General features: G+C 50.8%; 2 protein-coding genes and 1 long non-coding RNA gene across 3 annotated transcripts in view; 2 read left to right on the plus strand and 1 right to left on the minus strand.

Moving 5' to 3' along the window:
- The window catches only part of LOC140596225 (uncharacterized), a 5,359-nt gene extending 3,282 nt beyond the window's left edge, over nt 1-2,077 (minus strand). The window contains exon 1 of the long non-coding RNA XR_011998261.1: nt 1,985-2,077. This is a non-coding gene — a long non-coding RNA (uncharacterized lncRNA). The remainder of the gene's footprint in view (nt 1-1,984) is intronic.
- A 6,312-nt stretch (nt 2,078-8,389) lies between these two features.
- Nucleotides 8,390-10,318, plus strand: ID3 (inhibitor of DNA binding 3). The gene is made up of 3 exons (XM_026012508.2): nt 8,390-9,096; nt 9,216-9,298; nt 9,822-10,318. Exons 1-2 carry the CDS (start codon nt 8,797-8,799, stop codon nt 9,273-9,275), a joined length of 360 nt encoding a protein of 119 aa, XP_025868293.1. The 5' UTR covers nt 8,390-8,796; the 3' UTR covers nt 9,276-9,298; nt 9,822-10,318.
- An 18,943-nt stretch (nt 10,319-29,261) lies between these two features.
- On the plus strand, nt 29,262-52,388 carry E2F2 (E2F transcription factor 2). Its single transcript, XM_026012412.2, has 7 exons — nt 29,262-29,820; nt 35,566-35,671; nt 37,873-38,092; nt 38,762-38,920; nt 39,926-40,040; nt 41,998-42,190; nt 48,936-52,388. The coding sequence occupies exons 1-7, from the start codon at nt 29,569-29,571 to the stop codon at nt 49,232-49,234; spliced, it is 1,344 nt and encodes a 447-aa protein (XP_025868197.2). The 5' UTR covers nt 29,262-29,568; the 3' UTR covers nt 49,235-52,388.
- The last annotated feature ends 14,075 nt before the right edge of the window (nt 52,389-66,463 follow it).

A 66,463-nucleotide genomic window follows, 5' to 3' on the forward strand; every position in this document is an offset into this window, starting at 1 on the left:
TTTGGCTGGAATTAGGACAGCTCTGCATGGTAGTGAATCATGCTAATCAGAAACTCTGAATGCTTGTCTTTCATAAATACAAAATGAGAAAGCAGATTAATTAATAGAGGCAATGAATTTGGAATAAATTGGATCTTGGGATCTGTGGGTAGAAAAAAACGCTGAGGATCACTAGTCTAAACAAATATCTCATTTTGCAGGTGGGTAAACTGATGCCCAAAGATGACAGCATTTGCCCAGTATTGTCAGCTAGTGGCAGGGCCAAGTGCAAAAGCTGGGTTTCCAGGATTCTAGGCTGAGGTTCCCTGTGGGTACCTCCAGGTCTTTGCAAGGATGATCTCTGCCCCAAGCCACTTCAAAGGCCTTTGTCTTGAATCAGCCTCCTCCCTCCCCAAGCCCTGTCCCAAGGACTAGACAGGGAGGGGGCCAGGAGACCCAACCCATTTCCATCAGGATCCCAAGGCCACCATCCGGTCCTGGGCCAGGGATTCCTTTCAGAGTCTGAACCAAACTGGCTGAAAATAATACTGAACCCTTGGAGGCCTCAGAGAGCCCCTGTTCCTAGTGGACCCTGGTCTAGCAGGCCAGGCCTCCCCAAGTCTCCTCCCTATGGGTTCTCTGGGTTCCCCCAGTCTTCCCCTTGCCAGCTCTCATCTGCACTCATACGTGTGTGGAGGGAGAGGAATGTTTAAACAAACTGCCCACATCTCAGGTTCCCTCTTGCCAGCCCGCTCCAAACAGGCAGGAGACTGTGCTCAATCCAGCACCGTCCCCAGGAGCCAACCCAGGAGAGTCCCAGCCAGATGCACAGACAAGGAGCCACCAAGAGATAGAGCCACGGCAACAAAGAGGCACAGAGAGTGTGTCCGAGACAAAGAGAGGAGATAGAGGAAGGGTGTTTAGACCCAGATAAAGAAAGACACGGAGTAAGAGACCAAGAGAATAGAAATGAGAAGAAAAGGGTGGAGGAGCAACGGAGATTCGCGAAGAGGAAAACTGGAAAAACGCAAAATAGAAAACGGAGAAATGAGAATGTGCGAAAAGTGGCTGAGGGACAGACGGACGGGGCAGGAGCGCGAAGGGCGCAGAAAGGCCGGGAGGGAGCGAGGGCGCGAGGGCGCAGCGAGGGTCCCCGGGGGGCCGCGGCGGGCCTGGGGGCGGCGCTGGGGTCCCGGGGGTCGGGGTGGGGTGGGGGGTTCGGGCCCTTCTCCGGGAGCCTCGCCCCGCTGCGCGGGTCCCCGCAGCCGCATTCCTCCGGGTTTCCCACACGCTCGCCATCAAAGAGTCCCCAAAGCCCAGCTTTGCCCGCGCCCCTCCCCCGCCAGGGCTGGAGAAGCCTATTTTTCACCCCCTCCTGGTCTTTAATCTGTTGTGGGGAAAGAAAGCGGCTTTTGTTGGGCGAGGGGCTGCGCGGGGGGCGGGCGGGGGCGCGGGCGATTGTGTGTCTCGCAGCTGCGCGCCTGGGGCCGCCGGGGGTGGGGGCGCGGGGCGCGGGGCGCGGGCGGGAGGGCGGGGGGGGGCCGGGGGCGCGGGGGGCGGCGCGGAGGGTCAGGCGGGGCGACGCGGGGCGCCCTGGCGCAGGCCGGGAGGGCCAAGGTCGGAGCGGGCCAGGATGGGGGCGGCAGCCAGGGCGCGGGGCGAAGGCGGAGGGGGGCGCACGGAGGGAGGCGTGGCGGAAGGGCCACCCGGGCGTGCAGGCGCATTGTCCCCTTGGCCCCGTTTGCACCTGGCCCGATGGACACATACGAGGCGGGCCGTGAGGGACAAGGCTGCACACCCAGGCAGGCGCGTACCGGGCGGGGCCCACGGAGCAGGGCGCCCCGGAGACTCACCACGCATCCAGATAGGCCGCGGCGCTGCGGAGACCCACACCCTCACCAGGGCCCAGGCCGCCACCCTCAGCAGGAGGATCCCCAAACCCAGAGGCGGGTGAAGGACACACGCTCAGGGAGGAACACAGGCTTTCAGAGAAGAACCCACTTACTCAGAGACATACACGCATCCACTGCCTGATGCCGTGAGGGTCTGTTGAGCAAAATGGATTTCAAATGTTGGATTTCCTTCTCCTTCCATCCTCAATTCCTCCTTAATACAACCGCCCCCCCCCCCCCCCCCCATTCTCCAGCATTTGCTTCCCTCTAGTTGGTAGCCTGGTTCACGCACAAGCTTTGGACTCAGGCAGCCCTGCTCTGCCTCCCAACAGCTGTGTGACCTTGGGCAAGTCACCTCATCCCTGCGAGCTTCCACTGATATGAGGATGGAGAGAGGGAAAATACATGTAAGATGCCTGGCTCACTGTTGGCACCCAACAAAAGTTGCCCTTTAATAACCTGCTGATGCTTGGGCCACTGTAATGATTACACTCAGGAGCCCCTTTTGCTGGCGGGAGGCTCTCTCTGAGTTGCAGTCTCTGCTTGTGCTTTCAGACACCCCTGCGTTTCCAGCTCGCTGCAGGGCTGGGCCGGTTGGGGTGAGGGAGCCCTTTCCTCTCTGGCACGGACACCTGTGTCCCAGGTCAGATTCCCCCTCTCTTGGCCTCAGTACCTACCCTTGAAGCCTTTGAACTGCAGCTGGGACCTAGGCCAACATAAGACAATATCTGGGCAAGGCCTTGGCCGGCTGGCGGGGGTGGGGGGGAGAGGTCGCTTTTTTTTTCTTCCTTTGGACTTCATATTTTTTTTTTTAAGATTTTATTTATTTATTCATGAGAGACACATGAATAGAGAGAGAGGCCGAGACATAGGCAGAGGGAGAAGCAAGCTCCATGCAGGGAGCCCCATGTGGGACTCCAGGATCACACCCTGAGCCAAAGGCAGACACTCAACTGCTGAGCCACTCAGGCATCCCTGGACTTCATCTTTCTAAAGCCTTTTCTGACCCCTGTTAGTAGGAGCCCAAATCCAATTGTTGGCGTCTGCACCAAAGACATTATGCCTGAGAGTCACAGAATCAGAGTCATAACGTGAATTTGACTTTTAAATCTCTCCATCCCCAAGTGGTGTCCTAAAAGTGATGACTGAGGTGGAACTTAATTCAGCACATCTTTACTAAGTGCCAGGCACTAGGAGGTATACTGAAATCAGAGAGATAAATACCACCTGGCTGCAAAGCAGGTGAGATATATGCCCTGTATAGTGGTTGGGAGTGTTCAGAGAAATCCTGAATGAAAGTGCTATGGAAATAGAAAACCTCTGCAATATATTCATTTCCTTTTTGTTGTTTTTTTAAGTTACAGTTAAACTCCCACATTACCTGCTGATGCTCTCCAAATGCTAGAAGTTCCAAATTGTCCCTGCTTGACAAGTTGTTGCTGGCCATACTCCTGGGCCAAGAAATGCTAGGGTGAGAGAACCAGTCCTTCATGTCTGCACACTGTGTGTGGTTTGAATATGTGTCTCCATCCTTGGAGGATTTGAGCCAATAGACCTGGATTCAAATCTTGATTGGTGGAGTTTTATTTCCAGCCAGCTGTGTGACAAATCTCTTTGAACTTCAGGATCTTTGTCCTAATAATACTTACCCCTAAAGCCTCTAGAGCAGATTATGTAAGATAGAGTTTATAAAACACCCAACTTAGGATAGGTTCTCAGAAGATAAACTCCCTACCTGCTTCTCTGTGAGTGTCTACCCCTCACCCCAGATGCCAAGTGAGCTCCTGGACATCTCATGGCCACTGCCTACCTGTTGGAGCAAGAGACTAGTGAATTTCAGGGTGGTCTGGCTGGACCAAACTAGGCTGGATTTGGGTTAGAAGAAGGAGAGAGGGAGGAAACTCAATTCCAAACTGACCCTTAAGAACAGAAGTAGTCATTCTGCACTTTAGGAATAAATGTCCTTTAAAGCATGGACAGGAGAGGGCTTTTGGGGGGAAAAACTTGAAATTTCCAACGCTCTCTGAATCTCTCTGCTTAGAAAACAAAGGTTTTTCCCGTAATGTCCCCAATACCAGTGTCTGTCTTCCTATCAAATGTGTGCGCGCACACACACACACACACACAAGCTTTTCTCTATCCAGTAGAATAAAACACTTTCAGGACTGAGCTACCTTCCCAAGAAGTCCCTTGAAGGCGCAGATGGAAAAGCATAGGCACGGAAGAAGGACACAAGCTTTGAGACAGGCAGACATGGGTACAAATCTTGGATCTGCTGCTTACTGGCTATGTGATCTTGGACAAGCATATTAACCTTTCTAAGCCTCAGTTTCCTTGTCTGCAAAATCCATAATGGGATAATGTATGAGAAGATGAACAGTTATGATTCAATGAAGGATGAGGATGATGAGGATGATGATGAGAGCACCAAGTACTTCTTAACTATAGAGTAGCCTATCTTGGAGACTGCTGAAATACCCACCCCCATAAGGACTCGAGCCTTGCATCTCCATGCTTCCTACAGTCCCCTTCAGGGTATTACCCACATTCCTGAGAACAGTCTCAGCAGGGACCATTAAACTCTAAACTCACCTGGCATCACCTATTCCACTCACCAGGGGTGCATCACACCGTAGCACAGAAAAATAACTAATTGGTTCCCACAGCACTTTCCAATCCTCCTCCCCTTCGGTCCTCCCAGCTGTGAGGTAAGTGGATATCATTTTCCTCCCCATTCTACAGAAGACACAACTGAGGCAGAGTGAGGGGAAGTAGTCCATACAGGAATTTGGAGGCTGGTCTTGACTCTGAATTCCCTGGGGTTTCCTTGTGTCATATGAGTCTCAAGCAGCACTTTGAGGTCTAGCCTTGCTGAGGGGAGAAGGAGCCCATTCTTTTTTCTTTCTTTCTTTCTTTTTTTTTTAGAAGTCCGTTCTTATGTGAATGGCTAGAAAGTCCTCAGCACACAGTTACAGGCACTTTGAGAGCAAACAGTTACCTATTAGGAAATGCAGCATCTGGGGATCTTCTGAGACCACAGCAGGCCACTGTAATGCTAATGAGGGCTAGGGAACAGCGTGGACAGGGAGCCAAGTTAGGGGGAGGTCAGGGTCCTGCCCCCCCCCCCCCAGCTGACATCCCAAGTAACCTTGGGCCAGTTTCTGAGGTTTCCTTGATTCCAACTTTACAACACAAGTGGGGAAAAAATAGGTAGATAAATAGATAGAAACTCAGTTTAGGCAAAAAGACATCTGCAGTTCTCATCATCATTACTTTGGCTTTGAAAGCGACAGCTCAGAGACCCCCCACCACTTTTTAAAATTTTAAAGACAAAACAGTATCACTTAATGGTTCTGCCAACACTTCAAAAAATCAGAGAACACAACACTGAATTTTTTTTTCTCTTCGTCTTCTTCTTCTTCTTCTTTTTTTTTTTTTTTCTTTCAATTTTGGCAAAGGAAGATTCAGTTCCTGGAAATGCTTACAAAATGATTCCTGACACTGGGAGGAGATAGTTTAAAAAGGAAGAAGGAGATGGCAAAGAAAAACTACATACATATAGAGATCAAGGAAGAAGGTGGAAGGAAAGAAGAAGAAAAAAAAAAAAACAAAAGGAAGAAAAGAAAGAACCAAAAGAGGGAGGGAAAAAAAGACTTTGAAGGGCCCCAATTCAAGGAACGTTATCAAGTTCCCAGCATCTGCAATTCACCAGCCGCTCTCGGGTCGGGGAGGCGCAGACCCCGCCCCTTTCTCGGGTGTCGGGCGCCCATTGGTGGGGGCGGCAATCGCCGACCGGTGACTGCCCGAGGAAAGGTTGCCTGGGACACGCATCCCTGTGTGAACGCATGACGTCCCACCCTGGCGCCAGGCTGTCTGGGGCTGAGTCTTAGATCAACACAGCTGTGGGACCGGGACCCACAGCTGGGCAAAGGAGCGGATTCCTCAACAAAAAATAGGATTGTGAGAAAAGTTCTGAAACAAAAACAGCGCAGACAAAAGCCTTAATGACATCCTTTCATAAAAATAAAAAATGCAAGAGGGGGGAAAAAGCTGGTAAAAGGAGCAGAACTGGGAACAGAAAGTTCAGAGGCATTTGGAATAAGAGGCTGAGGCCCCGCCACCACTAAACTAGTTGCAGAAGGCCTGAGCTAGCCCCTCCAGTCTGCTGTTGGAAAAAGAAATCTCTAGGTTCAAACTTTATTCAGTGTCCCCAACCGTCCCCTGCTTCTTTCGGAATTAGACTCTTAGGTTGGAGAGGACCCCTAGAGGTCTTTTGCACCCCTCTGCCTCCCCCTCCCCGCCCGGTCCCCCAGTTTTGCAGAAAATTCTGCCCAGGAAGGAAGGAAACTCGTCCAAGGCCACATTGCAAGTTATTGGCATGGCCAAGAGAGAATCTGCTTGCTAATCCCACTGCATCCTTCTAGTGCCTTGTGTCACACAGCCCATGGGCATTTCAGCCCGAAAGCATCTTGGGAAATAGTAAATGTGAAGATGCTTTGCAAATAGGTACGCGAGCCTGAGGCATCAGTGGTAGCAACAGAGGAGGGGAAAAGGCAAGAAGAGAACCTGTAGGGACCTGTGGACTGAACACCTAACACACACCTGGCCCCATGCTGTGTCCCCAGGCACTAAGGAGACTACCAGATCTGGTGGAAAGAGCATATGTCAAGTGCCTTGCAGAGCAGAGGCATGCAATAATTATTTGTTGAATAAATGAGCTAGATCTAATTAGCCTTCGTTTTTATAAATTGGGGACTTGAGGCATGGAGAGTTGACTTAGTTCAACATCATTAGTAAAAGAGAAGAACCGGGATTTGAACATAAATCTGCCTGGCTCCAAAGGCCATGATTTTTCCAGAACACCCTCCCCCCAACCCAGGCTTGTCCATTTTGCACAAACCACGGAAGTCTGCGTGATAGAAAAGGAAAGGGCTTTCTATTTGGTCACTCAGGAGTCTGTGGAGCCACCATTTTCCTTTCCCATGACCAAATAGCTGGCATTCTCTTCTTCTGACGTCTGTAGCATTTATAGACTGACTTGTGCACTTACAGGTTATTTTCTTCTTCCTTATGCTAAAGAGTATAAGAAACTTGGAAATATTAACATTCTAGGGAGAAATCTTTAGAAGACCCCTTTCTGGGGACACAGAACCTTGTGTGGTATGATGGCAAACAACGGGACTTCAGGGCTGCCTCTACCATTAGCTGTGGTGTGACACTGGACATGTTTTTATAGCCCCTCTCTGGGCCCTCTACTACCCCACACCTGCCTGTCCAAATTTCATAAAGCCTTAGATTTCTAGTATTGGAAAGGATTTAAAATAATCACTTAGCACCATCTCCCCATATTAGTCACAAGGCAACAAAGGCCAGGGTAAATGGGCTTGTTCAAGATCGCAAGGCTATGTGGATTTCCAGTCCAGTGTCCTCTCTACAATTATTATTTTGAGATTCTCCTAGCTCTGAGCTCCCATTGTCCTGTTAATTAGTGCCACATACTATAGAAATCTTAATTGTTTCCTGTGTTAATCTTGTCTCCCCAAATTGTGAGATTCTTGAGAGCAGGAGCCACTGTTCTGTGTAAGATGACTCCATAAATATTTACCAACTGATTGATTTAGGAAGCAACCATTGGGGGAATCCCACCTGGTCAGTTCCAAGATGAAAACCAGCATTTTGAGGCTGCAAATTCCCAAAAGTTCTGGGAAGTGACAAGAAGACAAGAATACTGAGTGCAATGTCCTGTTGCAATACAGGGCTTAGCTTCCCTCTTCTCTGATCCCTTTCCTGGGCTCTCAGATAGAGCTGGAGCTATTTCAGCAAGGCTAAGAATAATCAAGTCCAGGTGGCCCTACCCTTCCATAGCAGAAAGGGACAGACAATAGACTGATGAAATTACCAAACTATTGTTTTCTGCATAGAGGTGTGTGGAAAGTGTGGGGGGTGGGGGGATGGCAAAGCAAGAGTTAAGAGATTGACCCACCCCCACGGGGGACCCCTTGAAAGATTGATACAGAAATCATCTTGTCTGTCGCCCCATATTTAAAACTCGGTCCAAGATTTTAATCAAACTCACTTCCAAAACACAACTGGCAAGTATTTGGCTCCTTATGGAGCGCATGGGGCCAGAGGGTGGGAGCTCCTTTCTCTCCCCATGCAAAAATCACGGATTCGGCCTGCTTTCTTCTTTTTTTTTTCCTTTTCCCCTGTTGCTCAAATAGTGTTCTTTGCTCAAACCCCCTTCCCCTCCTCCTTCTGCAATCTCAGCCCTAACCCAAATCTGTTTTCTTCATTGTAAACTCAGCTTCACCGCAATTAATTTTTTTTCCCCTCTGGTCACAAGATAATTCCTGACGCCAGTGAGTCTGGAGGTCAGACGAACAGCAAATTGGGGAACAAGGCGGCACTAATTCCTTACAAGTTTCCCTTGAAAAATCCTTTGCTTTAAAAAAAAAAAAAAAAAAAGCTTCTTTGCTGTTCAGGGATTTATGACCTCAGAGGAGCTGTGGGTTCGAACTAGTGTTGGGCTGTGGGTGGACTGGCAGGGGGCAGGGGAGCTCAAAGATCTGGGGCGCTGCCAGGAAAAGGCAAATTCTTAAAGTTAATGGTTTTAAGTGATTTTTTAAAATCCTCGCTGGCAAAGAGGCCTGCCTCTCCCCAGTATCAGCGCTTCCTCATTCTTTGAATCCGCGGCTCCGCGGTATTCGGCGTCAGACCAGCCGGAGGAAGCCTGTTTGCAATTTAACCGGGTTGTGAACGCCCAGGGCTGGCGGGGGCGGGGCCGAGGCGCGCGTTTTGCATAAAGGGGCGTGGCTCCGACCGGGCTCTATAAGTGGGGCCGCGGCCGGCGTGCGCGCGTTGCCAGCTGCTGTCGGGCTCCCTGGCTCTCCTGCTCCTCTCGGCACCTCCGGCCTCATTCTGCAACATGAAGGCGCTGAGCCCGGTGCGCGGCTGCTACGAGGCGGTGTGCTGCCTGTCCGAACGCAGCCTGGCCATCGCGCGCGGGCGCGGCAAGGGCCCGGCGGCCGAGGAGCCGCTGAGCCTGTTGGACGACATGAACCACTGCTACTCGCGCTTGCGGGAACTCGTACCCGGAGTCCCGCGAGGCACTCAGCTTAGCCAGGTGGAAATCCTGCAGCGCGTCATCGACTACATCCTCGACCTGCAGGTGGTCCTGGCCGAGCCCGCCCCTGGACCCCCCGACGGCCCGCATCTTCCCATCCAGGTGCGTGGGGGCGTGCGCGGGAGGTGGGGCGGGCTCGAGCTCCAGAGCCGGGATGCTGCTTGGACGCCTGAAACTCCCAAACGCCGGGCATCACTTTACCCTCTTTCTCCTCGTCTCAGACAGCCGAGCTCGCTCCGGAACTCGTGATCTCCAACGACAAGAGGAGCTTCTGCCACTGACCTGGCAGCCCTGGCGCCTCCAGGTGAGTCTCCCCGCCGTCGCCCAGGGGGTGGGGGTGGGGCGGTGCTTAAAGCGACAGATCTTGGAACTGGTTGGCCTTTTAAGCGATTATTGCCATCTCAGTTTGGGGAAAACGGGGCGAGGGAGGGGCGAGAGTGACTTAACCCTCGGTTCCATCAAATGAATGACAGAACCAATTCCCATCCAATGTGCGTTTCCACCTTCCGCGCGCTTTGCCCCTGCCCTCCCCCAGTGGCCAAAGACCTGGGGAAAAGTAGGCGCAGGTACATAAGAGCCGTTCTGTCCGTAGTTGGGAGTGCGGGCTTCTCCCAACTAGTGTCAATTCCAAGAGGGCGGGGTGGTTGCAAGCTCCGCCTGTGGTCCTTTGGCGCCAACTGGGTGGGGGCAGCTTAGGGCTCGGAGTTATCAGCTGGAGGTAGAGACCAAGTTTCCTCCCTGGCGCCGGGCAGTCTGCGGACGGCCCCCGCCTCGGCGCGCTCGGCGGAAACTGATGGCTCCCTGGTCTTCTTTCCTCCCCCGCCCAGAACGCAGGTGCTGGCGCCCGTTCCGCCTGGGACCCCGGGACCCTCTCCGGCCGGAAGCCCGAGGGCATGGATGGGCCCCAACCTCGCCCTGCCCAGTTGACTTCCCCAAACCCCCGCCTCGAGGCTGGACCTGGCGCCCGGGAGCGGAGGACTGTGAACTTGGGTGGCCTAAAAGAGCCAGAGCTAGCTCTGGGCACCAGCTGGGCAACATCTCCCAGCCCCCACCCCACCCCCAAGTTTTAAAGACTGTCTTTCACAGTGTGGGGTTGGGGGGGAGAGTGGCTGCTCTCCAAAGTCTGCCAAGGCAGCAGTAGAGCTGGTCTTCTGGTCTCCTTGGAGAAAGGCTCTGTTGCCCTGATTATGAACTCTATAATAGAGTATATAGCTTTTGTACCTTTTTTGCAGGAAGGTGACTTTCTGTAACCATGCAATGTATATTATTAAACTTTTTATAAAAGTTAACATTTTGCATAATAAACGGTTTTTAAACACTTTGAGTATATGAGTATGTCATTTGTTTCCTTAAGTGCTAATGCTCTCATAAGGCTGAATGTAGGGGAAATATAGATGTCCTTCTTGGACCTTGGGAAAAGCAAACTTGCTTATTTAAGGGAGATGGAGAAATGTCAACTAAGACTGGGGGGGCAGTGGAAAGAGCTCCTGATGGGAGCCTCATATCCATTAAGGGTTGGGTGCAGACAAGATCCTGGCCCTGTCCCCTCATTTTACGGATGGGAGGAAGAGACTAACACAATCTCAACCGGCAATTTGGGGGCTCGGGATAGAAATTGGGTCTCCTGAGTCCCAGTTTCTTAGGTCCCTTAGCCGTTTTGCTACATTACCCGATGGCTGTTCTCTTCAATGTCGTTAATTATTCATGTCTTTCTAGCAGGGGATGTGGAAGAGTGGCGTCTCACCTGGTGCCCAGACAGGGGTGGTGGTTGATAGACCCATTTCAGAGATGAATAAGCAGATCAGGGCCTGGTTTCATTTCCCTCCTCATGCTCTCTGGTTTGGCTTCCTCTTGGGCTTCCAAATTTGGAAAAAGAAAAAAAAGGAGATGGGTTTTTCTCATCCTTCAAATCCCCACCCACTCTGATCAGAATGATTTGGATGCTGTTTGGGGTAGTGTACCAATCCCTCTTCTACCATCAGGTAATTGGAAGACTGAGCCTAGAGTGGGAATTTGAAGCAGCAGCCCCACAGCCCTCATTTCTCCTGATATTTCCTTCCTATAGCACCTCCATTGGGAGTCTACTCTGTGAACATCTGTATTTCAGAAATGGAGAAACTGAGGCTCAGTGGATAATGGGTCTGGGCCAGCTTCTTACAATCCCCTTGAGAGAAAGATGGGATTTTAACCCAATGACAATGACTACAAATGTGGAGAGCCAAAGACTGGTCATCCCATGGGGCCAGGTCCAAGAGTGGGGCAGAGGGCAAGACCCCCAAACCACACCATCCCTCCTTATCCCCCCACCAGGCAGCTCCCCAGGTGGGCTCCACCAGGCTCCTGGCCTCACCAGATTCCTGTTTATGATATGAGCTCATCTGTGTTGGCCCCTGGCATGAGTTACTTCAATATTTCATAACAAACAGGTCATGTCATCGCCCTTCATGCTTTAACCCTGGTGAGCTTTCAGGGGTGAACAGGGGCATGTGGTGGGGAGGCAATCTGTCTTTGCCAATCAGCTGACCAGCGGTTCCTAACCTGTTTTCCTGGCTTCCTCTGATGTTCTAGTGGAAGGTATGCGCACTCCAGAAAATATACACACATACTTTCGCAGAGTGTTAGCAGACCTCTAATCCCCTAGGAAGTCCTCAGCCCCCATGTGAATAACTCCTGCCTCAAAACTCAGGTTGCCTCCCAACCTGTCTACCTTGGTTTGTTTTGTTAGGTGTGCTGTGCTGGCTCTGGTGGCAGCCACGCAAGGGTGCAAATTCTTGCTTTATCACATCCTAGCTGTACAATGCAAGCTAGAGACTGCCTCCCTTGACCCTTGGTTTCCACATCTATGTAAGACTGCTGATCCTGAGCCATCTACTCTGAGGCACCTGGCCCTACATGAGACCATTAATTGCAGGAGAGCCAGGCACTGAACTCTTCATCCACCCTTTCTGCCACAGCATGCTGCTTCCTGCTCACTCAGAAGCTGTGGGACTGGGGACGGCTAGAAAAGAGCCAAATGGCTCATCTGCCATGTGACCTTGAGCAAGCCACTTTACCTCTCCAAGCCTCTCCTTCCTTTGCCCGACAGCTGGCAGTTCTCTTACAGCCTTCTCCCTGGACAGAAGATAATGGTGGGAAAGGTCTTTGAAATGCATCACACACCTACAAGGTATTATTAAGCTAATTCCAAGGAAATTGCCTGTCAGGTCTGCTGAGACTGAGCTCTTCAGGTGGCTGGGACAAAAGCTGAAACCAGGATGCCAATTCATTAGTCATTAGAGAGTGAAAGCAATTTGGCCGCGGGTCGGAAAACTCTCAGAATGAGGATAGTGTCGTCTGTCATAATCACCTACCGGGTGCCTGCCAGGTGTCAGGCTCTGTTTTATCTCAATTTTTTTTTTCTAATCCTCACCACAACGCAGCAAAGCTGGTATCATTATTCCCATTTTACGTAAGAAACTGATTCAGAGAGGCTGAATAACTCGATGCAGGTCACACCACAAAGAAACGGCACAGCAGGAATGAGTAAACCCAACTCCACGTAGCTTCAAAACCTATTCTCGTGTCTACTCCAGGACAGCTCTCCTCCCTGGCCATTCCCTGCACCTGGTACCTGTGCGGTCCCCAGTGGGTGCTTGCTGAATGAAAGACCCAGGGCCATCGCGGGGTCCCTCTCCCTCATTTGTGATTGGGGTGATTGATGGTACTTCTGCTGCAGGTTTGTGACGCGGATTAGAGGTAACGTACGCAAAGGAAGCATCTACCAGGTTCCCCGAAACACAAGATTCACTATTAACTGTCTTGCTTCGTGATCGCATCGACTCTGAAATAGGCGCCTTTGGAAGAGATTTTTTTACTTTGTAAATAAAACAAACAGGACAAGCAGGCTCAGAACGGAGGAAGGAACTTGCCCGTGGCCACACGGCTCCTAGGCAACAAAGCAGGGATTCAAATCCAGGCCCGTGACACCGGAGACGGTGCCCTTGAGAGGAGGCCGGTTACGGTCGTCCCCAGCTGGGGACGCGCCCCACAACCTTCCATCGTGCGCGCTCCCGGCCTCGTCTCCGCTCCCGGCCAGCGCCCTCCTGCAGCGCCCCGGGCTCCGCGCTCGGGCCTGCGGGCGCTCGCTCCTGCCCGCCCCGCGGCCGCCCCGCGCCCTCCGCCGGCGCCTCTCGGCGCAGCTCCTCGGGCCGCCGCGCGCAGCCCGGGCGGGGGCGGGGCCTGGGCCCCCACGTGGCCCCGAGCCCGGCGGGGCGGAGGCGCGCCGGCCCCGCCCCCCGCCCCCCGCCCGGCGACCCGCGCTGCCCCCCCGCGGGCCCTGGGGGCCGCTCGCAGGTGTTCGCTGGCGCCCGGATGTCTGAGCTCTGGCTCCGCTCTGGCTCCGGCTCCCTCCGCAGCCTGCGGGCGGGGCTCCCAGCCCATCCGGAGCCTCGCGGCGCCCCCGCCACTCTGCCAGCAGCGCGGCCTCCCAGTTCCCAGCCTCCCGGCCTGGGCCCCCCCACCCAGCGGAGTCGCTGACCCCACTGCTCTCCCGCTGCCCCCAGCTGCGCTCGGGCCGCTGCAGCCTCAGCGCGCCCCCACCGCGCTTCCTGCCTGGGCAGGCTTTGCCCTGGCCCGGCGGCCGCCCTGGATCGCGCCCCCGTTCCTTCCTTCCTTCATTCTTTCAGGCAACTCGCATTCCTCGAGCGCCTGCGACGTGCCCCGCACAAGGCCCGTCCGACCTTCCGAGGGTGGCCCCGGGCCCGCTGGGTGCTCCGGGAAGCCCCTCCCTCCGCCCCAGTCTCCCTCCCCTCCCCACCCCGCCCCGCTCTCCTCTCCCGCGTCCTATTTCACTCACAATTTAGCATTTCATGGTTCTCTGGTTATTTCTCCTCCTGATAAGGGTCAGTCGGTGGCAAGGTCAAGGGGTCTCCTTGTGACCCAAATCAGAGGTCAGTCTGAAAGGAGGGTGAGGGGGCAGAGTGTGGCCAGAGTTGGGGTTCAGCCAGACTGTGGCAGGGTTTGGGGCAAGTCTGGATAGGAGTGGGCAGCAGTCAGTCAGCCTGTGGCCTGGGTTAACAGACATGGTGCCAGGGTCAGTCTGAGGAGCGTCGGTGCTGGAGGTTAGTGAGTCAGTCTTTGGTCGGATCAGTGGGCAGACCAGATCGGTCTGGTAGGTTCTCCATGACAAGGATTTGGCCTTATCTTTGACAAGCCAGGTAAAGGGCGGGGGCTGGCTGTAGCCCTCTGAACTCAGACTCCTAGGACTGCACGGCTGGGGGCTGACTGTGGCCTCCCCTCTTCACCACCCAAGCTGTTGGACTGACCTTCCATCCGGGGACACTCCCTCTCTTCCTCAACACCACCACCCTATTCCCACTTTGTGCCAGATGTGGAAGACAGAACTCTGATTGGGCCAGACCACGTCACAGGGAGCCCAGGTGGACAGTAACTCGGTGACCACAGCTGGGAGGTCTTGGGCTTCCTTCGAGCCCCACCCTGAGGCCACCCATGTTTGACAGCTAAGTTGATGTGCTTCTCTGTACCTTTTGCTGTTTGTTCATAAATCTAAAGCTTGGGCAGCCCGGGTGGCTCAGCGGTTTAGTGCCACCTTCGGCCCAGGGCATGATCCTGGAGACCTGGGATCGAGTCCCACAACGGGCTCCCTGCATGGAGCCTGCTTCTCCCTCTGTCTCTGTCTCTGCTTCTCTCTCTCTCTCTCTCTCTCTCTCTCTCATGAATAAATAAATAAAATCTTAAAAAAAAATAATCTGAAGCTTGCCAGGGACAGAAGGGCCCTTATAGGTCACAAATGCGGCCCAGAGAGGGCAAGGAGCCTGCTCAGGGGGTATACAGAAAGTTCATAGTCAAGACAGGACACGAACCCAAGCCTCTACCTTCCTATCTAGGGTTCTTTCTGTGATACCCGCTTGCCCTGAGCAGGGATTATTATTCCCACTTTAGGGATGGGGCAGCTGAGACTCTGAGAGGCTTAGGGCCTCACACAGCTCCAGCAGAGGGACTGCCAGCCACCACCCCCACCTTCCCAACCTTCCATGCACCCTGAAGATCTGTAAATACGAAGTCAGGGATGGTGATTCCCTAAAGCATTGCCTCCTTGTCATTGCCACCCAGCCGCCTCCCTTCTGCCCTCATTAGGAGCAAATGAAACAAGGGTGGCCAAGCATGAGCTGGAAGCTGGGGAGGGGAGAGAACACTTTTAAGAACTGCTGGGGAAAAGCTTAGCCTGGTTCTTATGGAAACATATGGAACTCATTACCCTAAGTCGAGGTGGTCGCTGGCCAGCTGGCAGTTGGTTGGTTTGGGGCTAAAAGTGTGCGTCGTATGGCAATAAGGGTACCCAAGGCATGACACATTCTCTAGCATACCCCTCCCGCTCACTGATCCAGGTTCTTCCAGAACTTGGTTTGGTTTCCAGCTTATGCCATTTTCTAGCGTGTGCGTGTACACACACACACACACACACGTTTAAAAATAAGGGTTTCAAGATACACCAGGGTGTTAGGCCACTACCAGTCATGCAAGGAGATGAGGACGCAGAGACCATCAAGACAGATGACACCCCCATCACACACAAACCCTGGCTCACACTCATCTCTCCCCCATCAGGCCCCCGATAGGTCTTGCAGTGGGTCCAGATGTACAAAGGGTTGATTCCAGCTTCCATCAAAGATTCAGGTGGGTCCCCAGGAGCCTAAATGTCAGTCTCACATCTTGTCAATCACATTGTTCGCTGTAGACTTGACTCTGTATTCAAAGAGAGCAGCAAGAAGGCGTCTTCAAAAGACGCCACTCGCTAGCACTTGGCATGTTAGTCTACAAGGTAGCAGGAGGCTTGAGGGGGGGTCCCTCCATTTCCCTTCTATGAGACTCACAGATATTAGGGGACCTGCCAGAGGTCACCCTGGAGTACACATCAGAGCCCAGGTCTCTAAAACAGCCTCCACATCCAGTGCTGTTGATGTCAGCAGCTCTTTTAGAACCCGGTACAAACCAATGGGTCATACAGAATTGGCCTCAGACGGCCACCCCTGGCCCTCCCGCACTTTCTTTCTCCCTGTGAGTCCGGGAATCAGATAGATGCTGGCTGAAATCCTGACTTTGCTGTGTATCAGCTCTCCCTTTACAGGTAAGTTATTTATCCTTTCAGAACCTCAGATGATTGCTTTGATGATTAAATTTGATGCCATATGTGAAGTGCCTGGCACTGGGTAACCCCAACCAAAGAGCTTGCTGGGCATGGTTGTCACATTCCTAACATAATTTCCTTGCTCATCTTTCCAGCGTGGCAGTGTTGTTGACATAAACCAAGCACAGCATCTCAGCACTGCCTGCCTGTCCTCCGCATGTGCCCTTCAGAGCCCTTTCACACCCCCCCAGAGCATCTGATCAGCAGGACAGCCAGGTGCCTCAGGAGTAGAGCAGGGACTAAAAGTAGGACTCCAGCTCGGTGCCTCCACTCGCAGGCTGTGGCACGTTGGACAAGCTCCCTCACCTCTCCAAGCCTCAGTTTCCTCCCTGTAATCCTGCCAGGATCCTGCACCCTGTCCACAGATTTGTGGGGACGATTTGGTAAAGCATCTGGAAACTCACCGGCACATGGCAGATACTCGATAAGTCACAGCTAGCTTTACTGTTCCTAATTCACTGAAAGGGAACTAGTCCCAGAGCAGGGAAGTGACTCATCCAATGTCATGGGGAAAGGTCTCCTCACAGAGCTAAGGCTTAAAAGCCAGATCTTTACACTCCCAGTTAGTGCCCAGCTACTACTTTCTCATTATTGGGATTTGTAATTATTTCATGACGGGTGGGTGTTTTTAGCTGGTGGAGAGATGGAGATTTAGAGTCTGTGAGCCTGTGCATTTTCAGCCTGATCCAGAACCAGCTCACTCATTGAAGTACCTCTCTCTAGAAGAGAATGGGAGTTAGGGGTGGGAGTAGGAAGAACATGACCTAGAGGCCAGAGGACCTGGAAGTCAGAGGTGACATAGTCACGGGTGCGAGCAGCAGCTTTGTGGTCATACAGGGAACCCCCCACCCCGCGCCCCACCATTCAAATCCTGTCTCTGCCACTTCTTAGCCGCGTGACCAGCCAAAGGACACTACCTCTCTGAGCCTCAGTTTTTCATCTGTAAAAATTCCCAACGGCACCTCTTTCAAAGGATCATAGGAATTAAGATGACAGAGGTAGAGTACCTGGCACAGGTGAGCTGCCTGCGGTTGGCAGTCCTCATAATTTTATCAGGGAAATCAAGCAGGAGCCAACTGCTTCTTCATCATCCTCATCCTCATCTGCACGTCTTCTTGTAAACGTTCAATTGAACTAACAATGGATAATACAGATTTTCTAATATTTGGCTATTGAAATGCTTATGTGTGCCCACACTCCTCCACTTCCTGGCTGTATGAAGTTGGACAAGTTACTTCTTTTCATCCTCTGTTTCTGCATCTATAAAGTGTGTGTGTGGGGGTGATAACAGCCCCTCCACAGACAGCTGCAAGAATTAATCTAGTTCACATACAAAACTCTCAGACTAATGCTTGGTACCTAAAAAGAGCCTCCCAGTACTAGCTGTCTTTTGTTATCTTAAAATATCACGTGAAGTTTATGTTCTCATACATTCTATAGCCATCTGTGCTTTAATATAAACTTCATCATGTCTCAATTTTTCAAGTAAAATCGACATCTCGGGAAGATGTACAGATTTGGATCACATGGCTTCGTGAGACCCGGCACCCAGCCAGCTTCATACACGGTCACACATGTGCGCACACCGAGGTACATAGACACACACACTTTGAGAAAACCGCTCTACGCTGTGCTGCTTCCCAAATGGGCTGCAACCAGCGCTCTTACCTTGGAGAACTGCCTACACTCTCCCTCCCACTCATCATGCTCTGTGGAGTGAGACAAGAAAGAGTGATCACCTCTCAGCAGGAGCATATTCTTTGGCAAAACTGACTTGGGAGCCAGTCTGGTCTCCAGCTCTTTTTTTTTTTTTTTTTTTTCTTTTTTGGTCTCCAGCTCTTAACCAGAGGGTTAGAGCCTTGGTTCCAGTCCTGGCTCCATCCCCTTCTTGCTGTGCATATAGCTTCACCTCTCTGAGACTTGGCTTCTCCTCTGTGAAGGGGGCTGACCACTTCTCCTTTTCAGGATTATTGTGGGATTAGAGAAATGCATAGAAAGTGCCTGGCACATAATGGTGAGTGGTTCCATAAATGAGAGCTGTTGAGAGCTTGGCTGTTTTTTTGTTTTGTTTTGTTTTGTTTTTTTAAGATTTTATTTATTTATTCATGAGAGACACACACACACACACAGAGGCAGAGACACAGGCAGAGGGAGAAGCAGGGGGTCTCCAGGATCAGGCCCTAGGCTGAAGGCAGCGCTAAACCCTAAACCGCTGAGCCACCAGGGCTGCCCTTCCCCCTTTATTTAATTCAGAAAAAGCTACCTTTTACATATTCTTTAATAAAATGGGGCCACTGTTTGTATGCCTCACATAATGTATTTTATTCCTTTTAAACACATCTGTTAATCCAATAAAGGTATTTTCCTGCAAACATTTTATTTCCTATTTTATTCATATTTTACAAAGTCTGGGCAAATCACTGAAGCCCACTGAGGCTCCATTTCCTTATCTCTAAAAAGGTACTTTTCCTTATCTCTAAAAAGGGAAAAATGCCTTCCTCATGAGCTTGTTTTGAGAATTCAGTGAGATGGTGTATGTAAAAGTGCTTTGCAAAATCAAACAAGTGGAAGAGAGTATTTTTTTGCACTCGTCCTTCCCTTTCACTAGGATGAATTCCTCAAAGATAGGAGTGAGTTTTGTTTACCTTTGCATCCCCAGCATTGAATGTGTAGTAATAAATTTAATAATAACAGTGATGGCGATAAGAACTTTGATTTCTTGAACACCCACTATGTGCAGGGCTCTGGACTAAGTGCATTGTAAGGGAGGGAAGAGGGATAGACATTTAGAGGTTTTTGCTTCGCTCTGCTAGTTTATTTATTTTAGAGAGGAGGGAGAAGCAGAGGCAGAGGGAGAGGGAGAGAATCTTAAGCAGGCTCCATGCCAGCGTCTAGCCCAACGTGGGGCTCCATCTCACCACCTTGAGATCATGACCTGAGCGGCCATCAAGGGTCCTTAGTAGGTCCTTAACCTACTGAGCCACCCAGGGGCCCCCCTCTGCTGATTATTTAAAGATGAAGGAATTGTTCTATTTTCACATGGGCAGCTGCTGTCTTCCATACTGCAGATAAATTCATCTCAGTCCTGGGTCTTATACATGGTTTGGCCAATCCAGTTAAATAACAAGAATAGTAATCTTTAGTTCCCTTATCTATGAGTTGGGTTTATAAGCAACTTGCCTCATATAAAAGTGTCCCACAAATGACAGCTTTCTCTCCCTCTTCTCTCCTCCCTACCTACATGTACCCTTCCCTTGGGGAAGATGGTGACAGGGCAAGATGAGCAAACCCAGCAGCAGGTAGCTGAGTCCCTTCACCCCCCTGGGCTTTTGTTTCTTTTTGGCACAGGGTGGCAGACCTTTCGGGAATAATTTCCTGATTCTGAGAAAATCTCCCTTATCTGCCATAGCGCTGAAGATTCAGCTCATCCAAATACCACATGCCCCCTATGAGCACGTGTTGCATGTTCCAAATAGATTTAAGTCCTAGAAGGCAGAGTTGTGTGTTAGGGGTTTGATTTCTATTTCCTTAAGCATTTTCTTCATCATCTCACTTCATCCTTTATAAGCCTTCCAAAGTCCCCAGGTCACAGATGAGACAGCTAAGTCCAAGAGAGAGGAAGGTCTTTGGTTAAGACCACAGAGCCAGTCTTAGGACCCAAGACATGCCAGGAGCCTGTGTGAGCTCAGGTGCTTTCTGAATACTTTCTTCTTTTTTCTTTAAAGATTTTATTTATTTTTATTAAAAAAAATAAACTCTATACCCAACATGGGGTTTGAACTCACGACCCTAAGATCAAAAGTTACATCCTGTGTCTGTTGGGCTCTGCACTCAGGAGGGAGTCTGCTTGGGATTCTCTCTCTCTTGCTCTCGCTCTCTCAAATAAATAAATCTTTAAAAAATAAAAGAGTCACATGCCGTACTGACTGAGCCAGCCAGGTGCCCCCTCTGAGTACCTTTTTGATACCAGGCTCTGTGCTAGGTACTTTCTCCTGGTAATTTTATTTTATTTATTTTAAAAAATATTTTATTTATTAATGAGAAACACACAGAGAGAGGCAGAGACATAGGCAGAAGGAGAAGCAGGTGCTCTGAGGGGAGCCCGATGAAGGACTAGATCCCAGGGTTCTGGGATCACGCCCTGAGCCAAAGGCAGCCACTCAACCACTGAGCCACCCAAGTGCCCCTCTCCCAGTAATTTTATAAAGCAGGTCTGACCCCACTTTCCAGATGAGTAAACTGGGACTTGGACAGGCAAAATAAGTCACCCAAGTGAGATAGCAGTCAGGGACAGAATCATGATTTAATCAGGGCTGATTCCCAAATGTGGGGGTTTTATTTCCTACTTTGAGCCCCCTGCAGGTTTGCTGTTCTGGGGCCTCTTCAAGTCTCTGCAGTGGTGGTGTCCTCCACCAAAGCAAGGAGTGATTTCCAAGGCTGACCCTCCTGTCCCACCGTTAGCCCCAGCCGTGGGGTCAGGGGATTCTTAGAGCAGAGCACACAGAGCTCCTGCTGCAGCCAGTGATCTGCACCAAGTGCCCCCCATCCCCAAAGCCCATTGTCTCCCCAGGAGACAATACAGATAAAGGACCCAGCCTAGTGGGCTGCCTGCATCAATCTGTAACCATGGAAACCCCCAGGGAGACAATTCCAAAGCTCCCCCAGCCACCCTCCGCCCTGCAGCTGTGGCTCCAAGAAGAAGGGGGCACGGCTGATAATCGCCACCCCCCACCACTACCACCACCAAATGGGACACAGCTGGTCTCTCCTCCCCACGCATCCCGCCCGCCCCTCCGTCCCAGAACTGGGGCCTTGGATGCATTTTAGGCCTAAAGTTCATTTCTTTTGTAGGAGGGTCAATTCCGTGAGATTCTGGCACGGGCTGGGATGCATCCCAGGGTTAGGCATAGGGGGCAAAGGGCTCAGCAGAATCCTTAACATCCCCCACCAAACCAACGGTCTTCGGGGCCCCAGGGAAGGGCTTAGGTCCTCAGCTCGTGACTCCCCTCTGGTGGCCAGTTGCTGCAGTTGCGGTGCTCAATTGTCCGTGGAGGCTCTAAGAGGAACAAAATTTACCTCTTCTTGGGTATCTACTGTGTTCCAGACGCCCACACATATTGGATCTGGTCCTCATAAGCACCGTGCGAGGTAGGTATTCTTATCCTACGGCACATACCTGAAGCCAAGGCTTGCAGAGGACATCCTGAAGGAAGGATAGATAGCAGAATGGCCAAAGAGGACGAGCCCCGACTGCCTGGCGTCAAAACCTGCCATCACCAGCCCTGTGACCTTGGGCAAATGGCCTAGACTCTCAGAGCCTCAGTTTCTTCATCCGTAATGTTGGATGATAACAATACATACCTCATAGGGATGTTATGAGGATTATATGAGTTAAGATTTATAAGCCTTTAGAATGGTGACTGGCACATAGTAAATAAATATAATTCTGGGCCCTGATACTCAAGCTGGGTGCCTTCAAGGCATATCATTAAAGTACTCCTGGCCTCAGTTCTTTCAGCTGCAAAATGGGGCTGGTCCTGGCTTCCAGATGGGGCTGTTGTGATCTCTGAAGTGGATGTGGAGTGTGAATGAGCTTACTTTGCTACTATTAGCATTGTTGTTTGTGATCTGCCTGTTGGGGGAGGAACGATCATGAGGGCAGGGGACAGGTGGGATCAGAAAGCAAGAAGTATGGTCCTCTCTTCACAAGCCAGAAGAAGGTGGTGCCTGAGAATACTGGACCTTATGACCTCTTTGGCCCCACAGGACCCCCTGTTTCTCCCATACAGGGGCACAAAGAGATTCTGACAGTGGCCGGAGGCTTTCCTGAAAAGAGCTTGGGAGTGGTCTTTCAACTATTCTAAAAAACATTCAGAGTTCAGTAAGCAATTCTCTTACTTTTACTCTGTGATTGATATAGGGCTGAACACAGGGGTGTAAAGATAAAGAAGACAAGGAATGGCTTAAATCTGGGGACAGAACAGAAGACAGGACAGAAAAACAACTGTAATTACACTGTGAAGTTATGACAGCCTGAGATTCCTAATAGGACATGGGGAGCAGAATCAGAGTCAGCTTCTGAGGCCTGGTGGGTAGAAGCTGTCACCACCCATGCCCGTGCCAGTGTCACCTGGACTCCAAAGACTGAATGTCCTGTTTATTTCAAAAGTATTCTGAGTCTTATTTTTCAATGCCAGTAATAGCTCTGGATTCTTGATTTTGTGTCCCTGGTTTCAGTTCTATCATTCTGAAAAGTACCAGGATACCCATTTTTATTGAGCATTGTTTGAGATCACAGTATTCTCAATGGCTTGTGTATCTGAGAAACTCCTGTCTGGGAGCAGACCTTTTCTTTCCTGGTGGAAGAGGAGAGAGGACAGCATAGGCAAACAAGGAGAGCAGGGAGGTCAGAGGGGGCGTCAGAGGATGTATATATATATTTTAAAAGATTTTATTTGTTTGTTCATGGGAGACACAGAGAGAGAGAGAGGCAGAGACACAGGCAGAGGGAGAAGCAGGCTCCATACAGGGAGCCCAATGCAGGACTCGATCCCAAGACCCAGGGATCACGACCAGAGCTAAAGGTAGATGCTCAACCACTGAGCCACCCAAGCACCCCAGAAGATGTGTATTTGATCAGAGCCTGAGGTTGCTGTGTGAAGGAGGCTGAAAATCAGAGGGGCTGGGGGCAGAGGGGCCAGGCCATGGTGGGGAACTTCTTGCCAGACCTTAAGCTAGAGAGTGACAAGATCCAGTGTTTTGTTTTGTTTTGTTTTGTTTAAGATTTTGTTTATTTATTTTAGAGCATGCAGGCACCAATGGTGAGAGGAGCAGAGAATGAGACTCCCAAGCAGACTCCTCACCCAGCAGGGAGCCTGGTGCGGGGCTCCATCTCATGATCCAAGCGATCATGACTTATGAGATCACCCCCTGAGACAAGACCAGGAGTCAGTCACCCAGCCGACTGAGCCACTCAAGTACCCCAGTTTTCTTTTTACAGATTTATTTATTTATTTATTTATTTATTTATTTATTTATTTATTTATGATAGACAGAGAGAGGCAGAGACACAGGAGGAGGGAGAAGCAGGCTTCATGCCAGGAGCCCGACGTGGGACTCCATCCTGGGACTCCAGGATCACACCCTGGGCCAAAGGCAGACGCTAAACTGCTGAGCCAGCCAGGGTTTGTTTGTTTGTTTGTTTGTTTGTTTGTTTATTTGAGCAGGGGAAGGGGCAGAGGGGAGAGGGAGAGAAAGATTCTCCAGCAGTTCCGGCAGACTCCCAGCTGAGCTCAGAGCCCCACGAGGGGCTCCATCTGAGGACCCTGTTCAATCTCGCTACCCTGAGACCATGACCCAAGGGGAAATCAAAAGTCAGACACTTAACAGACCAAACCGCCCAGGTACCCCTAACAGGTGTGCGTTTTAAAGAGTTCCTGCTCTTTAAAGAGGAAGAGGAGAGGGATCCCTGGGTGGCGCAGTGGTTTGGCGCCTGCCTTTGGCCCAGGGCGTGATCCTGGAGACCCAGGACCGAATCACACATCGGGCTCCTGGTGCATGGAGCCTGCTTCTCCCTCTGCCTGTGTCTCTGCCTCTCTCTCTCTCTCTCTCTCTCTCTGTGACTATCATAAATAAATAAATTTAAAAAAAAATAAAGAGGAAGAGGAGAGAATTAACTGACAATCACAGGAATCATGGGTGGCGCTTGCCTATGCTACTCAGGGCATCCCTACTGGAACTTGAATCCGATTGCCCTCCTACAACGTGGACCACCTTCACGGGACCCAACATCTCTTCAAAACAGCCCCAGGGGGATCCCTGGGTGGCGCAGCGGTTTGGCGCCTGCCTTTGGCTCAGGGCGCGATCCTGGAGACCCGGAATCGAATCCCACGTCGGGCTCCCGGTGCGTGGAGCCTGCTTCTCCCTCCGCCTGTGTCTCTGCCTCTCTCTCTCTCTCTCTGTGACTATCATAAATAAATAAAAAATTAAAAAAAAAAAAAACAGCCCCAGGGTCTGGTCACACCTGGGAAGAATCTGGCCAATTTGGTAGGCCCCACCCCACCCCGCCTCCCCCCTGGCCTTCCCAGCAGGGCTGCATCTTTCACATCCTATTACACCTCCCCAGCCCACAAGGGCCGCGTTTGGGGCAGTTGGCGGCGTTCACCTCTAGGTGGCACCCTTAACCATTAAACCCCACCAGCTTCCACCCAAAGACCAGAGAGAAGAGAGCAGGAACTACAGCACACCAAGCACCTAAAAGCACCTTCTTAGGTGCACATCATTATCTCTGTTTTACAGTTGAGAAAACTAAGGATCCGAGAGAGATGAAGTCATGAGTCCAGAGTCACAGAGAGAGGCAGGCATAGTGCAACTTAGCTTCCCTCCAGCCTCCAATTCCTCATCCGTGAAATGAAACTGACCCACCTCTGGCGACACGACTGGATTTTCTGGCACTATGGCTTTGCCTATTCTGGACGTTTCACATTAATGGAATCATGCAATAGATGGCCTTCCCTGTCTGGTTTCTTCCACTTAGCCTATTGTTTTCAGGGTTCATCCATGTTGTGGCTGGTGTCAGCAATTTATGCCCTTTTATGCCTGAATACTGTTCCATCGTGTGGTTATGCCACCTTAAATGTATCCGTTCATCCTTTGATGCATAGTTGGGTTGTTTCTACCTCTTGGGGGTTATGCATGATGCTGTTGTGAACATTCATGGACACATTCTTGGGTGAATGTTCATTTTCAATTCTCTTGGGTATATATCCAGGAGTGATAGTCCCGAGTCTGATGGCAACTCTGTGTATAACTGTTTCCCAAAGTGGCTGCACCAATTTACATTCCTACTGGCCATGTACGAGAGCTCCACCTTCTCCACAACCTGGACCCTTTTTTGATTATGGCCGTCCTCGTGGGTGTGAATCTCATTGTGGTTTTGATTTTCCTCTCCTTAATGAGCAGAGATTTTTTTTTTCCTCCTTCCTTCCCACAGCTCCCTTTTTGCTTCTCTCTTGATTTTAGATTCATGTGAACAAGATTCCCCTGGGGAGTCCCAAAACAGGAGGTCTGTGCCTTCAAGAAGCTTCTGATATCAAGCATTTTGCATTTTGATAAGTAGGACTTTGAACAGAGGGAATCTGAGGAATTTTTCAGGAGAAGATATCCCAGGCATGAGGCACACCAGTTGGAATACAAGTTTGCTTTGGTTTGGGGACTTTTCCTTTTTTCTTTCTTTTGATTTATTTATTTATTTTAGAGAGTGAGAGAGTGTGAGTAGGGGTGGGAGGGGCAGAGGGAGAGAGAGAATCCCAAGCGGACTCTACACTGAACACAGAACCCAACACAGGGCTCGATCCACGACCCCAAGATCCCCAACCTGAGGCAAAACCAAGAGTCAGAGGCTCAACCAAATGAGCCACCCACGCACCCCAGTTTGGGAACTTCTCCAGAGCTTTGGGGTCTGGCTGGAACAGGATCTTCCTTCTTTACCAGCTGTGCAGCCTCAGGCAAGTTGCTTAACGTCTCCCATGCCTTGGCTTCCTCATCTGGAAAATGGGACTAAGCATCCCTAACTTATCTAGTTGTGGGGCACTTTCTTTCCAGCCCCAACAACATCTGCAGCACTGGGACCTCGGATTCATTGGCAGAATGTACCCTCCTTCACCTGGGGTCCTGGGGATGAGCTCTTTATTTAGAATGGCTCAGTGCTTCAGGAGCCAAACGTCTGAGTTCAGTTCCTGGTTTCATCTTTAACCAGCTCTTGGTCAAGTCTCTTCCCCTACATGTGTGAGCCTCAGTTTCCTCAACTGTCCAAACTGTACCTGTGTAATAGGGTAGTTAAGATATTTCAACATAGGGTGCCTGGGTGCCTGAGTCGGTTAAGTGTCTGTCTGCTTTTGGCTCAGATCAGGATCCTGGGGTCTTAGGATGGAGCCCCACATCAGGCTCCCTGCTCAGTGGGGAGTCTGCTTCTCCTTCTGCCCTTAACCCCCCCCCCCCCCCGCCCATGATCTCTTTCTCTCAAATAAATACTTAAAAAAAAAAAGGTATTTCAACATAATAATGCAGGTAAAGTGCCTAGCTGGGTGCTTTACACTGAGATGTGAACAATCATCACCATCATCACTGACGGGAGGTCTATTATGTGTCTGGCACTCTTAGGGAGGAAAGATGAAGACAAGCACAGGTCCTAGAGTTTCCTTGAATGTCTGACCTCAGACTCTTTGCTCCTGCCACGCCACCATCTGGGTTGGGCTTCCAAGGTGGGTCAGATTTGAGCAAGTGGGGGCGGGGTGGGGATGGAAGGGAGGAGGAGAGGCCTTGTGGATGCCGAACCATGGAAGCAAAGCCTGGAAATGGGAGCATGTAGCACATGCATGGAAAACTGCAAGTATTTTGGTTTGGTTCCACTGGGGCTTCTTGTCCATCTCACACAGATCTTAGCTCAAATATATTAAATGGCTCCTGCGCACCCCTCTAAGGACTTCGTAGCCAACACCTTATTGAATCTGCACAGTAAACAAAAAGATCACTTTTGCCATCCCCATTTCAAAGATGAGGAAACTGAGGCTCAGAGAGGTCTGTGACCTGACCAAGAGCACAAGCTGGGAATGGATGGGGCAGGGATTCCAGTTCCAGGAGACAGATTATAGATGTGAGCCACAGGAATTAGTCGGTTCCCAGGCAGTGAAACTAAAGCCAGCCCTGGCGGCCCGAAACTCAACCACAGAGAGCTGGCTCTTGGCCCCCTCACTGGCTCCCTTCTTTCGTCTCAGCCGCACCCTGCCACCCCCAGTTCCCTTCCTGGCCCTGGGGCTCTGCTCCTTCCCCAAACCTGCTCGGCCACAATTTCTTCCAGGATCCCTCATCTGTAAAATGGGGATAATAACAATGCCTGTCCTGGAGGGGTGTTGTGAGGGTCATTACCACAACCATCTCAATAGTGTCTCGAAGTCCTGTGAAATCGGCCGAGTAGAAGCCTTGTCTGTACTTGATGGTTGAGAGGTGGAGCAACAGCCTACCCAGGGTTGCTCAGCTAGAAACTGGACAGTGGGACTTGAATCGGAGCCTCATTGTCACTAAACAGAAGTTTGTTTGTTGAGTCAGAACATGCTAGGCGCGGAAAGAGGGCAAGAAGCACTCTGACTGGAAGAGGAGAGGCAGGCGGGGAAGGCTTCCTGGAGAAGGTGAGGTTCAAGCTGGGCCTTGAAAAACAGTGAAATACGTAGACTGCGGTGAAGGAGTCTGTGTACTGGAGATAAGGACAGAAAAGTAACCACAGCTGCTACTTCTTGAGGTTCTTTAGGAACCAGGCTGTGTGCTGACAGCTGTACATTATCTCATGAGATTTCCCCACAATCCTAAGAGGTGGGTGTTAATAGGAATGAGAAAGGTGAGGCTCAGAGAGTTTATAAAACTTGCCTGGGTTCACACGGTTGGTAAAGTGATTGGGTCTGGATTTGAACCCAGTGCTGTCTGCTGGTAAGTCTGGGCTCTTGGTCACCTTGCCTTAGTGCCACCTTCTCCTGGAGACCCGAGGACAAGGACCAGGTATTAAGCAGGGGACTGACTCTGGAGGGTTTCGAATGCCAGCCTCTGAGGTGCATAGAAATCACACAGCACCAGGCAGGAATCAGCAGACCTGGAAGTTGAGTTTCTGGAAGCTCCACCACTCACTAGCCAAGGTCACTTCTTGGAGCCTTTGCATCTCTCAACTGGAGAGACCGGGAATGTAAATGGATGGTCAGCAATGAGGGTTTTGAATGAGGAAGAGAGAGGGAGGCTCTTGTGACAAAAGGATTGTTTCGGAGACACATGGAGATGTTCAAATATTGACGGAGTGTGTGCTCTGGGACTGCCACTGAGGACAAGACAGAGCTCTGCACTCTGGACCCCCATCCCCCATCCAGGCCTGCAAGGGGTAGGGCACAGCCTGGGAGGGGAGGAGAGAAACCTTTTTTTTTTTTTTTTTTTTTGAACAAACAAGTGCTCAGAAGCTGGACGGTACAGATTGCCCTGCCAGTTCTCAAGTCAGTGAATCTTTCTGTGTGATCTTGGGCAAGTTACCTAGCTTTTCCGCCTCTCCACCTTTACCAGGAACACCATCACGCCTCCTCCCAGGAGTCAAGGAACTAAAACAAGTCATGCAGTGACTTAGCAGGGTGCTTGGCATACCATAGGCACTCAGCAGACGTTAGTATCCTCCTAGGAAGAGGTGTAAACAGTTAGGCTCCACCCATAGCCCCCTGCCAAGAAAGAAAACAAGCTCCTGGCTTTCCTTTTTAGCGGGGCAGAAGAAAGGATATAAAAGCATATGTGGGGCAGCTTGAGTGACTCAGCGGTTGAGCGCCGCCTTCAGCCCAGGGCCTGATCCTGGAGTTCTGGGATCGAGTCCCACATCGGGCTCCCTGCATGGAGCCTGCTTCTCCCTCTGCCTGTGTCTCTGCCTCTATCTCTCTGTGTGTCTCTCATGAATAAATAAATAAAATCTTAAAAAAAAAAAAAAAGGCATATGTGCTAAGTAAGCAACCTTGCAAATTAACCAAAGGCCTTCGGCCTGGGTAATGTCTGGGCTCAGGTCTGAGCTCAGGACAGGACTCCGTGTGCAAACTCGCCACCTCCGGGGCAACACGGGCCTATTCCTCAGCCGGTCCCGCGCCGCTCCGGTTGCTTCTGCACCGAGGGACGCAAACCAGCCTCCCAGCCCGGTGGGCGGGCTGCTAGGGCCGGGGCGCGCGGGCGCCGGCAGGTGCGGCGGCCCCTTTAAGCAGCGCAGCTCGTGTTGCAATCGCAGCCGAGGGGACGGTCCTTTCCGGGGGGTGGAGCCTGTGCCTGTCGCGGCGGCCAATCAGAGCGCGGCGTTTTCCGCGGGAGATCCGAATTTCGCGGCACGCAGTTTGGCGCTAAAAAAAAAAAAAGAAGAAGAAGAAGAAAAAAAAGGAGGCAGAGAAAGGCTTGAGAGCCAGACGGGAGGGAGCCGGTGCACTCGGCCCCTTCCCCGCCTGCGCGCACCGCCTCTCCTCCGAGCGCCCGGCGACCGCAGCGACCCCTGCGGGGAGCCAGCCGGACCCTAAGCGCCGAGGCCTCCCGGGGCGCGGGGCGGTGCGGGGTCGCCGCCGCCCTCCCTCGGGGCGGGCCAGCCCCGGCCGTGCCGCCGCCGCCGCCGCCGCCGCCGCCGCCGCCGCGGGGCGATCTCCAAGCGGGGATCTCCAAGCGCCCCGGGCTCGGCGGCCGGCCAGGAGGGGAGGGTCCGGCCGTGCCCCGCGGGCGTCCATTGGCGCTTCCCCGGCTCCGCGCCATGCCTCCGGCCGTGTGAGCCTCCGCGGGTCCCGAGCCCGCAGGTGCCCGCGGCGCGCCAGCCCGGGTGGGGAGGGGGCGCGGCGCTCGCCATGCTGCGGGGGCCCCGGGCCCCGGCTGCAGCCGCCGGGCCGCCCTCCAAGGCACTGCCCGCGATGAGCCCTACCGAGCTGTGGCCGCCCGGCCTCAGCAGCCCCCAGCTCTGCCCGGCCACCGCCACCTGCTGCGCCTCGCTGTACCCGCAGGCCGTGCCTCCCCCTGCGGCGGCCGGCACCTGCCTCGACGCCACCCCGCACGGACCCGAGGGCCAAGCGGTGCGCTGCGTGCCGGCTGGCCGGCTGCCGGTAATGCTGGGGACCTGCCCCCGCCGCCCCCCGCTCCTCCCTGTGCGGGTGCGGGTGCGGGTGCGGGTGCGGGGAAGGAGGGAGGAGCGCCTGGGACCCAGGTGGAGTTGGGAGGGAAAAGAGAGCTTGCAGCTTCCAGAGCGACCCGCTGCCCTGCACGTCTGAGTAGAAGAGCCTTTCAGTTTCGGGCTTGGACGAAATAACCTCGTCCTTCGCAGTGGAGAGGCGTGAACACTGCATGGAGGAGTGTGGAGACCCAGCCCACTACCCCCCGGGGCACCGTGTGACCTTGGGCAGGTCCACGGAGGCGACATTGCCACCATTCCTTCATTCTTTCATTCATTGTGTGGTCCAGAAGCCGGTAGTGGGCATCTGCTACCGTGCAGGTATAGGGCTTGACCTAGGGGGACTTGAAAACGGGGGCAGGGTTGGAGTGTCCCTTAGGTCCAGTCCGGCTTGGACAGACTTCAGATTTCCAGCACAGCCAACTCTTTCCAATTATCCGCCCTCCCAGACAGCGAGTAGCAGGTGCAAGTTGGGGGCAGGCCCCTGGGTTGCCTATTCAGATGGACATTTCCTTTCTCAAGCCCCCTCCCCCCCGGGGGGGGGGCATTGCCAGGGAGGGCCCAAAGTGTGGTGGCACTAGGTACAGGGTGTGTTTTGTGGGAGTGGAATTCCTGGAGCCCTTGAAAATGGAAACAACCATAGGGAAGGGGTGGGTGGGGTGGGAAAAGCCCTGGGGGAACTGGGTGCTGGGTGGGGAGCCTGGTTTCTGATCCTGACGCCACTAATTTACTGTGTTCTTGGACAAGTCTTGGCTCCAGTCCGGACTTACATTTCCTTTTCTTGAAAATGCATGTGTACATGGGGTCCTTGGGCTAACTCATCTCAGGTCATTTCCAGCTCCAGGTCCTGGGTTTTGGAAAGAGACTCCAGGGAGGGGAGGTGGGGCTGTTGCAGTTTGCTTAGTTGTGAGCGGTGAATAGTCAGGTGCAGAGATAAGACCATCCCTCACTGCCTAGAGGCATCTGCTCCGACCCGGGTCACTGAGCAGACACAGACCCCCGGGGTCTTCCCTGGATGCATGCTCCCTGCTACTGGAATCTTGCTTTGCCGGTGCTCAAGGCTCTAAACTTTCCAGAACCTCTTCCTGCTCATGATTTTCAACTAGGGGGAAGGAGGCAGGGGTGCTATTCCCATTTTGTAGATCAAGCAGCCAAAGATAACTGACAATGGGTTATCTCTCTTATGTTCAGCATTTTACAGCCTAAACCAGTTTTGTACCCTGTGAAGTAGGAGGCATGAGTAGCTCCAGGGAGAAACTGAGGCGCAAAATGAGGATGTGATCTGTCCAAGGTCATACAGGGTGATATATGACCAAGGCTGGTGGTCATCGGTTTCTTCTCTGCAGCCGTGACTTTCCCAGTACTGCCTGACCGAGGAGCTGGCTTGCCCCCGGGGAAGGGGCTCAGTGGCGGGTGCAGTCTCCTCTGGCCAGCTGCTTTCAGGCACCCAGGCGGGGTTTCAGTGGCTGCGTTTCAGTAACAGCTGTGGTTTTGAACTGCTTCCCTCCCAGAGGAGCCCGGGTGCATCTGTCTGTAGCTCCCTCCCAGAGGGGCTCCGTGATCACAGCAAGAATGGTTCTCTTTTACTGAACGCCTCTTGTGTGCCAGGCACTGCTTGGCACTCTTCACAGTCGTTATCTCGGCCAAGATGCCTGGGATGAGGCATCTTACAGATGAGGAAACTGAGCAGAGACGTGAAGTCACTTGTCCAAGTCACAAGCCAAGAAGTGGGAGAGTCTCCTTACATCAGACTACCCTAGAGGCTTGCCAGGCCCAGAGCCCCCTCTCCTGTCAGATGCCCCATGGCCCCCAGCCCTGTGGGCAGGCCTGGCCCCCTGCTTACTCATTTTACCAGGGTGTGACCTGGAACAGCTCCAAACCCAACCCTGGGTGTGGCCACTGTTTTGTGGCCAGGCTGCAAAGTGCAGGGTGAGCAGGATTTGTTGGGGAGCTGCTGTTTAAAGGGACCTCAGAGATGGCAACCAAGTTCAACGGCAGAATGAAGGCCTGGGCCCTGGTCTCCTCACTCCTTGTCTGAGGCTCTTTCCGGCACCCTCCGGGGAAGGCTTGGGATGCTCCTCTCTGGGGTCCCTAGTCCTGCCAGGCACATCACGTTATTCTGTTTCATTTTTGCCAGGATCTGTGAAAGGATTCTGCACAGTTCTCCTTCCTTTTGTCTGTCTTTTCCAAAGTCCCCCAGAACTATGAAAGCAAAGGAACATTTTAAGGAACAACCATCCAAAGTGGGTCAGATGTGGAAATGCAGGCTATGGAGTGGTAAAGCTGGGGTCTGGAACACTTGCTCCTACCCCCGTCGTCTAAATTAGGACTCAGGGCTTGGGAGAAGCCTGGCTCTATGCCCTGTGTGACCTTGGGCAAGTCTCTTCCCCACCGAGTCCCACCTTCATCACCTTGCCACCCATGGTGAGGTTGTGTCTGGTAGTCTCTGACCCTCTGGCTTCTGGTGCTGCCGGAGGAAGGAGCTTTGCTCTTCTCCCTTGGGGTTGGCAGGGGGAGCTCGAATCCTAACCAGGCCTTTAAGAAACAGCCAAAGGGGCTGCCTCCTAGGAGGGTCCAGGTTAGAGCCAGGCTGGCCTGGGCTCTTGGCACATCTCTCTTTTTTTTCAGTTTACCTCTGAACTTCCCCCGTGCTGGTACCCCTTGGGCTTTAGTGATAGCAGCTTCCTTGTGTGAGCAAAGCGCTTTGCAGCACTGTCGCTGAATCCCGGATGAGGTGGAGCAGATATCCCCACTTCACAGGTGGGGCTCCGGAGGTCAACTGACTTGCTGAGCTCCCCCAACTAAGAAGGAGGCAGGCCCAGGTGGGAACCCCCATGGATGTGACTCCCAGGCCTTTGCTCAGGCTCTCCTTGGCTCTCATCTTTCTGGGCTTGTCCTTTGCCACCTCTGTTCTGTAGGCCCAGGCCCATCTGTGGGCTATGCCCTAAGGTATCAGGGAGATGGGCTTGGAAGAGGGACATTTTGCTGCTTGAGGTATAGGATAAGGGAAGGGACTGAGAGACGGAGGGAACTGATATGTCTGCATAAAGTAATGGGGGAAGGTGGGCACAGCCAGGTCTTTGCTCAAACTCCAGAAAATTCTCGGGGAATGGTCGTGGGATAGAGCTGAGATGGCCTAGTATGTGGTTCTGGGGCCAGACAATCCTGGGTTTAAACTCTGGCTCTACTCTTTACCCGTGTGACCTTGGGCATGTGTCTTATCCTCTCTGAGTCTCCACTTCTCATCTGCAAGCAGAGATTGCCAATACTGATGTTGCAGGACCGATGAGCACGTGATAGGCCCGATGCAGATATTCTGTTCAAGGTCCTTCCTATCTTGTACCCGCTCTTCAGGTAGTGAGGTTCTTCCTCCTGTGTTCTGTGAACTCAGCAGGGCCTGGCTCCTGTTGGGTGGGGGAGGTGGACCTGCTTGGGGTGACTCTGGGCTGTCCCGGCTCTGCCTCAGGTAGAACTCAGCTTGACTTCCCTTCCTCTCCTTGCTCTTGGCATTCCTCTTGAGGGATGCGTGCACGGTCCTGGATGGACAACTTTGACCAGGATTGATAAAGACCTTGGTGCTCGCCAAGTCCCGGTTACTTCAGCTGTTAAATGGGGGTTGGCAGTGCTGGGGAGACTCTGTGAGGCGCTGAATGTTGGGGCTCAGCCCGGGGCATGTGGAAGGTCTCAATGAATGACTGGGCCTTTCTCTAGAGACAAGATAGGTCACATTCCCTAGAATCTGGGATTCAGCAGCTGAGAGGTTAAGAAAAGAATATTCCAGGGGATCCCTGGGTGGCTCAGCGGTTTGGCGCCTGCCTTTGGCCCAGGGCGTGGTCCTGGAGTCCCGGGATCGAGTCCCGCGTCGGGCTCCCGGCATGGAGCCTGCTTCTCCCTCCTCCTGTGTCTCTGCTTCTCTCTCTCTCTCTCTGTGTGTGTCTATCATAAATAAATAAATAAATCTTAAAAAAAAATATATTCCAGAGAGACTTCAAGAGGAATGAGCAGGGAAGGGTTTGGATCATGTCCAGGTTTGGGTAGGGGTGGAAGAGAGGAGCATCATATCCAGGCTTCTCAAAAGAAGGAGAGGTATAGGACAAGGGGAGGGACAGTGAGATGGAGGGAACTGGTATGCCTGCATAAAGTAATGGGAGCAGGTGGGCACAGCCAGGCCTTTGCTCAAACTCCAGCAAATTCTCGGGGAATGGGTGTGGGATAGAGCTGAGACAGCCTAGTATGTGGCTTTGGGGTCAGACCTGGAATCAGTCCAGGAGGACTTCCTGGAGGAGGCAGGAGTGGGGAGGAGAGCTGATGGCCGGAAGAGCTGTCACCACTTCCCACACCTGTCACCCCAGCTGTGCTCAGCAGCAGTTAGAAGTCTCAGCCCTGCCGAGCATGACCTCACTGTCAAAGGTTAAAATAGGCCTCTCTGCCCCAACCAACTTAGAGGTGTCTGAGTGATTAGGGGAGAGGAAGAAAATGGGCTTGGTGGCCCCTGAAGGGTGTGTCAAGGAAGAGACCAAGCCTGGATTTCAGGGAAGGGACTCTGCATGTTCTGAACACTTATGTGTGCTGAGCCACAGGCTGAGCACTTTGCAGGAGTTATCTCCTTGATTCCTCACCACGGTCCCTCAAGGTGGGTGTTCTCTGCTCCATTTTACAGAGGAGGAAACTGAGGCTCCTGGATGTGGAGCGCTTCCCCGAGTCCCACGCACACAGCAAGCCCGTGAAGGAGCCGGGAGAGTCAGGTCCAGGCCTCTGACCTGTGCCCCAGTGCCCTAGTAGCCTAGCCCTGCCCCTGCCCAGCCTAGCAGGAGAGAGAGGCCCCTTCCGGGCCAGTGCAGCTTCTGGGCCTAATTGGGGCCTGGTGGCAGCGGGGTGGAGAAGAGCAGATGGGTCTGTGGTTTGATTTCCCCAGCAGGTGTTTCCCAAGCTTGGCGGGAACAGGCAGGGGGAGCAGGGGGACCTCAGCTGTTTGTCCTTGAGATGCAGGGGAAGGATTCATTGTCTGCCCCTCTCGGCAAAGAAAGAATGGCAAATGGAGTCTATTCAGGAGGCCCTGGGGCCCCCGGGGCCCTGGAGCCGGAGCCCAAACATGGGGGTGGGGAATGTTTGCTCTGCTTCCCGAAGTGGGCACCTCCCTGGGGTGTGGCACTGAGCCAGGAAGTCCCCTGGGCCTGGGCGGATGCCCAGCCCCACCCTGATAAGGGCCAGCTGTGGGGCTGTGATGGGCACCAGGGCAGGCGGGCCAGCTGCTTTTGCACTTGCTGGGGTGGGAGGCTCTCCCCAGCCTGATGTGGTTTGAGTCCTACCCACTCCTTCCTCCCTGCATCATCCTCTGGGCGTGGGGGTGGGGGGTGGTGGATGTAGAAGTGACCCTGGGGCCTGTAATTAAGGAACCTTGAGGTCTTGGCCAGACTGGCTTCCGGAGCCTTCGAGTACCTGGGCCTCAGGATGAGAGTGTCGTGTGCTCCTCCGAAAATGGGACTCCCTTTCCCCTGGAGGCTCACTTGGCCAGTCGCTGCTGGGTCTTCATCAAGTGCAATGAGGTTTCACCAGGACTGGGGGTAACTCGAGGCAGAGAAAGCAGCTGCTGGTGGCCTCTTTTCCCCGACTTGGGGTGGGGGGGAGACTGAAGGAGGAATGATTCTCAAACTCTGCCTCTCTCTCTCCTGTCTTCAAGGCCAAAAGGAAGCTGGACCTGGAGGGGATCGGGAGGCCAGCCATCCCTGAATTCCGGACTCCCAAGGGGAAGTGCATTAGAGTGGAGGGCCTTCCCAGCCCCAGAAGTAAGCCCAGCTCATGGGGTGGGGGCGGGGGCGGGGGGTTCCGAGGGCAAGCTGGGCGGGCGGGGGCAGAGGGCAGCAGCAGCCCCACCCACATCATCAGGAGCCTATTTGTGGCACACTTCCCGGTTTACAAAGCAGATGCCTCTGTGCTCTCTCAGGGGACCTGCCTGTAGGGCGCACTATCCCCCTTTCACTGAGGAGGCAGCTTGCTTGACTTGCCCAAGGGCACACTGCTGGTGAGTGGGGGTCAGGACTCCAACCCAAGCCAGCACTGCTTCTCCCACGCCATATGCCACTCTGGTGACCAGAACATGATGGCTGGTGTTGTACTTGGGAGCTTTTTTTTTAAGTTTACGTTTTGTTCAGTCTGACCTTTTCTAAAAGGGATAACCCAGGGGCACCTGGGTGGCTCAGTCGGTTGAGCATCTGCTCAGGTTATGATCCCAGGGTCCTGGGATCGAGTCCCATGTTGGGCTCCCTGCTCAGGAGTCTGCTTCTCTTTCTCCCTCAAGCTACCACTCCCCCTGCTTGTGCTCTGTCATAGAAATAAATAAAATCTTTTAAAAAGAGAGAATCGGGATCCCTGGGTGGCTCAGCGACTTAGCACCTGCCTTCAGCCCAGGGTGTGATCCTGGAGACCTGGGATCGAGTCCCACATCAGGCTCCCTGCATGGAGCCTGCTTCTCCCTCTGCCTGTGTCTCTGCCTTTCTTTCTCTCTGTGTCTCTCATGAATAAATAAATAAAATCATTAAAAAAAATTAAAAAAAATTAAAAAGAGAGAATCCAGCTTAAAGAGGAGCAGGGCTAACCAGGGTCTTTCTCCCACAGGCAGAGAGCTCAGTGAGTGATTCAAAGGGAAGTGAAGCCTGGATTATTCTAACTCAGGAGGCTCAGAGATGAAGATCCAGGGGCTGCCCTGGTGGGTGCCTTTTGAAAGCTAAGCCGCCGGGAATTTCTGCTGCTTCCTCCTGATATGTTCAGTCAATACCCTGATTCCAGTCGGAGTTTTAGAAACTTAGAGGGGAACAATAATTTGGCGGGGGGGTCAGAGGCCTCATGAAGAAAGTATGTCCTTAGGTGGGAAGCATGAGGACTCTGGTCACTCCTCTTGCGAGCCTTGGCTGTCTCGTCTGTAAAACGAAGCACAGCTAGATCAGGAATAGAAGAAAGTTGGCCCTCCCGTCTGTTGATCGGTGGAGGCTGCCTGGAGAATTTTATTGAGAGATAGTAAGCACGCTGATCCGTTAGTAGTGTCTGCCCAGGGTGCGAAACCTGACAGAAACAGCCTGTGTGCCAAATGCCTGCCACCCGGATGTGGACGGACCGTGAAGTCCCCTTCTGGAGGAATCTGAGGCTCTCCAAAACTCAGTTTCCAGAACTCCTTTGGCCACGAGGTTGCTGTATGATTTGCAAGTCACTTGATTGCCAAAGTCCTCTTGCGGTTTAAGATGCTGCAGCTGGGATGTGGTCTTGTGACATCAACCTCATTAAGAAAGGATCTTTCTTCATGAACCTGCCCTATTTGATAGTAGAGGACTGATTCCTTTCAGATAATCATTATTAGGCTACAGGTGGAAAGGAAAAGCAAGTATAAAAATGCTCTTGAGTCCTGGCGCGTCATCCTGTTTCTCCATCTACCTAATTCTAGATTCCTGACATAGCTGGCAGGAGAGGGGTTAAGAAGAAAGACTCTGGAGACCCTGGATTTAAATCCCAGCTTTGTCACTTTCTAGCTGAGTGAGCCGAGCGACTTGCTTTCCCCGTCTGTTCCTTGGTCTTCTCATCCATAAAATGGGGAAGGCTGCACAGCAGACTTATAGGGTGTTGTAAGATTAAATTTGTTGTCTATGGAAAGTGCTTGGAACAGTGACCTAGACACAGTATTTGGTGGTGGTTGTGGTGGTGTTGCTATGGCTGCCTTGAGCTATGGTGGAAAGATGCTCTGAACCAGCAGTTAGGACGCTTGGTTTCCATCCTGCCCCTGCCCCTACCTGTGAGGCCTTAAACAAGTCGCTCCCTCTCTAGGTATCAGGCTCCCTGCCTGGACAGGGGTGGCGAATGACCTCCTGCCTCACAGTGCTCTGTAAACTGGAAAGTGGTCGCTCCTGTGTTCTTGTGAAGGGTGGTCCTTAATGGGTCCAGCTCAGTGGACCCCAGGCTGGCTCTCCCTGAGTAGTAACTGGGGCCCTTTCCTCCTCAGCCCCCAAGTCCCCTGGAGAGAAGACTCGGTATGACACGTCGCTGGGGCTGCTCACGAAGAAGTTCATTTACCTCCTGAGTGAATCCAAGGATGGGGTCCTGGACCTGAACTGGGCGGCCGAGGTGCTGGACGTGCAGAAGCGGCGCATCTACGACATCACCAATGTGCTGGAGGGTATCCAGCTCATCCGTAAGAAGGCCAAGAACAACATCCAGTGGGTGTGAGTGCCTGGGCTGGGGCCAATGGCACCAGTGGGTGCACACGTCATGGGTGAAAGTTGGGGGGGGGTGATATCCAATGGGTGTGTGTCAGGGCTGGAGCTGAGAGCAATATCTGATAGGCTTGCATGCTGGGAGCAGAGCCAGTGTATTTAAGAGGCATCTCTAGGACATGTAAAGGCCTAAGAGGACCCAGATCCTCTTGAGTTAGGAATCTCAAGATTCCTGTCTTCTAGCTTAGGAAAGTCTCCTGGGAGCTAGGCTATACCCACGCTCCTTCCAGCTCTGAGATATGAGTCCTCCGGGCTCCTTTCCTCCTACAAAGACCAGAGCAGACCTGTAGCCCCTGGCATGACCCCAAGAGAATCCAGACAAGGCATTTGGGGGAGGCTGGGGCATAGGGTGGACAGTGTTGAGAGCCCCTCAAAAGAGGGATCAGACTTGTTTCTTTTCCCTAGCTCAACCCCCGAGCTTCAAGTTCCAATTCCTAGCAGCTCCCTGGAAGCGAGGCAGGACCACTGATTGGCACAACCCAGGGGGCACTGTGTAGACCATGCGAATGGCCTCATTCTGGGGTTCCTCGCCATTTGTGCAGGTCTGCCCTGCAGCCCTGGGGTGGGTGCCCCTGGATGTGGACTGAGACTGAACTGGGGGGACTGCTCTGTTCCCAGAGGCAGGGGAATATTTGAAGACCCCACCCGGCCTGGGAAGCAGCAGCAGCTGGGGCAGGAGCTGAAGGAGCTGATGAGCATGGAGCAGGCCTTGGACCAGCTCATCCAGAGCTGCTCCCTGAACTTCAAGCACCTGACCGAGGACAAGGCCAACAAGAGATATCCTGTCTGGCGGTGGGGTGGTGGGGGGTCAGGGAGCAGGGCCCTGTTGCATGCTCAGATCTATATCCTGAGTTCGTGTGGTACCTCCCTGCACAGGCTAACTCGCCCTCCAGGTCTGGCAGGTCTGTGTCTTCCTTCCTCCTTGGCTTTTCCTCACAAGTCTATCAGAGTTACTCTCATCACAAAAGTAAGTCCATTTCTTTACATCTGAAAAATGGAGAAAAGAGAGAAACCGTTGCCACCTAACACAGCCATTGTCACTTACCTATACTATACACAGGGTACAGGTGATTAAGCATAGCGTGGGCCTGCTATACACAACATTTTATATCCTGCTTTCCTCCACTTAGGATTATCACCAGAGACAGTTTGTTTTTAAATATTTTATTCATTCACTTGACAGAGAGAGTGAGAAACCACAAGCAAAAGGGAGCAACAGAGGCAGAGGGAGAAGCATGCACCCCACTGAGCAGGGACCCCAATGTAGGGACTCAATCCCAGGACCCTGAGATCACAACCTGAGCTGAAGGCAGATGCTTCACCGACTGAGCCACCCAGGTGCCCCCACCATAGACAGTTTGATTGATTGATTGATTGATTCATGAGAGACACAGAGAGGCAGAGACAGAAGAGGCTCCCCACAGGAGCCCAATGTGAGACTCGATCCTGGATCCCAGGATCACGACCTGAGCCAAAGGCAGCCACCCAACCACTGAGCCACCCAAGTGTCCCCCATAGACAGTTCTTAATGTTTACAAATCCTCCCTATTTGCTTGATCCACATGAAATTGTTACTATTGGAGCATTTTTTTCTTTTTAAGATTTTATTTATTTGAAAGAGAGAGGGAGCATGAGCAGGACAGGGGACAGGGAGAAGCAGGCTCCCCAGTTCCCTGGGACTACAGCCTGAGTCGAAGGCAGACGCTGGACCCACTGAACCACCCAGGTGCCCCTGGGGTTTGAATTTTCACCAGTTGCTTCTCTTGACTCTCCTGCCTCTACACTGGCCTATGTGACTTACCAGGACATCCGTGCCGTTGGCAACTTTAAGGAACAGACGGTGATCGCTGTCAAGGCCCCTCCACAGACAAGACTGGAAGTGCCTGACAGGAACGAGGTGAGTGGGGGGGAGCATTTAGTGGAGAGCAGGGTTAGGAGGGTCCCAGGCTGCTCTGTAGGCTCTATCCCTGGCACTGCCTGGCCTCACGCTTCCCAGATCCATTCTGCCCAGAGCAGGATTGGTGGTCTCTGATCTAGGACAGAGACAGTGGAAGCTGGAAAGGATAAGAGACGTCAGATACTGGCCCAAGAAAGTCTCTGGTCCTGGCATCTTTCTGCATCCCACCAGCCCCTGCTGTCCTGAATCCCACATACCGTGGTATTTGTGCTCACCGTAATCCTACTAACCATGCCTAGGTTAAAGACCACAATTCTTTTTTTTTTTTTTTTTAAGATTTTATTTATTGATGAGAGACACACAGAGAGAAGCAGAGACATAGGCAGAGGGAGAAGCAGGCTCCATGCAGGGAGCCCAATGTGAGACTCAATCCCGAATCCTGGGATCAGGACCTGAGCCAAAGGCAGACGCTCAACCACTGAGCCACCCAGGCATCCCAAGACCACAATTCTTAATACTCCCTTATGAGGCCCTCTGTGCTCTGACCTCACCCGCCTCTTCTCTCATTGTGCTTTGCTTCAGCCACACTGACTTTTCTGCAGTGTCCCCACCACATTAAGCTCATCTCCAGTATAAGACCTTCTGCTACCCTCTCTCCCACTGAAGTGCTCTTCCCTTTTTCTGCCGGCTTTACTGCTGTTCATCCTACAGGTCTCAATTCAAAATCACTTCCTCAAGGAAGCCTTCCCCGATTACCCCCCAGATTTCATAACTACCTGGGCTTTTCTATGGCACTTAACCCCTGTTTCTGGGATATACTGGTGATTATGTGATTACGTTGTAGTTTACCTATTAGAGTGTAAGCTCTGCAAAAGCATGTTGCATTTCCGGTGGCACTCCCAGCCCAGAGCTGGACACATAATACGTGCTCAAGAAATAATTCGATTAATGGAAGGACATTAAAATAAATGAGACCCCACCCTTGCCGTGAAGGAGCTCAGGACCTCGTGGGAAAAAGACCCAAGCAAGCAGTCATGCTGCCATTTATAGACTTAAAGGTGCTGTGAGGGCCCAGAGAAAGGACAACTGGAGGAAGAGCCCATAGATGGTTACATGTATTGAGTCCTAAAGAATGAACAGGATTTTTGTTAGGGGAAATAGGGGGAGACATGCGTATTAGAATGGCACGTGTGTAGTTGATCATGGGAGGGAAGAAGCAGGAGGGGGAAAGCCAAATATCAGGACTCTTGGTTTCAAAGCCCAGTCCAATTGGCTTAAGTGGGGGGGGGGGGGTGACAGATCCAGAGGGGAGATTTGGAAATTGCAGGCAGGGCTAGATGTAGAGCTCAAACTGAGAGGTGTGGAGTTCAAACTCAAACTAGAGCTCAAACTGACTTTTGGTTCACCCCATGCCTTCTGTCTTCCTCTGACATTCTTTGTGCTGCATCCATTCCCAGGCGGGCTCCCCTCTTCCGGTGGCAAAGGTAGCTTTCCTGTGAGACCAGCTGGAGGAGGGGGGGCCAGTTGGGAAGGGGGTTTCCGTTTCCAAGTCTGGCAGGAGTCTGGGTCTGATGCTTGTGGACTGAGCTGAGTCATGTGTTTCCCTGAACAAGTCACCATCACTGTGATTTTCCCAGCCTGCACCCCAACCTCACCTGGTGCGGTTGGGAAAGGTGTTATCCCCCCTGCTCTCAACTACGTGACTTGAGAATAGGAGTGGAGTGGTTTCCCAAAGGAAAATCAAGATATTCTCCCTCAAAGAAGGGAGCTTGGGGACCAGACAGGCAGAAGGAGCAGATGCTCGCCACAGGTCAGGTGGGGCAGGCGGCAGGGCCCAGCTCAGGAGTTGAGCTTGCTCACATGGATGGGTGTCTATGGATGTCCATCCGTATACCCCAATCCATGAGTCAGTGCCCTGCTGCCCAGAGCCGTGACCTGGATTCTCTTCTGCCTCTAGGAGAACCTGCAGATCTATCTGAAGAGCACCCAGGGGCCCATCGAAGTCTACCTGTGCCCAGAGGAGGTGCAGGACCCGGACAGTCCTGCCAAGGAGCGCCTCCCTCCAGCCTCCACCCTTGGCCCCAGCCCTGACTCCACCCAGCCCAGCAGCAGCACTGACCCTGGGATGACAGACCCCGTGGCATCTTCAGGTAGGACCCTCTGTCCAGAGGGACAGGAAGTGGGGAGGGCAACCAGCCTTAGAGTTTCCTCTTACGTGGCAACATTTGTTGGGCAGCGAAGGGCCAGCTTGCAATTTACACTTTATAAAGCATGTGTGTTCTTGTCTCAGTGGGTGGCTGATGGTGCTGTGGGGCAGAGGGGTCCTGGGTTTGAATCCCAGCACTTCCAGTTACCAGCTGTGTGACCTTGGACGCATCACCTAACCCCGCTTTGCCTTAACCTCATCTGTAAGTTGGGCGTCGTAACTACGAGTATCTACTTCCTAGGATGTGAGAATTGAATGAATGAATATAGGTAAAGCACTTGGAACAGTGCCTGGCAGTAACTGCTAGCTATTCTTATCAATGTAAATCAGCCACAACTGCTAGAACCGCACTTCTTTTTTCCTTTTTTTTTTTTTTTTTTAAGATTTTATTTATTTATTCATGAGAGACAGAGAGAGGCAGAGACACAGGCAGAAGGAGAAGCAGTCTCCATGCAGGGGGCCCGATGTGGGACTTGATCCTGGGACTCTGGGATCACGCCTTGAGCCAAAGCCAGACGCTCAACCATTGAGCCACCCAGGCATCCCTAAAGATTTTATTTTTATTTATTCATGAGAGACACACAGAGAGAGACAGAGACACAGGCAGAGAGAGAAGCAGGCTCTTGGTGGGGAGTCTGATGCGGGACTCAATCCCAGGCCCCTGGAATCACGACCCAACCCAAAGGTAGATGCTCAACCACTGAGCTACCCAGGTGCCCCATGACTACAGATTTTGGAAGGAAAGTTCAACTAAGATTTTTTTTTAATTCATTAATTTTATCTTTATTTTATTATTTTTCTCTGTAACTAAGATTGTTTAAACCACAACTACATACAAGGTCCAGCTACTGTCACATTATTCTTCGTAGCAATTCTTGAGGTAGGCATAACTGTTCCCAGGTTAGAGGTAAATAAACTGAGGCAGAGAGATGATGCGACTTGCCCAAGGTCTCCTAGTTAGGAGAGAGCAGAACTGTGTCTTGACCCTTGGTCTCCACACTCCTAGCCGAGTCCTCTCTCCGTGAGCTTGGAATAAATCAAGGAAGGGGCTGCTGAGCTGCCCCTGTCTGGGAGGTGGGCCATACAGCTAAAGCTGGCTTTATGTGGCTGGGTGGCTGGAAGCATGCGGCAGTCACCAGGGGGCAGATAGGCAAGGAGAGGTCCAGGGGAGGAGTCTGGAAGGAATGGAAACGGGAGCCTGGGAAGCCCCCTCCCCGCCCCCCAGGATGGTTTTTGCCCTTTACTGGCATCACGCATCACGCCAGACTGACAGCAACTTTGAGGCTCTGGAGGCTATTGTTCAACTTTCTGTTGTTGTTGTTGTTTGTTTTTAAGATCTTATTTATTTATTCATGAGAGACACACACAGAGAGAGAGGCACCATGCAGGGAGCCCGATGAAGGACTCAATCCCGGGTCTCCAGGATCACGCCCTGGGCCGAAGGCAGTTGCTAAACTGCTGAGCCACGCAGGGATCCCAAATTTCTGTTTTTTTTAGCAGCAGAATCCCTTTCAGTAGAACCCTGGTGTTTAAACAAACCGGAGCTCAAGCAGGTCTGATGGAAGAGGCTTGGTGGGGCGTCTCCAGAACACAGGCTGGATTCCATTTCTTTAAGTCAAAGGGTCCACGAACTGCTACCTGCAGGCGAGAGCTGGCCTGTTTTTAAGGGGCCCGTGCGCTATGAAAGGTTTTCATGTTTTTATTTATTTATTTAAAGATTTTATTTATTTATTCATGAGAGACAGAGAGAGAGAGAAAGGCAGAGACATAGGCAGAGGGAGAAGCAGGCTCCATGCTGGGAGCCCAATGTGGGACTCGATCCTGGGTCTCCAGGATCACACCCTGGGCTGAAGGTGGTGCTAAACCGCTGGGCCACCCAGGGATCCCGGTTTTCATGTTTTTTTTTTTTTTGTTTTGTTTTTGTTTTGTTTTGTTTTTTTTTTTTGGTTTTCATGTTTTTAAAGTGGATGGGAAGAAAGTGACAGGGACTGTAAGTATCCCGCCAATCCTAAAATACCATCTGGCCCTTTACAGAAGTTTGCTGAGCCCTGAGCTAACCCAGCCCTTCGTTTTTTGTGGGGTTTTTTTGTTTGTTTGTTTTGTTTTATTTATGATAGTCACAGAGAGAGAGAGAGAGAGAGAGAGAGGCAGAGACACAGGCAGAGGGAGAAGCAGGCTCCATGCACCAGGAGCCCGATGTGGGATTCGATCCCGGGTCTCCAGGATCGCGCCCTGGGCCAAAGGCAGGCGCCAAACCACTGCGCCACCCAGGGATCCCCTCACCCTTCGTTTTATACATGAATAAGCTGAGGTTCAGAGAGGGCAAGCGACTTCCCTAAGGTCACACAGTAAGTTGGTGGCAAAGCTTGGACAAGAACCCAGATGCTCCCCTCCCCCCAGTTCTTCTCTGGTGACCTCTGCTGTGTCCTGGTCTGGTCAGGGGACCCGGGCTTGTCCCTGCACCAGCCATCTGCCCTTCCGGGCACCTCCCAGGGCCTATCTCCCACTCCAGACCTGTGCCCCACCCTGTGTTCCCTCCTCCTCTGCTCTGCTTTCTCACTCTGCTGTCAACATGAGCACAGCTCTTCAGGTTAGAACCACGTTCACGTCAGATGTCCTTGGAGACCTGGGGCAGAGGTGGGGACCCTCCAGCATAAGCAAGGGTGAGGTTTTAACCTGGGTTTTACAGAACAGCTGTTCTCCCAGAAGAAGTAGAGGCTGACAGAGCACTTGGTGGGGGCCCAGAAGCCAGCTCTATGCTCGTGCCATGGGTGCCCTCTCCACCCTTGTCATGTGGTCTCTCTTTTTTTTTTTTTAAGGTTTTAAACCTTTCTTAAAGGTTTTAAAGCCCCGCCACCGGGGCTGCCCCCCCCCCCCCTTTTTAAAGATTTTACTTATTTATCCATGAGAGACACACAGAGAGAGGCAGAGACACAGGTAGAGGGAGAAGCAGGCTCCATGCAGGGACCCCAATGTGGGACTCGATCCCGGGACCCTGGGATCACGCCCTCAGCTGAAGGCAGATGCTCAACCACTGGGCCACCCAGGCGCCCCACCATGTGGTCTCTTAGTGATGTCCCTGGCAAAGGGAACAGAAGGACATTTCCTGGAAGGCACGCACGCGCGCGCATACACACACACACACACACACACACACACACACACACACTCAGTTCTGGCCTGAAGCAGTCATTTTGAGGTCTGAGCACCAGGAGCCATACCTGGTCTTGGGACCCAGGTTCTGGCATCCCCAGGGGCAATCACTACCCCCTGGGACATCAGTGTCTCCCGTCTGTAACAGAAGGGCTTTGGTTAAGCGTTGCCTCTAACATCGCTCCAGGCTCTGACATTCTGAGGTAAACCTAAGTGTGGCTACAGCGCCAGAGTTGACTCTGGGAGACGGGAGTTGAGTTTGCATCTCACCTGCTGTGACTTGGTGACCCGGCCCCTCAGAGCCACTGTTCTCCCGTCTCTAAAACCAGGACACTTAAAGCCCTCATGATTACTGGGTGGGTTACAGGGAGTGAGACAGCATGAATGTGATTTTTTATTTTTATTTTTTTTAAGATTTTTTTTTTAATTTTTATTTATTTATGATGGTCACAGAGAGAGAGAGAGAGAGAGAGAGAGGCAGAGACACAGGCAGAGGGAGAAGCAGGCTCCATGCAGGGAGCCCGACGTGGGACTCCATCCTGGGTCTCCAGGATCGCGTCCTGGGCCAAAGGCAGGCGCTAAACCGCTGCGCCACCCAGGGATCCCTTTTTTTAAGATTTTATTTATTTATGAAAGACACACACACACACAGAGGCAGAGATAGGCAGAGGGAGAAGCAGGCTCCATGCAAGGAGCCCAATGTGGGACTTGATCCCAGGACTCCAGGATCACGCCCTGGGCCGAAGGCAGACGCTCAACTGCTGAGCCACCCAGGTGTCCCATGACATTCCCATGAATGTGATTTTTTAAAAAGCTTCTGTGAACCAGCCGCCTGCTCTGTGTGGTTTGGAGATACCAAAGTGAGTCTGAGCCATCAGAGTGTGGTGCAGGCCTAGACAGGATGAAGAGCACCGCCCTTGTGGGTGTGATGAACAGCGCCAGAGAGCAAGGTCCAGCCAGGCCCACAGCAGAAGCTTCCACGCGCCTTATCTCCCTGCTGTTCAGCATGTTGGGGAGGTGGAGCCTCATTTCTCCTCAGAGAACACTGAGGCTGGTGAGGGGTGGGGCTGGGGTCCCAGCTGGGTCCGTCCCCTCCTCCCAAGCCAGGCCTTCTAGAACCCCTACAGGTCTCAGCAACATGCTAAAGAAACATTGCATTTTTTTTTCACTCAAATATATTTACTTGGCTCCTTTGAGCCTCTATTCCCTCATCTGTAAATAGGGGTCACAATATCGCCTCCTGTGGGGCCACTTGAGTGTCCGAGGAGGTGAAACACGCCTCTCCTTGAGCACAGAGCCGGCCATGGTAAGCCCTTGGTAAACTGGAGCTCTTCTCACTGACAAGGACAGCACTTTTCACTGAATCCTCTCAGCAACCCTGTGAGGTGGGTAGGATCATCCCCATTTTAGAGGTGAGGAAGCAGAGGCTCATCCACATTAGGTCACTTGCCCACAGACACACTCAGGTGAGTGAGGGGCTGATCAAGCAGGCGGACACACCAGCACAGCTGTATTTTCCAAGGAATGCTTGGTTGGGGCTTAAGGCATGACTCCAATGGTGAGATTCTGGGCATCAGGATATATGGGGGACGGGGATCCAGGTGCCTATTCCTCGTTCCTGTGTAGCAAGTCACCCTGTGACCTCTAAGGAGAAATGCACTTGGTGTGCTCCAAACAGCCAAGCCAGTGTCGCTGGAGAGGCTGAGTGTGAGCAGAGGGAGGCAGGACAGAGGGAGCAGGAAGTCAGGCAGGCACCGGATCATGCAGAGCCTTCTCATCCCTGGTGGAACCTGGCTTTTATTCCCAGCCATTTTTAAGCTAGAGCAGAGTCAAGGCCAGGTGACCGGTAAGGAGGCCCCAGCAGCACTCTGGTGGGAGACGATGGGCTAGACAAGCATCACAGTGGTAGAACTGGAGAGAAATGGGCAGCTTGCAGAATTCATTCGGTTGTGCCAGTGACCCATCTCACTGCTGGGCAGGATGCTGTGGAAATGGCAGGATTATGTGTGATTCTCGGGCCTTTTGGCTTAGGCAGCTGAGTGGGTAGTGGTCCCTTAATTGAGGGGAGTTTGGTTTTGAGGAGTTTGGTTTTGACATGCTAAGTTCTGGGGTTAGCTGAGACACCTAGGCAGAGGTCGTAGAGGAGCTCAGAGCTCCAGGGGTCCTCTGGAAGTGGTAGATCTAGAGAGGGATGTAAGGCCAAGGGGCGACTATGGTCACCTGGGAAGATGTGCAGCCAGAGAGAGGAGTCTGAGGATTGAGCCCTGAGGCCTGAGGGCTTAGAAGTGAGGAAGAGGATTCAGCAAAGGAGACAGAGGAGAAGCAGCCAAGGAGGTTTATTATTTTTTTAAAAGATTTTAGGGACGCCTGGGTGGTTCAGTGGTTGAGCGTCTGCCTTTGGCCCAGGGCATGATCCTGGAGACCTGGGATCGAGTTCCGTGTCGGGCCCCCTGCGTGGAGCCTGCTTCTCCCTCTGCCTGTGTCTCCGCCCCCCCCCCTCTGTGTCTCTCATGAATAAATAAATAAAATCTTTTTTTATTTTATTTTATTTATGTATTCATGAGAGATAGAGAGGCAGAGACACAGGCAGAGGGAGAAGCAGGCTCCATGCAGGGAGCCTGACGTGGGACTTGATCCCGGGCCTCCAGGATCACGCCCTGGGCTGAAGGCGGCACTAAACTGCTGAACCATCTGGGCTGCCCACCAAGGAGGTTTAAAAAGAAAACCAGGAAAAAAAAAAAAAAAGAAAAGAAAAGAAAAGAAAAGAAAGCCAGGAGAATCTAGTGTACTAGAGCCAAGTAAAGAAGGTGTTTCCAGAAGGGTGTGAATAACTTCACCAGATTATGCTGGACGGTCAAGTAAGATGAGGCCAAGAACTGACTATTAGGTCTAGTGATAGGAGGTCACTGGTTGAGTGGCATGGTGGGGACAGACTCCAGGTTGGAGGGGTTGAAGAATGAATCATGATGGAGGGAAGTGGAGGGTAAGTACAGGCAATTCTTGAGAAATTTTGCTACAAAAAGGAGCAGTCAACTGGGTGGGAATTGGAAAGAGTCATGAGGTCGGGGAGGATGCTTTTTAGGAGACCTTAGAATGTGTCTGTGTGATGATGGGAATGATCTGGGAGAGAAAGAAATTTGGTGATGCAGGAAACAGAGACTGTGCTTTCAGCGTCCAGAGCCTTGATGGTGCAAGTGGGTAGGATTTTTTGTTTTATTTAAAGATTTTTACTTTTAAGTAATCTCCACATCCGGCAGGGAGCTCAAACTCACAACCCTGAGATCAAAAGTCACAGGCTCTTCTAATTTCCAGACGCCCCAAGGGGTAGGATTTGGGGAGCAAGAGATCCCACCTCCTTCAAGAGTTGGGGAGAGAGTGTGGGAGAATGAGGGCGGTGGCTAGAGCTGTGCCGAGAGAGGGAGGGTGTCCCGTGTCACTGGGTGTGTGGCAGGAGAGAAGAGGATGCACAGTCGTCCAGAGAACAGGAGGTCCAGGTGCTCCAGGTCCAGGTATGACCTCTGTCTGCTTGTTTCCAGCGCCAGCGCTGACTCCCCAGCAGGTTCTGCAGCCGCCAGCCCCACCACCGCCACCACCGCCACCCCTGCCACCACCGCTTGTCCCCCTGGAGGCCACCGACAGCATGCTGGAGCTGCCACACCCACTTCTGCAGCAGACTGAGGACCAGTTCCTGTCCCCAACCCTGCCATGCAGCTCTCCCCTGATCAGCTTCTCCCCGCCCTTGGACCAGGACGACTACCTCTGGGGCCTGGATGGGGGTGAGGGCATCAGTGACCTCTTCGACTCCTATGACCTCGGGGACCTGCTGATTAATTGAGTGGCCCTGCCTGCCGTCAGCAGCCCGCCCTGTCTCTACCTCCTCACAGACGGTCAGGCCCTCTGCCCGCACAGGGATGTGGGACACAAGGTGTTGCCCTCAGGGTATGGGGGCCTCTTCTCTGTCTTGCGCCCCAGCCAGCTGAAGCTGTCTCGGGGTGCGGGCATGTAGAGGATCTGGGGGAGGAGTGTATCAGGGGTTGGGTCCTCTCTTTCCTGATGGAAGCTGGGCCTGGGAAGGCCCATCCAGCTTCTGACCTCTGACCTCTGACGTGAAGGGCCACAGGTGAGGCAGCCAAATCCAGGGAAGGGCCCTGCCCCTGCCTTTGGCTTTGGGACCAGGGATAGAATTAGGACCCTGAATTTATCAAGAAGCACTTAATGCCTTTGTATTTATTTCAGGTTGAGTTTTGTTTGTTTGTCTTCCTTGAGTTTTTAGCAGGGAGATTGTTCTAGTTTCTAGTAAGACTTCTCAGACAGGCCCAGTGCGGTCTACTGTCCAAGGGCCGGCTGGGGCTTCCAGGGCCTCAGGCCGCCTCCCGGATTTCCCCGCAGCAGTGGGCTGGGTCGCTGGGGAGCCGTCCAGTCTGCTAGAAGGCTACTTGCACTTAGGCCTCATAATGCCAGTAGGTGGTGGCCGCAGGCCCTTTGGCTTCTCCTGCCCCTGGTCTCCAGCTGAGGCGCCAGCCTCGGACTCCTGGTCTCCTCTGTCCAGAGATGGCTGCCAGGAACCATCCCAGGGGCGGCTCCTATGGAATTCCCTACCTCTCCTTCCCCTTAGAGCATAAATAGTGACCCTCCAGGGAGTCAGCACTGAAGAGCCCCCGGGGAGGCACAGACAGGAGCATGGAAGCAGCTAGAGTGGCTGCCTAGGGCACTTTTCCTCCATTTTTGCCTCTTGCTTGGGACAAGGGGTGTCTTACAGTGAGGGAGGGAGCTGCAGTCCCCCATAGAGAAAGATGGGATTAAAACAAGAAACTGCCAGAAAGCACCCCCTCTGGTAGCTGCTGGTACTATCCTCCCCTCCCTAGAAGGATTTTTTGGTTTATTCAAGGAGTCGTTCTTTTGAGGATCTCCTCTCTCCACACCCACTGTCACACAAACCTTCCTCGTCCCCCCAGGATGGAGGTGACCAGGACTTGGTGGCATTTTGGCTCCTTTTGTCAAGGGAATGCCACAGGGCTGACAGGAGGAGTCTTCACTGCAGATCAGACCTTGGCAGCTAATGGGGAGACTGGCTTATGTTACCTGTCTCAGGGTCCTGAGGTCTCTTGCTCTCCGCCCCCACCCCGCCACGTCCCACCCAGAGGCTTGTCCATCCCACAGTGTCTCTGAGGCCCATTTGGGTGTGGGGGTAGGGGAGGGCACCAGCTCTCCTCCCAACCCAACTTGGGGTGGGGCTGCCCTGGGCTGAACCAACGCTGTGCCCTTTGGAGAGAGGCCACCCGGGATGGTGGTCTAAGAGGCCTGCCACCCACCCTCAGGGAGCTAGGTTTCCTCAGGGGCTCAGCTGGGCAGCACTTTTTTTTTTTTTTTAAGTTTGTAGCATTAAGTTGGTTTTAAATATGTAGTTGGCCTCATGGGATTGTTCGTTTGCTGACCAGAAGCTGGCATCTGAAGTTTGGGAGGTGGACTTCTTTAGAGGGTGGGGTCTGATGTGCGCTAATTCCCATACGGGGACGGTCATACCTTGTCATTTTCGCAACTTCCCTTGGCCCCGAACTATGCCCTCATAGGAATTGTCGACAGGTCACAGTTGCCCAGCCCTGGAAACAGGGCTAATTTTGTCTGCTTTATGGAAATGCTTTGGCCTCCCCTCCCCAGAGACACTCAGGAGTCTCATCAGAAATCTCTTTGGAAGCCCACCACATCCAGAGTCAAGGGATGACCTTGGCCCTTGGGCAGGGGACAGGAGTGATGCGTGGAATGTGCATGGGGGCAGAGGGGCATGGGAGACCGGCCGAGATGGCCTTGCTGTTCTGTGGTCTGGGGGGCTGCCATTTACCCATGTCCCATCTCTGAAGACCGATGTTTGACTTCCATGCCTTTGGCTCCGTCTAGTGTTTTCTCCTAGAATTAAATCGGAGAAAAGGGAGAAGAGGCCTGCAGGACCCACTGGGAATGGGTTTAATAGTAAAGTCTGGCCAGAATGCAAGCTCATTCCCCAAATGCCCAGCCATTGTGCTGGACAGAGGGGCTGCCCCTTGGGCCCATGGCCTGTGCCCTGAATAGCTGCCTCCATCCTGGGCTATCCCCTCCACAGCATGCCTGGCCCCAGGACTGGACCGCCCAGGCCAAGCTGCAGACTGTGGGGAGTGACAAGCTCACGCCTCTTTCTTGCCAGTGACACACTTGAAACCTCTCAGAGTTCCATCAAGTGCTGTAAGAATGCATTTTGGATGGTATTTCCTTTAGGGGCCATGTAAACTTTAGAACTAGGGGTTGAAGAAAAGCCACTTTGCTCTCTGACCCCCAAGTCACCGGTGTCCCCAGGGCCGCCAGAGGCTCAGGGGCTCCAGGGAGCGTAGAGTTGGAGATTCAGAGAGATTTCCTCAAACCAGGGACACGCTCCCATTTCCCTTTCCATTAAAAGTGTTCTCTAGACCAGCATGGTGGTGTCCCTTCTCCACAGCAATGCTATGGTTGGACCGGTGTCGCTGTGGGAGTAAGAGGGGGATTGTGAAAATCAGAAAGCTGGTTCTGGGATGGTTTTGACTTGACTTTCCCTCCCCAAGTGTTCTCAACCTCCGTTCTTCCCTGTGTTTGGTTCTTAGTAAAAGCGTTGGGGTGTTCCCACATCTGAGTGCCGTGTGGCTTTAGTGCATTTGAAGTGAAAACCTTTTTGGGGTTGTTTGCAAGCAGCTGTCTGGTTCTCATCATTGTGTCCCAGGGTCCCCACCTCATCCCGGGACGCTGTTCTCCCACGAGGACCCTGGGTGGCCAGAAGCCCAGCCAGCCTGCTGGTTCCTGGGTGAGGGAAGAAGCACATGTGTCTCAAGGGTGATTAGGCCCAAGGGAACCTGGTCCCTGTGCTGGGACCCTATACAGGTCTTTTACCTCTGGGCTGGTTTTGCACTGGGTCTTGCCTTGATGAGCACCATGTAAACCTCCTGTTGTGATAATTGGGCATTAAATGGCAACTCTAGACACCTTGACTCTTGTGCTTTCTGAAAATCATTACTGAGTGTGGTGTGGATCTGGTCCTCTCAGGTCGAAGGTGGGGATTATCCTGACCACCTGGCTGATTTCTCCCCAGAAACAGCCCCTCTTTCCCACATTGGCTTATTACCACGCCTGAAAATTTACTACTAAGCCACTGAAGAGTTAGCAGCACCCGGATTTAAAACGTGAGCACCTCCCCTGCTCTGCCACCATCCCCTCTCACCTGGACTGCTTGGCAAGCTGGCTACCCATTCTTCTCCATCCCATCCTCCGTGTCACTCTTCTCAAAGTATGGTCCGAGGACCAGCATTACCAGGGAACTTGGGAGAAATGCATATTCTCAGGCTCTGCCCCAGACCTTCTGAAACTCAGAGTGGGACCCAGAATCTGGAACTTAGTGAGCCCTTCAGGTGCTTCTAAGGCAGCTGCAGTTTGAGTAATACCCTCCACCACCCCAGAGTTCCCTCTAAAGTGCGGTTCTGATTATGTCACTCCTGTTTAAGGGATGGCTCCTCTACGCCCTCACTGGCCACTCCATCCCACCCACCATAGCCACATTGGACTTCGTAGTTACTGAAAATGTTTTCCCTCTGGGGATCCCTGGGTGGCTCAGGGGTTTAGCGCCTGCCTTCGGCCCAGGGCGAGATCCTAGAGGCCTGGGATCGAGTCCCACATCGGGCTCCCTGCATGGAGCCTGCTTCTCCCACTGCCTGTGTCTCTACCTCTCTCTGTGTGTGTCTCTCATGAATAAATAAATAAAATCTTTAAATAAAACTTTAAAACGTTTTCCCTCTGCTGGCCCTTTACACATACTGTTCACTTCAGCCGGCGTGCCTTCCCTTCCATTCCAACTGAGCAGGTGCCTGCTTACTCCTTAAGGCCCATATCAAGAGCCTTTTTTTTTTTTTTAAGATTTTATTTATTTTATTCATGAGAGACACAGAGGCAGAGACACAGGCAGAGGGAAAAGCAGGCTCCCTCTGGGGGGCCTGATGCGGGACTCGATCCTAGGACCATGGGATCACAACCTGAGCCAAAGACAGATGATGTTCAACCACTGAGCCACCCAGGCATCCCAAGAGCTTTTCTTATAGTTTGCTTAGATACTCAATGTAACCATTAATACTTTGCACACAGATATAGTTCTTTATGGGTTATTAAACACCTCTTATGTACTAGGCACAGAGGAGATTGAAGTAAATAAAAGTAGTCCCCATCCTTAGGGTGTTCATGAGACACAGATGTATAAAAATACAATTACAAATAACGTGATGGCTGCAGTAACCTACATTATAGGAGTAGGAGGGAGGCTCATTAGGAAAGGCTTCCTGGGGGAGGCGATGCCCAAACTATGACTTAAAGGATAAACAGGATTAGCCTGGAATTAGGATATATGGAGGATAGGAGACATCCCTTCCAAGCAGAGCAATGAATATTTTCTGTCCTGTCATTCAGCAGACAAGAGAGTGTCATGGAACACTGTCTGCTGCCCCAGCTTGGCCAATTTGGAGCTTTTGCCCTGGGAAAGCACCCCCCCCCCCCCAGCCAAACAGGTTGACACAAACCCTGAGGGCAGTGGGATGGGGGCCTAGGTTAGACCTAGGGTCCTGTTAGACCACAAGTAGACTAATGAGAAGGGTGTGAAACCTGACACCAAGAAGTCAGTTTACATGGGACGTCTGGGTGGCTTAGTCTGTTATGCAGCTCCTTCAACTCAGGTCATGATCTTAGGGTCCTGGGATTGAACCCCACATGGCTCCTTGCTCACCAGAGAGTCTTCTTCTCCCTCTCCCTCTGCCCCTCCCCCTGATCGTGTGCTCTCTCTCTCAAATAAATAAAATCTTTAAAAAAAAAAAATAAAGAAGTCAGTTTACGTGGAAGGCATGATGATAATCTCATCCAGGTAGATGAAGCCAGGTCTGAAGCTTAGGACATTAGTAAAGACAAGGGAACATAAAAAAGTTGTCATGTGTTGAGATTTATGTGTGTCTGGTCCCAGTGCCATGCTAAATCCTTCACACATCATCATCTCCCTGAGTTTATGAAGTCAGTGTTATTACCACCAGTTTACAGATGAAGAAACATTTAGTTTAATTTTTTTTTTTTTTAAGATTTTACTTATTTAGTTGAGAGAGAGACAGAGGCACAGGCAGAGGGAGAAGCAGGCTCCTCTCAGGGAGCCGGGTGTGGGACTCTATCCCGGACTCGGGATCACGCCCTGACCCGAAGGCAGACACTCAACCACTGAGCCACCTGGGTGTCCCTAAACATTTAGTTTAAATGAATTCTCAGGTAACCCTCATACTTAGCCGATGGGAATGTAAAAGGGTACTACCACTTGGAAAACATTTTGGCAGTTCCTCAAAAAGATAAAACTACCAGGGCACCTGGGTGGTTCAGTCGGTTAAGCATCTCTTGATTTTTTTTTTTTTTAAGATTTCATTTATGTATTCATGAGAGACACAGAGAGAGAGAAAGAGAGGCAGAGACACAGGCAGAGGGAGAAGCAGGCCCCATGCAGGGAGCCCAACATGGGACTCGATCTCAGGTCTCCAGGATCACGCCCTAGGCTGAAGGCGGCACTAAACCGCTGTGCCACCTGGGCTGCCCTTTTCTTTTCTTTTCTTTTCTTTTCTTTTCTTTTCTTTTCTTTTCTTTTCTTTTCTTTTCTTTTTTCTTTCTTTTCTTTTCTTTTCTTTTTTTTCTTTTCTTTTCTTTTCTTTTTTTCTTTTCTTTTCTTTTTTTTCTTTTCTTTTTTTCTTTCCTTTTCTTTTCTTTTCTTCTTTTCTTTTCTTTTTTTCTTTTCTTTTTCTTTTCTTTTCTTTTTTAAAGATTTCATTTATTTATTCATGAGAGACACAGAGAGGAAGAGACACAGGCAGAGGAGCAGGCCCCATGCAGGGAGCTGCATCTCTTGATTTTGGCTCAGGTCATGATCTCAGGGTCATGGGATTGAGGCCTGAGTCCAGCTCCGAGTCTGCTTGAGATTCTCTCTCTCCCTCTGCCCCTCCCCTCTCTCTCTTTCTCTGTCTCTCTGTGTCTCTCAAATAAATAAATCTTTAAAAAGCTAAAATTGCCATAGGACCCAGGAATTCCACCCCTAGGTATCTATTCAAAAGAAATGAAAACATGTCCATGCAAAGACAAGACTTGCACATGAGTATTCATAGCAACATTATTCATAATAGACCCAAACTGTAAACATCTAACTATCCATCAATTGGCTCTTATGAATAGAGTTACAGAAATCTTCAACAAGATACTAGCATGCAAAATGCAGCAACATATAAATAAAAAGGACTACACACCATGGGATTTATCCCAAGGTTAATTTAAAATCTGAAAATCAGGGGCACCTGGGTGGCTCAGTCAGTTGAGCATCTGACTTGATTTCAGCTCAGGTCATGATTTCAGGGTTGTGAGATCAAGCCCCACGTTTCAGTGTGCAGTCCCACTGGGTGTGCTGCCTGCTTGAGATTCTCTCCATCTCATTCTTCCCCTCCTTGTCTCCCCCACAGGTGCGCTCTCTCTCTTTCTTTCTCTCTCTCTTTCTTAAAACAAAAATCTGAAAATCAATTAATGTATCAGTAGAATGAAAGATAAAAACTATGTGATCATTTCAATAGATGCAGAAAAAATATTTAAGAAAATTCAATCACTTTTAATCACTTCATGATTAAAAAAAAAGAAAGTCATATGCCTGAAACTAATATAACACCATATGCTGACTATACTGGAATTAAAATGAAACACTTAAAAAAAGAACAACCTTAAACAAACTGGGGATAGCAGGGAACTTTCTCAACTTGATAAAGAGCATCTATGAAAAACCCACAGCTAGAATCATGCTTAATGGTAAAATACTGAATGCTTCCTCACCTAGATCAGAAGATAAGGATATCTATTCTTTCTGTTCCTATTCAACATTGTATTGGAGGTTCTAACCAGGGCAATTAGCCAAGAAAATTATTATTATTAAAGATTTTATTTACTTATTCATGAGAGAGAAAGGCAGAGACACAGGCAGAGGGAGTAGAAGGCTCCATGCAGGGAGCCTGACGTGAGACTCAATCCTGGGACCCCAGGATCATGCCCTGGGCCAAAGGTGGCGCTAAACCTCTGAGCCACCCAGGCTGCCCAAATTATTATTTTTTAAAGATTTTATTTATTCATGAGAGAGACACACAGAGAGAGAGGCAGAGACATAGGCAGAGGTAGAAGCAAGCTCCATGCAGGGAGCCTGATGTGGGACTTGATCCTGGAACTCTGGGATCATGCCCTGAACCAAAGGCAGTTGCTCAACTGCTGAGCCACCCAGGCGTCCCTAGGCAAGAAAATTAAATAAAAGTCACGCAGATAGGAAATAAGAAAAACGAGCTCTATTTGCTGGTAATATGATCTTGTATATAGAAAATCCTAAGGAATCTGTTAAAAAAATATAAAACGGATAAATGAGTTCAGTAAGGTTGTAGGATACAAAACTGACATACAACAATCAGTTGTATTTCTATGCACTAGCAATGAACAATGCAAAAAATGAAATTAAGTAAACAATATAAATAACCCACTTAAAGGATATGAATAAATATTTCTCCAAAGAAGATATACAAATGGCCAAAAAGCACATGGAAAGATGCTCAGCAACATTAGCCACCCATCAAGGAAATGCAAATCAAAGCCATAAGATGTTGGGGTGCCTGCTGGCTCAGTTGGTGGAGCATGTGACACTAGATCTCAGGGTTGTAAGTTCAAGCCCCATGAGGGTTAGATATTACTTAAAAATAAAAATCTTAAGGGATACCTGGGTGGCTCAGTCTGTTAAGTGTCTGCCTTCACCTCAGATCATGATCCTAGGGCCAGGATTGAGCCCCACATTAGGATCCCTGCTCAGCTCAGCAAGAAGACTGCTTCTTCTGCTACCCCTCATCTTCTCATGCTCTCTTGCTCTCAAATAAATAAATAAAATCTTTTTAAAAATAAATAAAAATCTGTAAAAAAAAAAACTGTAAGATCTCACCTCACATCGACTAGGATGGCAATAATCAAAACGACAGTTACAAATATTGGCAAGGAAATGGAGAAATTAGAGCCCTTGTACACTGTTAGTTGGGATGTAAGATAGTACAGCCACTTTGGGTTTTGTTGTTTTTTGCTTTTGAAGATTTTATTTATCTAAGAGAGAGAGACAGAGGGACAGAGAGATAGCGACAGAGAGAACCAGCAGAGAGGAGAAGGAGAAGCAGACTCCCTGCTGAGCAGGGAGCCCTACAAAGGGCTAGTCAATCCTAGGACCCCGGGATCATGACCTGAGCCAAAGGCAGACGCTTTCACTGACTGAACCACCAAGGCACCCCAGTACAGCCACTTTGAATAAAGTTTGGTAGGGTCTCAGAAAATTAAACCTAGAACCACCATGCAGCCCAAGTGATTTCACTCCTAGGTACATACCCAAGAGAAATGAGCACACATAAGCATGTCCACACAAAAACTGCACAAATGTTTGTAGCAGCCTTATTTATAGTAGCCCAAGAGTGAAACAACCCAAATGTCTATCAATTGATGAATAGACAAATAAAATATGGTATATCCATATAGTGGAATATTCTTTAGCAATAAAATAATACACCGATATCTGCTATAACATGGATGAACCTCGAAAACATGATAAGTGAAAGAAGCCAGACACAAATGGCCACGTATTATATGATCTCATTTATACGAAATGCCCAGAATAGGTACATCTATAGACTGAAGGTAGATTAGTAGTTGCTTAAGACTTTAGGAGGGTGGGGGAAGGGAGTGGGTAAAGGGTGTTAATAGGAGGGAGTGATGAAAATATTATGAAATTGATGTTGTGATGGTTGCACAACTGTGAATATCCTAAAAACCACTGAATTGCATCCCTTCAGTAGGTGAATTGTATGGTGTATGAATTATAACTTAATAAAGCTTATTTTACAAAAGGACAAAAGGATCTTATTGGGAGCATGAAAATATCCTAAAGCTGATTTACAGCAATGGTCATAGTTACTTGATAAAATTTCATTGTATACCTGAAATAGGTGAATTTTATATTACATGGAACATACCTCAATAAAGTTGTTTTTTTAAAAAAAAGAGTTCCCAGGTAATGCAACCAGTGAGAGGCAAGGCTGAAAATGTATGTGAAAGGGAGAATTTTCTAGAAAATAATAAACTTACCCAAATGGACTAAAAAAGAAATAGAAATCATTAGCTAATTTGACTTGGCATTCAGGAGTTTCTGACTCCAAAATGACACCAGAGCCAGATGGCTTTACAGACAAGTTTTATTAAACTCTAGTCTTGAACATATACATTTTTCAGAGAATGAGACAAAGGAAAGTCATTCAATTGATTTTATGAGGATAGGATAACCTAGATCCCCAAACCAGAAACAGACAATACAAGAGAAGAAAATTACAGAGGAGTTCCCTTAAACATAGAGGCATAAATCCTTTTTTTAAAGATTTTATTTATTTACTCATGACAGATGCACAGAGAGAGGCTAGGCAGAGGGAGAAGCAGGCTCCACAAGGGGAGCCTGATGCAGGACCCCATCCCAGGACCCCAGGAACACGACCCCAACCAAAGGCAGACTCTCAACCACTGAGCCACGCAGGCATCCCAGAGGCACAAATCCTAAATAAAAATTAGTCAAATAGAGCCTTGCAAAAAAAAAAAAAAAAAAAAAAAACATAGCCAAGTTGGATTGATCCCAGGAATGCAAGCACATTATTTGCTACAGAATTCCAAGCTTTTCTCATGTGCACGATGTGAGATAGAAATGTTACTTTTTGGAAGTTTTCCCAGGAATCTGTTGTTCCTCATTTACTCATTCAACAAATATTTGGTGCCTATTAAGTGCTCAGTACTGTTCTGATACCAGAGCATCACATAAATTCCCGCCTTCAAAAATGGGAAGAGAACAATATATGCAATCCTCCACATTAACAAATTAAAGGAAAAACCCATGTGACCATTTCCATAGATACAAGAAAAGCACTTGAAAAACTCAACACTCATTTATGATTTTTAGAAACCTGATACATGAAAATACACAGGAATTACTATTTTATAGCAAATATACTCAGTGGTAAAATCTTAGAAACAAGCCAAGGACATCTACTATCACTGTTGTAAATCGACACCATCCTGGTGATTCTGGACAAAGCAATAAAACAAGAGGGAGAAAAAAAGCCATGATCTGACTACCCCAAATCCAAAGCAATGAACTACTGTGCTCTCCTAGACAAGAGTCATTTATTTATTGAACATTTACTGAGCATCTACCCTGTGCCAGGATGGGATCATAACTACCACTCTCACTTGTCAAGGGTATTGACCTTTTTTAGAGTTGGCTTCTGGGCAGCCCCGGTGGCTCAGTGGTTTAGCGCCGCCTTCAGCCCAGGGCCTGATCCTGGAGACCAGGGATCAAGTCCCACATCGGGCCCCCTGCATGGAGCCTGCTTCTCCCTTTGCCTGTGTCTCTCTTTCTTTCTCTTTTTCTGGAAAAAAAAAAAAGAGTAGGCTTCCTCTTTCCATGAATGCACGTGGCAGGTGTATGTCTGCAGCAGAGCTCTTGCGGTACCTGAAGGGTTCTAGATTACAGCAGGGAGTGCTCACTTCAGCAGCACATATACTAGATTATACCAAGGAGATCAGATCTCCCTGGGGGTTCTAAAGGAGAGTTTCTAACAGAGTCCAGCAGTGTGACAATAGTATTTTGTTACATGTATTCATATATTTTGTTGATCTCTTGATCCTTCCATCAACTCTAGGAGAGTAGAATAGAGTGTTTTAGTGAATCTCAATTCACTGGTGTCAGGCTCCTGCCAATCTTCAAGTGACCACAGCCACGAGTGACTACCAGGATGCCCAATGTATCTGCTGTTTGGTGGCTGTGTTGACCCAATCAAGGCACACACCCATCCTGGTGCGTGCACACACACATGCACGCTCGTGTGTGTGTGTGTATGTGTGTGTGTGTGTGTGTGTGTGTTCCTTCAAAGGGCTCACTCATCACCAGGCAGGTTACTTTCCCGGCATGGGGACCACTGCCCTCTGGTGGTCGCTCTGTCTAATGCCAAATTTAGGAAAAGAATTACCCTTTACTGAGACCGTTAAGGACCAGGTTTTGTCTTATATAATCCCCCCAAAACCTTATAAAATACGCATTATCCCCAGCGAGGCTCAGAAAGGTGAAGCTACTCGCCTGAAGTCACATAGCCAGAAGTGATGGACTGTCACTAGGGTGAGGCAGGAGGTGGCGGCAAGAGAGACCCCTCACCTGCTCCATCCTAACCCCAGCTCTGGTGATGGCACAGGACTGAAATCGGGTCCTGTGCCATCACAGGCTCCTGATCTTAACACTTGGTGGCCCAGCCACCTACTTTTCATTATGAGGGTTCCGTTCTGACCTTGGATGTCTCCTTTGTGTGTGCAACACTAGATGCTTGCAAAGCAAAGACAGCCTTTTCCATGAAGAACGTGAGTTGGATCCTGCAAATGTAGGTGTCAGAAGACTCCTTGCTCCTGGAGCAGCAAAGGAAGGAAAGAGAAGAAAATTACGGAGGAGTTCTCTTAAACATAGAGGCACAAATCCTTTTTTTTTTTTTTTTTTTTGAAGATTTTATTTATTTACTCATGAGAGGCTAAGCAGAGGGAGAACCAGGCTCCTCAAGGGGAACCTGATGCAAGACCCTGTGTTTAGTGTCCTAGGGAATGCGTGTTTGGTGTCCTAAGGGAATAAGTCCTGGGGGGGAAGCCCGAAGGTGGTGTCCTGGCCACAGGAATCTTCTTCCCCAGGCAGTGCATCCCCTGAGACAAGCCAGTCAGCACCACGTAGGCTCCTTAGAGGTGCTGGGGAAACGTTTGTGGGATAAATGACCACACATTTTCAGCAGTTGGTCTGCTGTCCACTGTGATGATATACATGATTGTTATTGTACTGTGTGGTCATGAGGCACAGAAGGAATATGCTCACGGGTGTGAAGGGAATGAGCATTCCTCTGACCAGACATACTTAGCTTGGCTGTTGTAGCTCTTCTCATTTTGCCACCATTTTTCATCAGGATCCAAGCCAGAACCAATTCACAAGTTTTAACTGAGCAGCCAGACACAGGGAGAGGGCAATTGCAGAGGGAGAGCTCTAGGGCATTAGTTCAGCACCAGCAGAGTGCCCGGCACTGTCCTAAGCCTGGTTCTCTTTACATCAACACTGTGTTGGGGGCGGGTGGGGGGACAGAAGGAGGAGAGAATGAATCCTTTCAGAGATGAGGAAGCAGCCCAGAGAGGGCAAGGGATGTATCTGAAGTCACGCAGTGAGAGGAAGAGCTGAGATTCGTGTCCAAGTCTAGCCTCGTGCCAACACCTCGACTTCTGTGCCTGTGGTCCTCAGAGTGTTCCCCAGACCAGCAGCATCAGGATCACGTGGGCACTTGTTAGAAATGCAGATTATCAGGTCCCACCACAGATCTACTGAATCCAAAATTGTGGGCATTGGACCCAACAACCTGCGCTTCAGCAAGCCCTCCAGGTGATTCTGTGTGGTTCTCCAGTGTGAGAACCATAGACCATTACTATAATGGTCCCTGTACTCCGTCCACACTCAGACAGAGACCAACCAAAGTGGGACAACCCAGTCAAGACATGCTATTATAGTGCCAGGGGAGGGGGAGAGTTCTGGGGTTCTGAAAAGGTTTCATGGAAGAGATGACACTTGATCCTGGCCATGATGAGTGGAAGGACTTTAAAGATCACAAATGGAAGAAAAAGCCTTTCAGGCAGAGCAGAGGCAAGCAGGCCAGGAAGTGCCTGTTCATGAGGGGGATAGAGGCCAGTGCATGAAAAGTCTTGCCTACCAGGCTCTTTATCCTAGAGGCAGTGGGGAGTCATGGTAGATTTCTGAGCACAGGTATGCTCACAGCTCGAAGTCCCAGTATGCCACAGCATTTTCTCGCTTACCCACCATAATAGGCAAAATAACGGCCCCGGAAGATGTTCATGTTCTAATGTCCAGGGTCTGTGATATGTCATGCCATCTACAAGGCAAGGGACAATGAAGATTGCAGATGGAATTAAGGCTGATAATCAGCTGACCTCGAGATGGGGAGATTATTCTGGATTATCCAGGTGGGCCCAATGTAACACAGGCTCCTTATCAGTGACAAAGGGAGGAGAGTCAGAGCCAGAGTCAGTGATGCTACACTGCTGGCTCTGGAGATGGAGGAAGGGGCCACGAGCCAGGAATGCAGGCAGCCTCTAGAAGCTGGAAAGGCGGAGCATCAGATGGGCAGACTCCGGAAGGAACACAGCCTCGCAACACCTTGATTTTAGCCCAATGAGACCCATTTGAGACTTCTCACCTCCAGCGCTATCCCTTCTGGGATAGACCTCCAGAAAACTGTAAGGAGTCTTCTTCAATCAAAAACAAATACTAACATCGGTCAGCATTTTCATTTTCTTTTTTTTTTTTTTTAAGATTTTATTTATTTGATCCAGAGAGAGAGAGAGAGCGAGCGAGCAAGAGAGAGCACAAGCAGAGGGAGCGGCAGGCAGAGGCAGAGGGAGAAGCAGGCTCCCCACTGAGCAGGGAGCCTGATGTAGAGCTCAATCCCAGGACCCTGAGATCATGACCTGAGCCGAAGGCAGGTGCTCAGCCGACTGAGCCACCCAGGGGCCCCCAGTCAGCATTTTCTTTCTTCTTCTTCTTTCTTCTTTCTTCTTCTTTCTTCTTCTTCTTTCTTCTTTCTTCTTCTTCTTTCTTCTTCTTCTTTCTTCTTTCTTCTTTCTTCTTCTTCTTCTTCTTCTTCTTCTTCTTCTTCTTCTTCTTCTTTCGTCTTCTTTCTTCTTCTTCTTCTTCTTCTTCTTCTTCTTCTTCTTCTTCTTCTTCTTCTTCTTCTTCTTCTTTTTAAGATTCCATCCATTTATTCATGAGAGACAGAGAGAGAGAGGCAGAGACACAGGCAGAGGGAGAAGCTGGCTCCCTGTGGGGAGCCCAATGTGGGACTTGATCCCAGGACCCCAGGATCACACCTCAAGCTGAAGGCAGATGCTCAACCACTAAGCCACCCAGGTGCCCCCTAGTCAGCATTTTCTAAGTGCTTACAGCGTTGTATACTTTATGAACATGCTCCCTTTAATCCTCACAATACCTCCATGACACGGGCGTTATTATCTCCTTTTTCCATTTGGGGAAACTGAGACTTGCCGGAACTAAAAAAGGAGCACAGCCAGCACTGAAACCCACACCTGTCCCCAAAGCTCGTCCACACTAGGCTTGAGAAGACTTTAGCCCACAATGACAGCTTCCATTTGAGGTTGCCTGGGTGGGCTTCAGCCCAAGGAGCTGGGGGCCTTTCTTGGCTGGAGCAGGGGCAGGTGGTTGGAGGACCCTGGACATCCTCCCGCTCTCATGAGGCTGGTGAAGACCTGCCATGGGTCTGCTTTCAACCAGGCCAGGGGAGACAGAAGCCCAGGCTTTGGGCACAGCCTCACAGCCAGACTGCCTGCATTTGTCTCCTGGTCCCAGGCAAGCCCCTCACTACTCTCTTAGTTTCCTACTCTGTAAAACAGGGATAAATAATAGTACCTACCTTCAAGAGTGTTCTATGGGTTATGGCATGTCTTTAATGGACTTACACATTACCTACACAGAGCGAGTCTGATAACTGTTATCATTATTTGCATTATCATTTCATCTCATGGGAGACCCACCCCACCCCACCCCAAGCCCCCTTCTCAGGAACAGTTGGGGGGGGAGGGAATAAGCTGTGCTGATGGATTCACACATACACCCTTTTAATATGAATATTTTTACATGTTCACAAAATATCTCTTCAGGAGTTCTCAACCTTAGGGACACTTAGGGACTCTGATGGCAACTACAGACCTTTATATATCTGATCAGTCCATAATCTTCTCTGAAAATTGCCTCTGGGTGCACAGGGATGGGTCCTGGCAGCTATGCTTGGACTCTGTGGGTGCTGGTGGGCCTCCACAGCTCACAGGGAGCCTGGCCCACCCTCATGGACATCCAGGGCTACTTCCTCCAGCTTCCCAGCTGTGCAGGTTGTGCACTGCCCAACTCTAAGGGGCACCATGACCTAGAATACAATTCATAATCCTGGAGTTGTACAACAGGGAGCCTTGTGAGCTTCTGATCCAGACTGTGGCTACCCAACTCTCTCTCAAGGGAATTTAGGAGTTGAGATTCTGAGATTAGTCTCTACTGGTGGCTTGAACTGAGAATATGCAAATGAAGACCATTTGGCCCTAGAGAGTAGCTGTTCTTGGTGCTTGAGTACCTGCCAGTTTCTTGTGGAACCCTTGGGTAGGAAAGATCTTAGACAGCTTGAAGCCACAGGATCATGGAGCTCACAGTCTAGCAAAGGGTGGGAGTGGGTCTTTACACACATGTACACACACTGGGAGTGAGTGAAAAACAAGGAAATGTGAAATGCAATGGGGAAGCACGGGGACTTATGGGAAGGGCACCAGACCATCTCACAGCCTCAGGGAAGGCTTCCTAAGGCAGTGACATCTATGACACCTGGGTCATGAGGATGAATAGGAGATGTCCAGGCAAAGAGGTTGGAAGAAGGGTGCAGGGAAAAGAAACAGCCATGCATGAACAGAGAAGTGGTGGTCTGGTGGCCTCAGGAACTGGGCAGAGGTCAGTTTTCTCCTCCTGAGAGGGAGGGTTGAGGGAGGGAGATGGGGCTAGATGGGAAGGGGCTTATGGCCTTGCAAAAAGTTATGGGCTTGATCTTAAGGGTGGGGAGAAGTGCCTCTTTGCATCCACTTTCCCTTGGTGATCCTCATTGTTCACTTCTTCTAGTCTCTGGTCTCATCTCTTCCCATGACCTGAAACGTGAATTTTCCACTCCCTGGAACTCAGCCTCAACTCTCCAGAAGGTAGACAGATCAGAGAGCAGTGGAAGAAGCAAGAACTTTGACATTAGATAAGCTTGGATTCCAAGTCTGCCTGCCACTCACTAGTCATGTAACTTTGGGCATCAGTAAAATGGGAATAATGACGCCTACTTGATCCAGCAAATATTTACAACATTCCTACTATGGACCAGATGTGGAGACAATAACTAACATTTAATCAGCTAAGACATACTATGTGCCAGGCACTATTGCCAAATCCTTTGTATCCATCACCTCATTTAACCCATTTCTATAACATTATGAGGGAGGTGCCATCCCCCCCCCCCATTTTACAAATGAGGAAACTGAGACCCACAGAGATTAGGCTATTTATCCAAGGTAGATAGCAAAGCCAGGATTCAAACTCAGGTGGTCTGGCTCCAAAGCCTGGATACATAACCTGGCTTCCCAGCAAGCCCTAATAAGGACAAAGAAGTCCCTGCTCTCACAGAACTTATGTTTCAATTAGAGGGAATAAATAATAAAACATAGGTAAATTAAAAAAAAAACATAGGTAAATAAGAAAAGCAGCATGTTAAAAGGTATAAGTGCTAAATAGGAAACAGATTGAGCGGAGTAAGGGTGATGGAGAGTATGTGGAGAGACAGGTGACTACTACAGTTTTAAATGAGACAGAATAAGCATGTAGAGACAGTTGAGCTAAGTCTGGAAAAAAGCTGATGGAGTGGATCATGTGGATGTCTGTGGAAAAAGTATTCTAGGAATCAGCAGCAGCCAGTGTAAAGGTCCTGTGGTGAGTGTGTGCCTAGTACATTTAAGGAACAAGGAAGTCAGTGTGAATGGAACAGAGGTGGAGAACAAAGGGAAGAGTAAGAATAGATGACATCAGAGGGAGGCAGATGATGTAGGGACTTTCAGTCCATGTAGAAACCTGGCTTTTAGTCTGAGTGAAATGAGGAACTATTAGAGGCTTTGTAGAAAAGATTTATTTATTTATTAGAGAGAGAGCAGGGGAGAGGGAGAGAGAGAATCTTAAGCAGATTCCCTGCTAAGCACAGAACCCAATGTGGGGCTCGATCTCATGACTCTGAGATCATGACCCCAGACGAAATCAAGACTTGGATGCCTGACTGAACCACCCAGGTGCCCCTCA

Source organism: Vulpes vulpes, chromosome 2, assembly GCF_048418805.1.
Source record: "Vulpes vulpes isolate BD-2025 chromosome 2, VulVul3, whole genome shotgun sequence".
In the NCBI taxonomy this organism is placed as follows: domain Eukaryota; kingdom Metazoa; phylum Chordata; class Mammalia; order Carnivora; family Canidae; genus Vulpes; species Vulpes vulpes.

Excerpts from the sequence above, each read along its gene's own strand:
- ID3 (XM_026012508.2), top strand. The coding sequence starts at position 8,797 with ATGAAGGCGCTGAGCCCGGTGCGCGGCTGCTACGAGGCGGTGTGCTGC. Across the intron at positions 9,097-9,215 it reads GCCCGCATCTTCCCATCCAG|ACAGCCGAGCTCGCTCCGGA; the intron begins GTGCGTGGGGGC and ends TCCTCGTCTCAG.
- E2F2 (XM_026012412.2), top strand. The coding sequence starts at position 29,569 with ATGCTGCGGGGGCCCCGGGCCCCGGCTGCAGCCGCCGGGCCGCCCTCC. Across the intron at positions 35,672-37,872 it reads GGGCCTTCCCAGCCCCAGAA|CCCCCAAGTCCCCTGGAGAG; the intron begins GTAAGCCCAGCT and ends TTTCCTCCTCAG. Across the intron at positions 40,041-41,997 it reads AAGTGCCTGACAGGAACGAG|GAGAACCTGCAGATCTATCT; the intron begins GTGAGTGGGGGG and ends TTCTGCCTCTAG.